At 42.8% G+C, this 72,089-nt stretch overlaps 1 protein-coding gene across 1 annotated transcript; it reads left to right on the plus strand.

The window, feature by feature from the left end:
* Nucleotides 1–1,418: 1,418 nt before the first annotated feature.
* On the plus strand, nucleotides 1,419–37,676 carry LOC126090849 (uncharacterized). The gene is made up of 4 exons (XM_049907016.1): nucleotides 1,419–1,470; nucleotides 18,720–18,825; nucleotides 31,191–31,289; nucleotides 37,142–37,676. Exons 1-4 carry the CDS (start codon nucleotides 1,459–1,461, stop codon nucleotides 37,174–37,176), a joined length of 252 nt encoding a protein of 83 aa, XP_049762973.1. The 5' UTR covers nucleotides 1,419–1,458; the 3' UTR covers nucleotides 37,177–37,676.
* The last annotated feature ends 34,413 nt before the right edge of the window (nucleotides 37,677–72,089 follow it).

Here is a 72,089-nt window from a genome sequence, read left to right on the forward strand (position 1 = left end):
CTGTTACAGATAAATGCAAGTCTAAATCATTTACATACCCACCGAAGGTGTGTGCACGTACAAAGTTTAATTGCCGTTCGTCCATATCTTCCGGTGCTTCACTTTTTTCCTCAGGCAGTGCGTAAATATGCTGGAAACAATGAAGTGTTCAGTGGAAGCTCTGTTTATAGAGAGTTTGCCAGCTGCGGACATACAAATAAAATTCTGCTTCCAAGATGAGGGAAAAATGTGATTACTCACTGAAAAAGGTCGTTTTCATGTGTAGCTTTTTTTCAGTAACAGTTGAATAGAATTGGAAGGAAAATCAGCATTGGCCGTATTTTGTTGTTTTATTGTCAAGAAAATCGATTTTCGGTCACTTAGTGACCATCCTCAGTGCTGTAATATACAATTAAAATTGGTAGGCGCTAGTATCAATCTATAACCACTATAACCACAATCTTAGAGCGATCACATAAATGTGATCGCTCTACGCCTGTGGTTATAGCTTGATACTAGTGCCTATTAATTTTAATTGTATATTATAGCACTGAGGATGGTCAGTAAGTGACAGAAAATCGATTTTCCTGACAATAAAACAACAAAATACGTCCAATGCTGATTTTCCTTCCAATTCTATCGACTATTGGGTCGTGGTGCACGCAACACGCCGTGGAGTCGCCAATCAACAGTTGAATAGTTATTGATGATCTAATTTCGCCCCTTCCAGCGTTATTATGGTATCAGCTGGTAATGACAGTCACAAAAGATGTGGGCAGCTTCAAGTAAAACAAAATAATTTCTCAGTTGGAGTTGTTCCCCAAAAATTCAAGATCTACTCCCTTTCGTTATATCCAAGAGAAGGTAAATAAATGTACTGTCGACGGTGCGTGAAGTACGAAGCGAGTACCAAATATCAAGTGAAGCGTAGCCTTGAGAGTAGATATCACTTACGGGAATCGTGAACGAATCTTCCCTCGACACCGACTTCAGACGCAGGCAGTTTGTACCACAATGCCGTTGGCCTGGAGATATCCTTTACTCTAGACGGAGGTGGCAAAAACCGCCATTTTTGTCTTAAATGGAACAGATCCATCTCGCCGTGTGTCCTTTACAGGAGTAGCGGCTACCGTTGCACCTTCTGCAGGAGGCAACGGCAGCCTTGTACTAAACGATACGCGAATTCCGCCGGGGGCGAACTGACGAGGACAGTGTCTACGGAACAGATACGTCGGAAAATCAACCGGTCACAGGTAATTGCCAAAAAAATGGCGGTTCGTCCTAGACACTGTTTCCTGCCGGCTGTCTGTGTCCCCTGAGGACGGCGCCCGGCGTCTGTCGCGGGCAAGGACGCTCCCTCCCCCCTCTCCCGCTACTTGCTACACGGCGACCACTAGCGGCTATAAAGGAAGGCCGGCGGCCGTTCGCCAGCACATTCTCAGTCCTGCCCGTTGCAGCTGATCCGACGCAGCCCTCAACATGCTCAAGCTGGTGAGTCTCCTCTCATTGTCAGTTATTTGTTTAATCGTTCAATTCAGAGGTTCGCGACATAAACAAAGCACTGAAGCACTCTGCAAACGCCTGTGACCGAACTACGCTAGACAGCATCAGTCATACATCTGGTTCCTCCAACAGGCTCAAGTTTAACCGCAGCACCCTCGACGACCACAGGTCACAGATTTTCACTTTCAGCCATCATTCTTGCAACATTACAAATATTTGTGGTAATTTAAAAATTTTAACAAGAGCTATGGGTCAGTGGATTTTGATTAACAAGTGCCTTCTGATTCCCTCTTCGTTTTATTTATTTATTTATTTTTTGATATCTTAAAATACAACTAGTGAATCCTGCAGTGCCCACACACATGATCATTTTCCTTTTTTCTTTTGTCTACTTGTTGGCTACATTAGCCCATTTCAAAAAGTATTTTTTTGTGTTCTGTTTGTTGAGTGTCCAGTGAACAAGTGATGAATAGTCCCATTACATTAGAGACTAAAATACGCTGTCGACTTTTCTGTGAATAAAAAAAATTGGAAAACCAATTTTCAATATTTCTTTGTGCCAAACTGAAGGAAACCAGTGTAGTCTCATTATGATAATCAAAGCAGAATAATTGTTTACTACTTTTGGATGCCGATGATGGTGGCGGTTGAGGGAGGTAGGCGGCAAGGGATTCAAGAGAGTAACAAGTAATATAAGTCGTCATAATAGTAACTGATTCGAATTTTAATGTCGTGAGCACTTTTTCATTATACCTCTGCTTTTCCATGTCTTCTTAATTCTCCCTATTATCAAAAACAGTTTAAATCAGTAGGAAATTTTAACTGCTGCGTTAAATCAGAGTCTCGGTGCAATAATCTGTAATGTATTTTATAAACTCAAGAAAATTTTTACACTACCATACGAGAATGATGGAGCAGATTCTTTATATGTTTTAGTGAACAGACCATTTCATTATACGTACTTCGAATACATTTCATGATGTTACCAGTACTCACTAAGTACCCTTTTTTCATTTACTAACGTTTCCTTTACCTTAGTTCTCAAACTAACTGAAGTCTACACTGAAAAATAAGATTATCCCTTGCTTAGTGAGTCGAACTAGGTTTCGTGAGCGATCGACGAAACTCATGTAGCAGAACACGTTACAAACAAAAGACTTCAGTAGGAAGACAGCAGAAAATATGTCTTTGCAAGAAACCCGCTTAGAAAGTATAGGTGGTGCTGAATGACACTCGCGTATTTGCGTAAAGGCAGGGGCTGCTTCAGCTTGAGCGCGTTGTCCTTCAGGCGTCCTACATGTTACAGCGAAGTTCATTATGTGCGTATAGTGGTTGTATTGACATTGGGGCAGAAAGGGAAACGTATTTAAAATAAATCAAGCTGTTTAACATTAATGAAACGTGGTTAAGTTTGTTGGCGTTATGTTGTGGTAGTTAGTGTCGTAGAAAGAAAAGTGTTTTTGTACAAGAGTTAGATGATTTCCCCATGCTGATTCGTCAGGTACTGTTTAGTCTCGAATCTGGTCCAGAAAATTTTTTACGTTAAACTGGTCAAAGGTATTATCGAAGTGAGGGAACAGTCCTCGTAGGAGTGCTCACACTAATGGCACAAACACTGAATCATTCGTGTAACACCATACCAACATGGGGTAAACTACAGTGAGCGTTAATGTCATGACAAGATTATATTTTCGGCTCATTATGGAATTCAGAAGGATGTAGGTTGCAGTAGGTACTGGGAGATGAAGAAGCTTGCACAGGATAGAGTAGCATGGAGAGCTGCATCAAACCAGTCTCAGGACTGAAGACAACAACAACAACAATGGAATTTTTAGCTCTGTGCTTGCTTTGCTTGCTCAGCCTTGTGGTGCGACGCAGGAAATTCGCCGACACACTCTTTACCGTTTCTTAACTCACTGTGAGTCGACTCGTTGATTTCCTCTTGCGAAGACAAAATTGGTTCAAATGGCTCTGAGCACTATGGGACTAAACAACTGAGGTCATCAATCCCCCAGAACTTAGAACTACTTAAACTTAACTAACCTAAGAACATCACACACATCCATGCCCGAGGCAGGATTCGAACCTGCGACCGTAGCGGTCGCGCGGTTCCAGACTGAAGCGCCTAGAAGCGCTCGGCCACATCGCTAAGACATTCTGCGCTTCTAACTGTGTGTACTATCGACGATAGAACTTACCCTGGGTTAAATTTTTCTGAAATATGTCTGTTCTGTTATAACGAGCCCATACGAATGAAATCTGAGCACAGTATAAGATTTCATAGTGGAGGAAAGTGTAAACTTGTTTAAAATAAAAATCGGTGTGACTACAAAATTTCGCATTATTCTTTCATTCAGTGGGAACACTACTTCTTTTATTTGCAATGACAGTTTATTCCTACGGCATCAATAGGGCCGTCGAGCTGACGGGTGGACCAACATAAACAGTGTCGGCTGTTCTCACGTCTCGAGAAACAGTGGGAATGTTTAGCTCTGTGAGTGCAAGAAAGACGTATAGAAATGTAATGAACCAGGAACGGTACGTGGGTAGAAAAGGTGAAATAAGTGAGGAAGATGTAACGTCGATTTTCTTATTAATCACCGATTGCACAGTTTGTTCAATATGAGCCCCAGGGACGCCATAAGATGCTGTACAGTGCCACATTTGCATTTGGTGGCCAAAATTGGTACCTTTTTTCAGAGTAAATCGTTTCCGCGTTAACGTATTAGCGTATCTACCTAGTTTCGCAACCGTACTTTAATTACAGGGGACAGTGGACCCCCGAGATCACCATGATTCGACCGTCTACAATGATGTCAAGCGTCACCGCATGAGTACGCTTTGAAGACAGGTGAAACCTTTTTATATCTATCCCTTTTGCAAAGACAGACCACAATCAACGTGTACATTCAGCGAGCAATAAACGGAACCAAAGACAAATTTATAAGGGGAGTTACAGGGCAAGGAATAAATTCTTCCTATTTCTGACGGAGATGGCAAGAACTTGGAAAAGACATGGGTCGGAATGGATAGCATCTCGAAAAGATACTGTGTGTTTTCAAAGTAAAAGATGGGTCATGGACTGCAGTTAAGTCAATAAAACAGGATGGTTCAAATGGCTCTAAGCACTATGGGACTTAACATCTGTGGTCATCAGTCCCCTAGAGTTGTTGTTGTTGTTGAGGTCTTCAGTCCTGAGACTGGTTTGATGCAGCTCTCCATGCTACCCTATCTTGTGCAAGCTTCTTCATGTCCCAGTACTTACTGCAACCTACATCCTTCTGAATCTGCTTAGTGTATTCATCTCTTGGTCTCCCTCTACGATTTTTACCCCCCACGCTGCCCTCCAATGATAAATTTGTGATCCCTTGATGCCTCAGAACATGTCCTACTAACCGGTCCCTTCTTTTTGTCAAGTTGTGCCACATACACCTCTTCTCCCCAATTCCATTCAATACTTCCTCATTAGTTATGTGATCTACCCATCTAATCTTCAGCATTCTTCTGTAGCACCACATTTCGAAAGCTTCTATTCTCTTCTTGTCCAAACTATTTATCGTCCATGTTTCACTTCCATACATGGCTACACTCCATACAAATACTTTCAGAAACGACTTCCTGACACTTAAATATATACTCGATGTTAACAAATTTCTCTTCTTCTGAAACGCTTTCCTTGCCATTGCCAGTCTACATTTTATATCACTCTACTTCGAACATCATCAGTTATTTTGCTCCCCAGATAGCAAAACTCATTTACTACTTTTAGTGTCTCATTTCCTAATCTAATTCCCTCAGCATCACCCGACTTAATTCGATCACATTCCATTATCCTCGTTTTGCTTTTGTTGATGTTCATCTTATATCCTCCTTTCAAGACACTGTCCATTCCGTTCAACTGCTCTTCCAAGTCGTTTGCTGTCTCTGATAGAATTACAATGTCATCGGCGAACCTCAAAGTTTTTATTTCTTCTCCATGGATTTTAATACCTACTCCGAATTTTTCTTTTGTTTCCTTTACTGCTTGCTCAATATACAGATTGAATAACATCGGGGAGAGGCTACAACCCTGTCTCACTCCCTTCCCAACCACTGCTTCCCTTTCATGCCCCTAGAGTTAGAACTACTTGAACCTAACTAAGGACAGCACAGACATCCACGCCCGAAGCAGGATTCGAACCTGCGACCGTAGCAGCAGCGCGGTACCGGACTGAAACGCCTAGAACCGCTCAGGCACAGCGGCCGGCGTCGAATAGGAAATGAGATACTAGAAGTAGTATATTAGTTTTGCTATTTGGGCTGCAAAATAGCTGACGATGTCCGACGTAGAGAGAACGAAAAATGTAGCCTGGCAGTGGCAAGCCTGAAAAGTAGAAATTTGCTAACATCGAATAACGTATAAATTTAAATTTTAGGGAGTATTTTTCTGAGGATGTTGGTATGGATTGTAGCCTTGGTCGGATATCTAATAAAATCAGATTGGGGAGAAAAGTGGTGGTAAGTTCCTGTGGGACCAAACTGCTGAGGTCATCGGTCCCTAGGCTTACACACTACTTCAGCTAACTTGAACTAACTTACGCTAAGGACAACACAAACACCCATGCCCGAGGGAGGACTCGAACCTCCGACGGGAGCAACCGCGCGAACTGCGGCAAGGCGCCTGAGACCGCGCGGCTATCCCACGCGGTGGTGTATGATACAACTTCACCGAAAGAAGGGAGCATCTGATAGAACACATCCTGAGGCATAATGCAGCAACAAATGAGCTGCAGTAGAAATGAAGAGGCATTTAAAGGACACATTAGCGTGGAGAGATGGATGAAACCACTATTCGGACTGAAGACCAGACAGGAATACACCAATCGCGCGTAGTTTGTACCTAGACTAAAGCCTTACATTTTATCTCTCAGTTAAAGATCGGCGGTGTTGACTTTTGGGAAAATCGTGCCTCTTGTGATGATTTGAGATTGGCAGGAGAGTGGAAGATGAAGAGAAGGGCAAATAATGGGCTGAATAAAGAGTGCTGAGAAGAAACTAACAGATATGTGGAGGACTCAGATGAACGTCTGTGGTAATCGTCAGACGGATTTATCCTAGGACCCAAATGTTCCTTACGACACTGAACGCATTTGTCACGTCGGGACTAGAGATGGGGCATCCGCTCTTGAACTAATTCATAGAGTTGAATCTTTCAAAGGAATGAACAATCAATGATTCAGAAAAAAAGAACGGTAGCTCCAAACGTTTCCCACGGCAGAGAGAGAGAGAGAGAGAGAGAGAGAGAGAGAGAGAGAGAGACAGAGAGAGAGAGACGGAGCATATCAGCAGCGCCTCTGCTGGTCAGAGCACAGTGCACGCCACACAACACAGCCAGCGCCGGCCTCTGCCCTGCTTCTACCTTGGCTGCCTGCATTGTGCAGTGCCCCATTGGATTTTGTGTTTCACATATGCCGTGCCGTCTCTGTGCGTCGTCTGCCGCTTGCAGTGTCGCGCAGCTTAACTTCGCATCGCACTCTGTCGGCGATCGTTTCAGTCGCACGTCCTACCCTCTGGGCAGTTGATGGGAGCAACAGGACAGATATCCACCTAGCGGATAACATAGGAACTACTTGCAACAACCTGCTCACAAGGGAACGTACGATTTGTCTCGGAGCGGGTGAGTTCACCGTTCCCCCCACCCTCGGAACTCGCCCACTCCACGCTCACCCCACCGTCTCGACTCTAGCCAGAGCGTTGAGTAAAGCGACTCAGGTGTCACTCTGGTCTCTGCGGTCTCAGCTCACGCAGTAATACAGCTCGCGGCTCGACCTGCTCGACTCAGCGCCTCTGCATCGGAGTTCGTCCCTACTGGATATTGTTCTTCGTAGTAATACCGCTATGTATATTACATTATTATGTTATGTATACATCAATTGTTTTTCTTTTATTTTTATTTGTTTAAACTGATTAGATTAGGTTCCTGATGACTCCTCTTACTATAGGATTTTTATTATGGACACTCGAATTTACGTTTTAATTATGAGCGAACCGATAAACGTATCGCAAAATGTGATACACCAATATTTTCCTTGTTTTATTCTGCGTATGGCTATATGCAGCACTTTCGTCTTACAGTCAAATTTATATTTTTTTTTCTTATTCTGGTACGGATTTTGCGATTTTAGGCGTCTTCAGAAGGAAACTTTCACTTTAAAAATATATGGCTTGCGATGTATTTGTATGAGGTTAATGAAATTTTAATACATTATAGCCAAATATATTGTTAATGTAAATCTCAAGTTACAACGTTTTCCGATCACCCGGAAAACCACGATAGTGCAAAATATATCAATAATCATAAACTTTGTCATATCGTGGAAATTTCAATAAACAATACAAAATTCTTACTCATTATCTGTGTTACTTCAAAATAGGATCAAATAAGATCAAAATACAGGTATAGTACTGGAATAAACCAAGTTTAAAGGGCAATGTGCCTTCCATTTATTTTCTATTGTAAATGAGTGGTGAGTCATGAAAAAGAGCTAATTCATTTCAGGGAGTGAACAGTTCTGATCCAATCTCTGAAAAGAACAGTTTTGCCCATCTCTAGTCGGGACCCGTAGCTGCAAGGCCGTAAGTGTGAATAATCGCGAGCTGTCTGTCGCCCAGACGGGCGTGGGAAAGTGCACGTGCGGTGAGTGGGGAGACCGGCGATTCTGGCGGCGATACGGGAGGGCAAGGTCGCTCGCTGGCTCGCGGGCTGGTAGCAGCAGCTGCCGGCGTGTCCTTCACACCGCCGCGACCGCCCGACACCGCGTGCGGACCGCCACGTGCCGAGCAGCCTGCAGCTAGCACTTCCTGGCAGGTCAGGGCGTCAACCCGCGTCGCGTATGTTTTTCAAAGTTCAGGATTCCACAAAAATTAACAAGAAATGAACATCAAATCAATCAATAATGTGTTATTAGTTGTTATTTATAAATTTTTTCCAACATTCAACAAAGTGTTCAATGTCTCGGCGGTAAAAGTCATCTGCATTCCACTCGAAGACATCGTTCAGTCAAACCCTCAATTGCACGTCATTATTGAGCGAAACGCCACGCTTTCGAGAGGGTTCGCAACAAGGGGAAATCCGAAAGTGCCAAGTCGGGGGAATGCGGAAACGTGGCAGCACTTCTCAGCCAAGCTTTTGGGTGGCTCAAGGCTCTGAGCACTATGGGACTTAACGTCTGAGGCCATCAGTCCCCTACAACTTAGAACTACTTAAACCTAACCAACCGAAGGACATCACACACACATCCATGCACGAGGCAGGATTCGAACTTGCGACCGTAGCGGTCGCGCGGTTCCAGACTGTAGCGCCTAGAACCGCTCGGTCACACCGGCCGGCGCCCCTTTATATGCACGTGGACATGAACAGTGGGTAGCTGAACTGATAAACTTCACCGTCCTGATTAGTAATGTCAACAAGAGACAATTTAGTGCTTCCTGACGTGTGACAATACGTACTGAAGCCGAGAGAGGGCATATCATCACTGTCAAAGCCTTCAACGAAAAATATTTCGGTTGCCTAGGGAACCATGATTGTACTCAGGTGTGCATCTCTTCGAAGCAAATCGATGACGAAAAATGTCTTCCTCCAGGGCTTCAAAATTATAGAAATCGCATGGAGAGAGTCGGGACTGTATGAAGAATGTTTAAGGGCTTCCCGCAAAACTTCTGCAGAGTAGTCGATAAAACCTTGGCAATGTGTGGGCCTTCCATATGGTTCCGAATTCTCCCCATGCGATTTCCATATTTTTGGAGCCCTGAAGAAAGACATTTATGGCTGTCGATTTGCCTCGGATAAAGAAGTGCACACCTGCGTACAGAAGTCCCGAACACAACTGCAAAAAATTTTCCTTGAGAGCACTGACCTTTTTGTCTCAGAGTAAGATAAATTTATTGACGCTTATTGCGATACTTTTGAAATAATTAACAGTTTACTTACTTATTTTCTATCTGCGTCGTTTTCATTTGGCCGCCCTTTATAATTAGTCAAAGAACGAAAAAATCTTCACCCCATATCAAATTACAGGCAGTTTTTTAGGGACTACTATTCAACAAGTATTTGTTGATTCACTGAATTTGTGTTATTTGGTAACAGTGCTTAATTTCTAAAATTTTAGGTGCCAGAACTCGCCTGTTCAACCAGACAAACCCTTCCCACCACCAATCCTACCCCCCAAGACCAGGCATAAAAATCACAAGTTTCGATTTTTGAAAACTTTTGATTACAAACAGAAATTTAGGTTTTTAAAAACATGGTTCTTTAAAATCGATACAATAACACTGCGAGATTTAATATAAACAACAGGTGCTACCATCTGCTCCGTGGCAATTTCACTCTGCTCTCTATTTGTAGTCCACACACATCGGCACCAGTCGGTAGCCTTCGTAACTATGACGTCATGTTTTCAACTGCTGCCAGTTGCAATATTCAAACATTTGCATTGTAGCTGCTCGATGAAGCGGAGGTTCTGGGTGTCCACTTGTATTCCTAGGTTAAAAAATAAAACTATGAAATAATCACTGGGAGGTGCCGGAAAGCAGTTTCGGCCGAAATTAGGCCCTGTTTGCAACTGAATTTGTCAGAATTTTTTATAAACAAAAGGGAGCCGCAAATCAGTGTTAGAGGCAGACCTTTAACGTAGGCTCAGTGTAGTTAAAGAATTTATAAGTTATTCTCGAGAAAAGTAGCTTCCTTTTTCGATAGTATTTTAATTATTTGTTGATACTTTACATGTGGCAAATGATCACATATTTTCAACACGAACGTCATGTTCTCCATACGTTTTATGTCGCTGTATATGAATACGACGTGTTTACTTGTTTTGCACTACAGGGTCTAGAACTACAGTACTTCGGTCCTCGTGTACGTAGATAGTCGTATGCGCACGATTGATCTTCCGCTCCGCGGCTACCGCGGAGATCAGTGGGTGGCCCCAGGGCACGATGTTCCGTAAGCCAACGACGCAGGGGGTGGGCGGGGGGGCTAAACACACGCGCACACACGCATGCACACACTCAGCCGCAAGCCCCGAAACAGAGGCGCGTGCTGCGGGCGGACACGCTGCCACCGCATCCCATCGATTAGAGCCTAATTAATCGCCGGTTAACATTTAAACGGTAATGGCGCGCCGCCTCCGGGGCGTCTCACGGGCCGCTGCCATTAAGAGGCTAACGAGGAATTAATTCCGCCGCGCCGGCAGACAAGGCCCGCGGCCGGCGTGTAGCCGCCTAAGCCCCCAATCGGTTGCCCTGCGAGCACGGGGATTCGAACCGGGGACGGCGACAGCGAGGGCCGTCGCTCGCGGAGCCAGGAGGGCCGGCTTGTCCCGCGGAAGCCCGACCCGACCGAGACCGCCGCACGTGGCACAGCGGACGCCGGCCGGCGCTTCCAGCGGCTCCAGGGCCAAGGTCGGCTGCCTCCTGCATTCCGCACGCGCAGTAAAAACGTCAAGAGGAACGAGTCGTAATTTCACGTTTCAGATGAGACCAGGATTGCTTAACTGCAGGGATTCTCTCCCTCGTAACGTCGAGAGACAAGCATATATTCTACATCTACATCCGTACTCCACAAGCCACCTAACGGTGTGTGGCGGAGGGTACCTTGAGTACCTCTATCGGTTCTCCCTTCTATTCCAGTCTCGTATTGTTCGTGGAAAAAAGGATTGTCGGTATGCTTCTGTGTGGGCTCTAATCTCTCTGATTTTGTCCTCATGGTCTCTTCGCGACATATACGTAGGAGGGAGCAATATACTGCTTGACTCCTCGGTGAAGGTATGTTCTCGAAACTTCAACAAAAGCCCGTACCGAGCTACTGAGCGTCTCTCCTGCAGAGTCTTCCACTGGAGTTTATCTATCATCTCCGTAACGCTTTCGCGATTACTAAATGATCCTGTAACGAAGCGCGCTGCTCTCCGTTGGATCTTCTCTATATGTTCTATCAACCCCATGTGGTACGGATCCCACACTGCTGAGCAGTATTCAAGCACTGGGCGAACAAGCGTACTGTAACCTACTTCCTTTGTTTTCGGATTACATTTCCTTAGGATTCTTCCAATGAATCTCTATCTGGCATCTGCTTTACCGACGATCAACTTTATATGAACATTCCATTTTAAATCACTCCTAATGCGTACTCCCAGATAATTTATGGAATTAACTGCTTCCAGTTGCTGACCTGCCATATTGTAGCTAAATGATAAGGGATCTATCTTTCTATGTATTCGCAGCACATTGCACTTGTCTACATTGAGATTCAATTGCCATTCCCTGCACCATGCGTCAATTCGCTGCAGATCCTCCTGAATTTCAGTACAATTTTCCAACCTCTCGATATACCACAGCATCATCCGCAAAAAGCCTCAGTGAACTTCCGATGTCGTCCACAAGGTCATTTATGTATATTGTGAATAGCAACGGTCCTATGACACTCCCCTGCGGCACACCTGAAATCACTCTTACTTCGGAAGACTGCCGCGCGTGATTAGCCGAGCGGTCTCAGGCGCTGCAGTCATGGACTGTGCGGCTGGTTCCGGCGGAGGTTCGAGTCCTCCCTCGGGCATGGGGGTGTGTGTTTGTCCTTAGGATAATTTAGGTTAATTAGTGTGTAAGCTTAGGGACTGATGCCTTAGCAGTTAAGTCCCATAGGATGTCACACACATTTGACCATTTGACTTCGGAAGACTTCTCTCCATTGAGAATGACAAGCTGCGCTCTGTTATCTAGGAACTCTTCAATCCAATCACACAATTGGTCTGATAGTCCATATGCTCTTACTTTATTCATTAAACGACTGTGGGGAACTGTATCGAACGCCTTGCGGAAGCCAAGAAACACGGCATCTACCTCTGAACCCGTGTCTATGGCCCTCTGAGTCTCGTGGACGAATAGCGCGAGCTGGGTTTCACATGACCGTCTCTTTCGAAATCCATGCTGATTCCTACAGAGTAGATTTCTAGTCTCCAGAAAAGTCATTATACTCGAACATAATACGTGTTCCAAAATTCGACAACTGATAGACGTTAGAGATATAGGTCTATAGTTCTGCACATCTGTTCGATGTCCCTTCTTGAAAACGGGGATGACCTGTGCCCTTTTCCAATCCTTTGGAACGCTACGCTCTTCTAGAAAACTACGGTACACCGCTGCAAGAAGGAGGGCAAGTTCCTTCGCGTACTCTGTGTAAAATCGAACTGGTATCTCATCAGGTCCAGCGGCCTTTCCTCTTTTGAGCGATTTTAATTGTTTCTCTATACCTCTGTCGTCTATTTCGATATCTACCATTTTGTCATCTGTGCGGCAATCTAGAGAAGGAACTACAGTGCAGTCTTCTTCTGTGAAACAGCTTTGGAAAAAGACATTTAGCATTTCGGCCTTTAGTCTGTCATCCTCTGTTTCTGTACCATTTTGGTCACAGAGCGTCTAAAAAGTATTCGTCTGCAGTTCACAGAGCGACACGTGCGGCAGGAATGTTCTCCTCACTGACATAAGACACACATCCGAATGAGATAACACCAGAGTAAAATTGCGAATTGTTAAGTGCTTATGTCTTGGAGCTAAATGTCGAAATAGAATAGTAAGAAATGTACCTTACTGCTCTCCAGTTATGTTGTGATGGAGAAATACGCCCATTGGTACATTTTCTGCGTAGAAAAGACGTCGCTGATTCTATAGCTCTTTGCCATCAACTTCTTGGATAAACGCTTCTCGGGTAAGACACACGTTGCACTTGGGATTAAGATCCAGATGTCAGTAACATATTAGAGAAGATAAATTTCTTTGCCAAGATTGCTATTAACAACCTTTAGGGTCGGTGCGGTGTACGGACGTGAATGTGAGCTCTCGGCTGATAAGAAATACACTACTTGCCATTAAAATTGCTACACCAAGAAGAAATGCAGATGATAAACGGGTACTCATTGGACAAGTGTATTACACTAGAACTGACATGTGCTTACATTTTCACGCAATTTGGGTGCATAGATCCTGAGAAATCAGTACCCATAACAACCACCTCTGGCCGTAATAACGGCCTTGATACGCCTGGGCATTGAGTCAAACAGAGCTTGGATGTCGTGTACAGGTACAGCTGCCCATGCACCTTCAACACGATACCACAGTTCATCAAGAGTAGTGACTGGCGTATTGTGACGAGCCAGTTGCTCGGCCACCACTGACAACATGTTTTCAGTTGGTGAGAGATCTGCAGATTGTGCTGGCCAGGGCAGCAGTAGAACATTTCCAGTATCCAGAAAGCCCCGTACAGGACCTGCAACATGCGGTCGTGCATTATCCTGCTGAAATGTAGGGTTTCGCAGGGATCGAATGAAGGGTAGAGCCACGGGTCGTACCACATCTGAAATGTAACGTCCACTGTTCAAAGTGCCGTCAATACGAACAAGAGGTGACCGAGCCGTGTAACCAATGGCAACCCATACCATCAAACCGGATGATACGCCAGTATGGCGATGACGAATAGACGCTTCCAATGTGTGTTCACCGCGATGTCGCCAAACACGGATGCGACCATCATGATGCTGTAAACAGAACCTGGATTCATCCGAATAATGACGTTTTGCCATTCGTGCACCCAGGTTCGTTGTTGAGTACACCATCGCAGGCGCTCCTGTCTGTTATGCAGAGTCAAGAGTAACCACAGCCATGGTCTCCGAGCTGATAGTCCATGCTGCTGCAGACGTCGTCGAAATGTTGGTGCAGATGTTGTTGTCTTGGAAACGTCCCGTCCTGTTGACTCAGGGATGGAGACGGTGATGCACGATCCGTTACAGCCATGCGGATAAGATGCCTGTCATCTCGACTGCTAGTGATACGAGGCCGTTGGGATCCAGCACGGCGTTCCGTATTACCCTCCTGAACCCACCGATTCCATATTCTGCTAACAGTCATTGGATGTCGACCAACGCGAGCAGCAATGTCGCGATACGATAAAGCGCAATCGCGATAGGCTACAATCCGACCTTTATCAAAGTCGGAAACCTGATGGTACGCATTTCTCCTCCTTACACGAGGCATAACAACAACGTTTCACCAGGCAACGCTGGTCAACTGCTGTTTGTGTATGAGAAATCGGTTGGAAACTTTCCTCGTGTCAGAACGTTGTAGGTGTCGCTACCGGCTCCAACCTTGTGTGAATGCTCTGGAAAGCTAATCATTTGCATATCACAGCATCTTCTTCCTGCCGGCTAAATTTCGCGTCTGTAGCACGTCATCTTCGTAGTGTAGCAATTTTAATGGCCAGTAGTGTATGTTCCTCCTCTAACACGAGTGTAGGCCCTTGACCACCGCGTTACCTCCCTCGGTCTGGGTAAATGACTCCCCGCGTCATAAAGGAACAATTAAAAGCGAAACGTGCAGCAGCGTTTTACTGCAGTCTATTCCGGTTAGCGAACGACCTCTCAGCGGGAATACGAACAATGTGCTGCGGTTCGAATGCTAAGGAACGCGTCCAAGGCTGCCGCTGCCCGCTTTTAATGCCCAGCTGCCAGCCGCCGCCGTCCACTTGGCTTTGGCGAGCGCGACACGGGTTTCCCGGCTGCTCTGTTGTCTCTGCCTATTCCGGAACTGCTCTGAAGGTGAACCGGGGGCTCTCTCCACCCGCTCAGATCCGCAAACCAATTACCACCGGATACACGACCCACCGCGCTTTACTTAATAGCGCACTGCTCCTGTTTTGAATACGGCCGTTATACATGTTCCTAGCAGGCGTTCAGAGTCGTGAAATGTCTATTCCAATATCAGTTAGCTACAAGCGTGACGTTTAGTACACACGGCAATGCAGTTAAAGCGTGCAGACATTTTCTAACAAGGGGTTCTGCCAAGATGCACGAATGCTTTGCTTGCTCATTTTGTTGATACTTATCTTTGCCCTTTTAATTCACGCTCTTTTTGTCAGTAACTTACTAGGATTTAGGTTTCCCAGTGTAAATGCTGCAATGGCTGAGTGCTAAGTTAATTCTTACAACATTCTTCAGTTTCTTGCAGTTTTGCTCAGGCTCTTGTACAAGAACAAAGCGGTATGTAAGACTCCAAAATCACAAGTGTCAGTTCATGGAAATCGAAAATACCTCCCATAAATGCTCACCAGATTAAAATTCCGTACCGTTCACCGGAACGCCGCCCGCGGTGGCCGAGCGGTTCTAGGCGCTTTAGTCCGGAACCGCGCGACTGCTACGTCGCAGGTGGATGGATGTGTGTGATATACTTAGGTTAGTTAGGTTTAAGTAGTTCAAAGTTCTAGGGGACTGATGACCTCAGAAGTTGAGCCCCATAGTGCTCAGAGCCATTTGAACCATTTGCTCAGAGGCGTTCACCGGAACTGGTCCTAACGGATTCCACTCACTGGCTTGTAGTTTTGGTAATAAGGTTCTAATGGTTCTAATGGCTCTGAGCACTATGGGACTTAACATCTATGGTCATCAGTCCCCTAGAACTTAGAACTACTTAGACCTAACTAACCTAAGGACAGCACACAACACCCAGCCATCACGAGGTAGAAAAAATCCCCGACCCCGCCGGGAATCGAACCCGGGAACCCGGGCGCGGGAAGCGAGAACGCTACCGCACGACCACGAGATGCGGGCTTGGTAATAAGCACTTGCAATAAAAAATGAGGCAAGTGCAGGTAAGATCCGCGCTGTGAGGGTTCTGTACAAACTTGACTTATTGTATAGCCAGTTCATTTACTAGCTTTGATGAATGAATTTGAGAGTATCAAAATATGTGGCACTAATGGCCGTATCTTTTGAGGGCATTGACTTAGAAACTTGAATTTTTTACACTGTCACGGGGCCATTGGTCTTAGCATTTGACATAAGTTTCAACTTGATGCCTCTAACCGTTTCTGAGAAAAAGGGGTCTTAACAAACGGCAAACAAACGGACTGCAAAGTGATCGTATAAGTGTTCCGGTTTCATCGACTGAGGACTTGTTAATCGATTGGACTTATTGACAAATGTATTATGTCATCTAGTTTCTTTTAGTTTCAAGTACAGTCACGTAACAGTTGTGTGCAAACAATACATTTTAAAAGACTGTTAGTTAAAGTCAAACTAAATTTGTGTTCTGCCGTTCATGTACTGGGATCTAGTACTTCTCCTACCAGAATATCTGAGCAATGACTCGAAGCACGCTCTGTCGGTTGTGTTTTCAACAAAGTTTCATTGCAAAGTTTTCTGTGTTGCCTGATATGAATAGTGAACGTACGATCATTCTGGTACAATAAGTTTAAGAACAGATTCAGGACATAGTGGGTAAAACAGGTTTAACAATAGTAGTAGGGATGAAGGTGAGAACGTATCATTTTCTCAGTCATGTGAACAACTGAGTCGGCGAAAACCGATTACAATACGTTTTTTTTTAATCCACAACGGTTTCAAAAACAATTGATAATTCTAATTCTTTCCGTACTTACATACACTGAGTTGCGAGTTGTTACAGAAAATGGGTGTAGACTTAAGCAACAAACTATATAAACGATGGCAACGTGAGACAGATTGGTTAGGCGGTTGGTTGATTTTGGGGAGGAGACCAAACAGCAAGGTCATCGGTCCCACTGGATTAGGGAAGGATGGGGAAGGAAGTCCGCCGTGCCCTTTAGAAGGAACCATCCCGGCATTTGCCTGAAGCAATTTAGGGAAATCACGGAAAACCTAAATCAGGATGGCCGGACACGGGTTTGAAATTTTGTCCTCTCGAATGCGAGTCCAGTGTGCTAACCACTGCGCCACCTCGCGTGAGACAGATACACAGCACTTATTTAACAGAATGTTTGAAATTCATATCTTCTCCACATTTTAGTGAATCTCTGTTTTCTGTTACGGTACAAATTTATCGATCGTACTTTGAATAAAATCAACGTGTATGAAGAAAGCATTGTAAATAGCGTACCGGTATTTACGAACGGACGCGACTCAAGCGATATAAGACTGTAATTATAAATAGTCAGTAAACTGACTACTAGAAAATTATTTTTTTCTTTGAAATGCATGTCCCCCTCTTGCAGTCGCAGTCGCAGATATTTCTTTTCCAAATTGCCCTTTTTTTCCAAAGTATTAATCATTTCGTTCATTAACAGAATTCTTAAATTACCTGAATATCGGAATGGTGCGAAAAGTGGCAGTTGACCTTAAATAACGAAAAGTGTAAGGTCATCCACATGAGTGCTAAAAGGAACGCGTTAAACTTTGATTACACGATAAATCAGTCTAATCTAAAAGCCGTAAATTCAAGTAAATACCTGGGTATTACAATTACGAACAATTTAAACTGGAAGGAACATATAGAAAATGTTGTGGGGAAGGCTAACCAAAGACTACTTTTCATTGGCAGGACACTTAGAAAATGTAACAGACCTACTAAGGAGACTGTGTACACTACGCTTCTCCGTCCTCTTTTAGAATATTGTTGCGCGGTGTGGGATCCTTACCAGATAGGACTGACTGAGCACATCGAAAAAGTTCAAAGAAAGGCAGCACGTTTTGTACTATCGCGAAATATGGGACAGTGTCACGGAAATGATGGAGGATTTGGGCCGGAAATCATTAAAAGAAAGGCGTTTTTCGTTGCGACGGAATCTTCTCACGAAATTCCAATCACCAACTTTCTCCTCTCCTCCGAATGCGAAAATATTTTGTTGACACCAACTTACATAGGGAGGAACGATCACAAAGATAAAATAAGGGAAATCAGGGCTCGTACGGAAAGATAAAGGTGTTCATTCTTTACGCGCACTGTACGAGATTGCAATAATAAAGAATTGTGAAGGTGGTTCGATGAACCCTCTGCCAGGTACTTAAATGTGATTTACAGAGTATCCATGTAGATGTAGATGTAGATGTAGATGAATCTGGAGCATCATATCTAACAAAATGTGAAGGTGTGTATTGCCCATGCTCACACACGAGGAGGATGAGAAAAGTAGCGATGTCTTTTGCATTAATGACAGAAAAAATAGCGGTGCTGTGAGAGAAAGGTCTATAACTGATTAAATGGCTATCTTTGGTGCAAAATTAGGCTAACTAAAAGAAACTGTTTACCTACATCAACAGTGGGAGACGGAATGTTCGTACTTGTAGTATGTGGCAGCCTTCTTTGGCAATAGCGTTGGAGGACTGATCGACGTTTTTTGTGTAATCTGTGTGTAGTACGTGAGACGGCTATACTGACGGGTTGCCTCTGTTTGTTGTGTGCAGGTTGCCGTGCTCCTCCTGGTGCTGGTGGCGGTGGTGTCGGCGCAGCAAGGTGCGTACGACCAATTCTTCAACCTGAACACGGCGCGCGACCCTCGTACCAACACCGGTGAGTGCGAACCCGCGGCGGCGGCAGTGCTGCACGGTTGGCCTTCCTCAGCGGCTGTGGTGGCACCCCTGGCATGCTGCACGTTGCATCTCTTCCCTCGCACCAGTGACCCTTGTGCACTCTACACTGTCACTGCAACGGGTGCACGTCCTAGACGCAAGTGCTAGCAGCACTTACGACATTCCTGCCACATTCACACGCAACACTACTTCCGGAAGCCAAAAATCGAATTTAGAAACCGTTATCCATTACCACGTTTACATGATAAGGCCTGAGTCGATTTTTCTACACAGGTCCAACATTGTTTTCCCGATCGTCAGTTGTTTTATATGTATCAGTTCTCCGATTCTCATCTAGTTGGCTAATCACAAAGGCTGTTTTTCTTCCGTTCGCTGTAGGAGATGGATAACATCTTTCTTAGTATAATATTTCTTCCAATGAAATGAATACCCTTAGCTGCATACAGGCGTTGATATAAGTCCACGGGGACTGTTGAAAATGTGTGGCCCAACCGGGACTCGAACCCGGGGTCTCCTGCTTACATGACATACGCTCTATCCATCTGAGCCACCGACGACACAAAGGATAGTGCGACTGCAGGGGCTAATCTCTGGCACTCCCGTGAGGCCCACATTCGCAATTTATTGTCCCGCACTATATTCATAGTGCCCCTGCCCATCATACTCATTACTCGCGGCTTCACTGCCGATTCCCGTAAGATTTCGGGCACTGTTTGTGCATCCGCACAGAAGAAGATGGTCAAATGGCCGGTGAGCCTTAACTATGTATATATGAAGATGGTATCTGTTCTTTCGTACATGTCCGAAAGAACAGATACCATCTTCATATATATAATATTTCTTCACTGTACGAAATGTCACTCAGTACAGAGTAGTCGACGTTTCTAAAAACTGGACAGATCATGACAACCAACATACATTTCAACAATGGGGAGGAGCGTTTGCATGGGAAAGGTAATCGATTATAGAAGAGAAAATCCAATATCTAGAACAGCATTTCCAAACCGGTTTTGGGAGCTCCGTGTAAACACGGTAACTGAGAACTGGTAACTGGTAACTGATAACTGTCTCATACACGAAGCTATAGCCAACAACTGGCCTCCTTGGCGAACACAATAACTGTTTCCTAGATAAAAGGCTGAGCCAGAGTCTGATAGAAGCCGCTTGGTAGAATGTGCTTCCTCTCGAATTTCCCCCAGTTGTGGACTGATATCCAATTTTTCTGCCGCCTATACTTCTAGAAAATATAGAAACGAGGTTCAGATTAATTGTAAATATTCCAGAGTGAAACTCATAGACGAAGAAGTTTGTTTACCAAACATTGATCCTAACTATTCTTTGATATTGAATCGTTTTCTAGGACCTTGAGAAGACTCGACGTGGGACAATTTGTTTCGTCAACAAATTTGTGAAGTCAAAGCTGGAGTGTCTCTACACTCAACTCAATCAACTAAAAAGTTATCACGAAGGCGGTCATTCTTAAGATTCCGCCAGGGGTTACATTACGCTCTCCCATATAATCAGGGCGTAATAACTATCGCAGTAAGTTATTTCGCAATTCGAGCACATATAGACGCGCCCCAGCAGTCACGTGCGCCTGTCCATCTTCAGGAATCAAACAGGACGTTTAGATATTTGTGAATTACCTACTCTCCACCTTGCGTTCCGAGGTGATTTGCAGAACGCAAATGTAGTTATGTACCTACACGTGACCAGACGGCAGGAAGTGGAGGACACGAATTGATTGGCTCATATGCTGCTACACATGTAGTACGATATTGCAGTGCATATGTTGTTCAGAATTACATACATGATTGACGACATATGGAATCTGGGTCTGGCTCAGAGTCGTGCGCCGATAGCCTATTGATAGGCGACCGCTCGCTGTAAGCGGTCAATCCGGGTTCGACTACCGGTCCGGCACAGATTTTCAATGTCGTCATTCCGTTTTACAGCTGACGATTCTCCATATTCGCGAGTACATTTCAAGCACACTTGCGATAGGTGCTCGTGTAGTTAAGATGTAGAAAACAAGGCTTGCAGTATCAGAAAGTAAATTCTGTACCAGTATTTCCACTCAGTGGTGTTTCACATTACGTCTTCACACAATAAGTAACATTCAGTATTTGCATGGTATTACTCTTAACCTTACTAATTACTCAATACTGCACTGTTAAATAATTTCTATACATTTATGGAGCACTACTGGGTGTACATGTACAACTCTACTACGCACTGCACAGCACAATTGGGAAATTGACTTGATGTCAGTCACTGGTGAGTTTGAACAGATCCAGTAAACCGTAAGAGGAAGCTCGGAAAAATACGAAACGGAACAAAAGACTCTTGGTCCCCGAATAACGAGGCAGTAGAGAGGCAAATTTTTCTTTAGTGTTCTACAAGCCAGTGTCCGCCCCCAGTAGCTGAGTGGTCAGCGCGACAGAACGTCAATCCTAATGGCTCGAGTTCGATTCCCGGCTGGGTCAGAGATTTTCTCTGCCCAGGAACGGGGGTGTTGTGTTGTCCTAATCATCATCATTTCATCCCCATCGACGCGCCGAAGTGGCGTCAAATCGAAAGACTTGCACCCGGCGAACGGTCTACCCGACGGGAGGCCCTAGTCACACATTATTATACAAGCCAGTATGTTTTCTGTAAAATATGGTGGTGAAAGAAACTTCCGTGGAGAATCTGGATAGCATCAGGCGCCATACAACTGCTGATGTCACTGTACGCCAATGTCTGAACTGTTTTTCGCCAAGGTTCCTAGATGAGCTGGGTGACCTCCTCGGTTTTCACCATTACATATTTGATCTAAGCCTTCAGTCAACTTTTGTGGGAATAAGGAGGAGCTTACGGAGTGGTGTAAATTCGGTCTGTTTACCATAAAAATATGCAGTATATGTGCACGCAGAGAAGGTGGCCTCGTTCTAAGTTTGCTAACCGTTATTCAAACGTTACGCAAAAGCCATTCGAGTACGGCAAGCTAACACTGCACTTAGGGTTGGCAAGCGTCTTCCGTGACGTAACAGGCGAGAGCTACGGGGAATGCTTGAGACCGTTGGCCAGTTGGTGCTTATGCCAGCGAAAGCGAGTCCGACGAGCGAGTGGGCGCCGCTGACGATTCACCTCAGTGGAAAACCTGCAGTTGGAACTGCGAAGTACCGAACACTTGGAAGTAATGCCAGGAAGTTGCTGCGTCACTAACAGGTCTCTCAAATATCTAAGAATGAGATTCAAGCTACCGCCTCCTGATAAGAAGAGGCGAAAGATATACAGTTTCAATGAAATACGATCTAACGTTTTTATTATTGCTACAGTCTGGGATACACAGGTGTGCTGCTGCTTGATGATGCAAATGACTCGTCAAGTAGGAGAGAATGGATCCGAGTGACAATGGATACAGAGAGAGTCAAGTATTTCCTCAACGCGTAGTGGAATTTGTAGAATAGGTAAATGATCCTTCCATTGGTGTTTGCAGACGAAATGATTGAAAATCGGATTTGCAAAAGGAGGCAGAGTTCACATCGTAAGAGAGGTTTTTGTACTTTGTTATTCTTGATGTTACAAATCCACAAATATATTATTTTTGTGATATTTTCCCTTTTTTACTGATTCAGTACTAGGGGTGTGAAGACAGGGGAAAGGGGAACGAGTTTCTGATTAGTAGCCCGTTGTCTACTCTGACCGGCTCAATCTGTGGAAGAAATGCAAATTAATTAATGATAGATGGTCGCCAGACTGTTAACTGACGATTCCTCTTCGAAATGGTATCCACAGAAATTTTGTCGATCAGAGTACCCGGTTCGATCTTGAGCAGCATTGTTGAGACTGGGGATCGATTCCCATCGCTGCAAGATGGGAGGGGGCAACAACAAAGATTGTTATTTGGCATGGTCGTGCAAAGAAAATTATGGACATAAGAAGCCTTGCAAAAACTGCAATTGTTCTTGATGAATATCAGTCCACAATCTATAGCAAAAATGTGCAGAATTACCTTGAGCCTGAGAAAAATTAGAGAAGCATGTGCTTCAGGGTTTTCCTACGCACTGTGAATTTACTTGCGTAATGCAGCGCAGAAAGTGACCCAAAGGCTCGTATAATCGAGCCTGAGAAGCAGATTACCGTATTTTTCGATGACGGTAATACTATATGTCCGCTCTCTAACACTGAAGATTTTATCTAATTTGCTTACGAAAGCCGTTGGACGATAAGCTTCAGAGAATCATCTCCAACATCTCAACTCACGTTTCGATCCTAGTTGGTGTTGTAGACTCGCACTCTCCACTCAGGGAGACTCGCGCTCTCCGTTAAGGTTCGTTGTAAGATCAATTTCTGCATGGCAGTTGTCTCTATGCTCGAGTTTTGGATTTATTTTTGAATTAGTGTTGTGACTTTCCTACTCAGAGTAACACTTACACGCAGAGTCTATAAATATTTGTCGGATATTTTTCGAATCTCTGTCTTCCTACTCCTCTGCAGCTCCCTGTAGTACGTTCTATAATCCTGTCCGTATTGTTAGTGCTTTCCACGTAGTCCTTTCCTCACCATTCCACAAGGAACCTTCGGATTTCTCATGAGTTCACCATTTTTACTACACCCTTATACAACATCCCATATCAGACGCTTCGATTTTCGCAATGTCAGTGATTCACTCTTATGCAATGATTTGCTCCAAGCCTATATTCTCAAAAATTTATTCCTGAGGTTAAACAATATATTGTATGCTAGTAGATTTGTTTTACCGTGGAACGCCCTGTTAGCTAGTACTAACCTGCTTCTTATATCCTCATCTTCATCCACAAATTTTGATGTTAAGTTCATCGCTAATCCCTTTTCTCCTACTCCTCGTTACTTTCGTCTTTCTTTCGTCTACTGTCAATCGGTATTCTGTTCAAAATGGTTCAAATGGCTCTGAGCACTAAGGGACTTAACTTCTAAGGTCATCAGTACTCCAGAAGTTAGAACTACTTAAACTTAACTAACCTAAGGACATCACAGACATCCATGCCCGAGGCAGGATTCGAACCTGCGACCGTAGCGGTCGCCCGGTTCCAGCCTGTAGCGCCTAGAACCGCTCGGCCACCCGGCCGGCCAGTATTCTGTGTCCAATACGCAAATCAACAGATCGTTTAATTCTTTCTGTCACTGAGAATAGCGGTGTCATCACTGAATTTTATGACTGACGTCTTTTCATCTTGAATTTTAGATCCACTCTTGGACTTTTATTTCCACCATTGCTTCTTCCATGTACGGCTTGCATAGCAGGGGACGAAACTGCATTTACATCTTACAATCTTTTTAATTCGAGCATTCTTTACTTGGACTTCCATTATTATTCTTCCCTCTTAGCTCATGTACATATTATATATATTATACGCGACTCGTGTTCCACTAAACATTACGGCTGTTTTTCTGAAAATTTCGATCCTCTTGCAGCATTCAACTTTGTAGAACGATTTTTCTAGGCCGAAAAAGTGTCTTGGTTTTTCTTGAGTCTTGCCTCTGTTGTCAATATATTGTGCTTTATTTCGGTTTATTTGCAGTGTAAATATGGTAAAAATTGAAAATAAGAAACAAAAGTTTTACGCAGGCTGTCGCTCCTACTACCCCCGGATTTCGCGCTGCGCCAACTGCTGCCTGGAAGCTACGTTAACATAAATGGTTCTGCTGTGTTGGCAGAAGAGCCAACACCGTGTTACTAGTGGAGGCCGAAATGCACGCGTTTTAGCTCACGCAGGCTGGCGAAGAACTATACTGACGTGAGGTCTGGAACATGACAAAGAATTAGAATTCAGAAAGCGGACGTAATTAGTTTGATACTTAACTTTAATCCATTAATGATGAACGTCGCTCTTGATGGTACACGATTGGCAATATTATCTGTTAGTAACTTGCTAGGTCGTAGCAAATGACGTAGCTGAAGGCTATGCTAAACTGTCGTCTCTGCAATGAGAGCGTATGTAGTCAGTGAACCATCGCTAGCAAAGTCGGCTGTACAACTGGGACGAGTGCTAGGGAGTCTCTCTAGACTAGACCTGCCGTGTGACGGAGCTCGGTCTGCAATCACTGATAGTGGCGACACGCGGGTCCGACGTATACTAACGGACCGCGATCGATTTAAAGGCTACCACCTAGTAAGTGTGGTGTCTGGCGGTGACACCACAGGTTCATACCTCGCTCCCACTTCTATGACATTCCTTACTGACCAACCCAACATTTACCACAAATTTGGACACAATCGGTGACGCCAACTAGGTGCGGTCCCCTTGTGAGCCAGTTTCGGCCACTTCCTGCAACGTCAGCAGACAGCGCCGGCTGGGCACTCGAGCAGCTGCGGGCATCCTTGACGTAACAGCGGCCGCCAGGAACCGGACTTGGTCCGCAAGCCGGCCTCTGCGACTGCGCGGCCCTGAAAGCGCCGGTAAGGATCAGATTCCTGCGCGCCGAGGCAGGTGAATGTCGGCCGTGCCCTGCGGCCGGCGCCGCTGGCCGCCCTCAAGGGCGCCGCGCCGGGCCCTGCGGCCACGCCCACCGCCGGCCACCCTCTCATCCCCTGGAAGCTGCTCGACTTGACCGATCCAAACCCCCAAAAACACAATACCGCCTACCGTGTACACAGGCCAATATGCAGCATATCTGTGCATGTGCAAGTGGAATGATCATATAAAATTAATTTTTCGTAAGGCGGGTGCCAGGTTGAGATTCATTGCGAGAGTCCTTAGGAAATGTAGGCCATCAACAAAGGAGATGGCTTACAAAACACTCGTTCGACCTATACTTGAGTATTGCTCATCAGTGTGGGATCCATACCAGGCCGGGTTGACAGAGAAGATCCAAAGAAGAGCGGCGCGTTTCGTCACAGGGTTTTGGTAAGCGTCATAGCGTAACGGAAATGTTTAGGAAACTCAATTGGCAGACTCTGCAAGAGAGGTGCTCTGCATCGCGGTGTAGCTTGCTGTCCAGGTTTCGAGAGGGTGCGTTTCTGGATGATGTATCGAATATATTGCTTCCCCCTACTTATGCCTCCCGAGGAGATCTCGAATGTAAAATTAGAGAGATTCGAGCGCGCACAGAGGCTTTCCGGCAGTCGTTCTTTCCGCGAACCATGCGCGATTGGAACAGGAAAGGTAGGTAATGACAGTGGCACCTAAAGTGCCCTCCGCCTCACACCGTTGGGTGGCTTGCGGAGTATAAATGTAGATGTTATAAGGCTGCGAGTGTTTCTTGACGGTTTACATGCAATATTCTGTCTGATGGACTATTTCCTCGTTCGTTTGTTCGTTTTGCGCGGAAGGTATTATTTTCAACAGAAACTTGGCATAAACCCGTTGCTATACATCCTGGAGGGTCCCTCGTAATTCGTCTAAACAACATTCTGCGAATGCACTGATGTATCCTTCATCAGTCATCAGTTGTGCGAGTGGGTTAGTGATTTCCTGTTTGAAAGGTGACAATTCGTGACAACTGACGGGAAGACGTCAAGTGAAACAAGTGATATTTGGCGTCCGTTAGGCCCTCTGCTGCTCCACATCTATACAGGGTGTTAGCAAATTCCCTTTACAAACTTCTTGGACTTGTAGAGGGGAATGAGTACATAATATTTTGAATAGGAAGCCATGCTCGGAAACGTACCGTTTCCGTTCTACGGCGGTTTCAGTTCAGATGTTTAACTCATCCATTACAGCTCCAAAAACTGAATTAGGCTTAACGCAGTACAATTACTAGGTAACAGGTCGAAAGAAAACATTACGAAACATTTATCACTTAAGCACATTTGTTTGTGTTAACACTTAAACGTTACGTGTTTACATTATTCCAAAACAAAAAAGAACCCAGAGCAGTACTGATGCGTTGCAACAGCTGCTCGATGTGCCGATCACCACCATTGTTACAGATAGTGTACCTATGAATCTTTTTCTGGAAAAAACTCTCCATCCACTTGGTGTCGCTTCAGTTTCGAGTGCAGCGGCCAGAACTCGTGCCAGCAGATCTTCCTCTGTCTCTACAGGAGCAGACGTTAAGTGACATCAGGTATCCGTCTGATGTAGTACACGTCATCCTGTCTACACTATTGCACCCCAGGAGAAGTAAATTTTGTCTTTCCCTCAGCAGACGGGGGCGCATTACACATCTGAACTGAAAATGTCGTAGAAAGAGAACGGCACGTTTTCGGACATGGGTTTGTATTCAAAATATTATGTACTCATTCACCTCTACAAGTGCTAGAAGTTTGTAGGGGGAATTTCCGAACACCCTGATTTGGTAGACATTCGGATCCTGCCTCGGGCAGGGATGTGCGTGATGTCCTTAGGTTAGTCAGGTTTAAGTAGTTCTAAGTTCTAGGGTACTGATGACCTCAGATGTTAAGTCCCATAGTGCTCAGAGACATTTGAACCATTTGAAGACGACCCAAAAACTGCGTTCTATTGGCAGATCACTTAGAAGAAGCAAAAGATCTATTAAAGAGACTGCCTACAGTACACTCGTACTTCCTCCGCTGGAATAGTGGTGCGAATCCTGCCTCGGGCAGGGATGTGCGTGATGTCCTTAGGTTAGTCAGGTTTAAGTAGTTCTAAGTTCTAGGGTACTGATGAGCTCAGATGTTAAGTCCCATAGTGCTCAGAGACATTTGAAGCATTTGAAGACGACCCAAAAACTGCGTTCTATTGGCAGAACACTTAGAAGAAGCAAAAGATCTATTAAAGAGACTGCGTACAGTACACTCGTACTTCCTCTGCTGGAATAGTGGTGCGCGCTATGGCCTTCTTACCAGACAGGATTAACGAAAGACATCTATAAAGTTCAAATAAGGGTAGCTTGTTTTGTACTGTCGTGAAATAGGGGAGAAAATATCACGGATATGATACACAAATTAGAATGATAATCATTAAAACATAGGCGTTTTTCATTGCGGTAGATGAACCCTCTGCTCGACACATAAGCGTGAATTGCAGAGTAGTCAAATAGATGCAGTTATAGAATCTAAATCCTCTCTCAATTGCAGAGCAACAGACATAGTGGTCCGCTTATGAGTATATTAGACATCTAAAGTCAAACCTTTGAAAGAGGACGCTGGTCACTTTTGAGCGCCTAGGGCAGCGTAGAACTGCCACCAGGCATTCATGAGGTCCTCCGCCGATGACGTCAGCCATGCCAGTGATGTGGTGCCTACGTACCAGTCGCTTGTACGAATCAGTGCAGTGAGATAAATCGACGTGAAGAAATGACAGAAAGAACGTATGACCACACCGTGAATGAAGTTGCCCAAATTGCTGATATATCAACACTGACTGTCCAATGTGTGTACAAGGAATGGCGTACCAGCTCTGTACCACGCACTAGGACCATTGGTCCTAAAAGGGTCCTAATCGACAGGGACCGCAGAAGAATGTCATGCCTTGTCAGTAATGGTCGCTCGTAAACTCCGTAGAAATTGCTGCTATCAGTGAATGCAGGTCCATCTCAACCAGTTTCCGACCGAGTTTACGTAGGGAATTGCTTGAAATGGACATTTGGAGGAGGATATGTCGCATAATGCTATTTATCACAGAGGCACATGATGCTGCGCACCTTCAGCGAACCAGACAACACAGAAACGGGACAGCAGCTAATTGTAGTCGTGATGCTTGGTGTCCACTGTTCGCACTGTACAAGGAGGTGTTTAAACAGCAACTTCTGGACAGTGCAGTTCATGACAGAGATGTTTCTGTGGTGACTTGGTGGTGTTATTCATACCACTAACTTGGCCTATTTACTCAGATTACTACCAACATGAAGCAAGATATTTCAACACTGTCGGTGACCAAGTGATGGCCCTTATTCTACATTTCCATTATGAGTATGCTGAAGACACTCCTGTCTCCCAGGCTGACAAATGCCCTATTTACAGTGCTCATGCATAAGTTCCTGATGCGACGAACACTTAGACACCCTATCGTATCTCGACTGACCTGCTAATTCACCCGATCTTAATCCCTCGGAAAATGTGTGGGACTATTTGGAGCAAGTGTTGAAACGAAGCAATCAACACCACCATTTTGGTAACTCTACAGGATTTAATTCACAACGAGTGGCTTCAGATAAAAGCTGCAGATTCTTTTCCTCTGCGAATTGAGGCCATTATCATACCTTGAGGCTGTGTTACGCGGTATTAGCTTGGTGTCTGTTGGAGTAACTTTTTTTTCATTACACTAATCTCTCATAAAAAGACCTGAAAATAATAGTGATGACTTATACCTAGTCAGCCTGGGAGGGTATTCCATGGCAGAGCTCACAAGCAATATAGCTAGTCTTTGGTTGCCAGATGAACTATTCGCTCCAGCATCTGCAGGTGACTCCTTACATAACGAGGAAAAGAAACGGAAGAAACAAGTTTTCACGGTCATCCTTGGTACTACCAGCAATCTTCCTGATGCAGTTGCCGCAACAATTTCTCCCGTTATCCTTGCCCAGAACTGGTTCTTCATCTCTAATACAGCCGGCAACGATGGTTAAGAGCTGACCTTAATATTTATTTACGATGACGAAGTTTTCCCGCACCAGAATTTGCTTTTCTGAATGGTATGCACGAGATAAATTTAGCTATTTCCTTTGGGATTAGGTTTCTTTCCACACATAAAACGATATTCAGCGTCACTGCATTTACAACTAAAAATGCAGTTCGATACGTAAAACACGATGTAATCCACTCGAACGTGATAGCATGAACATACAAAGGATTAGATGGCAGAACACAAGGTTGATTGGTGCAGAACAATATTTTACTGGTGCCTTATTAAAGAGGCAACGGTCTCGCATAGTGGGCGATTAAGAACGAAGTAATATTTACTTTTATTGCTGAGAATCAATCTTCTACGTCATATATGACGACTATTAAATCTTTCCGGTTTCGCAGTTATTTCAGCGAATCATACTGTCATTGAAACAAATGACAACAACTTTGATTTTATCCATAACATTAACGAAAACAATATTGTATCATGATACGATAGAAATTTGCGAAAGTCGTAGCTGAACCTAATCTATTTCATAGTAGGGCCAAGGCGAAATATGTTTTATCTTAGCAAACTAGTCCTATCTTACTGCCGTATATAACGAAGGGGACTGGCATGGGGGCAGCGCGTAGCGGTGTTTATACTGCAATAGCCGATCCCGGCCATCCTACCTTTCAGATTGAGCACATTTTTCACATACTTTTGAGATAAGTTTCATCATTAAACGTTAAATCGTTGTATCCGAATAATTTTTCCTTTCGAACGCCGTTGGAAAGTATACCGTTCCAATTAACGTACTTCAGTATTTCGATTCACATAAGAGTAAGAGGATGAAACAGGCAACAAAATTAGGTGCTCCCTCTCCTCCTATCATTCACTGAGAACCTCGTTTGAATATATTTAACTATTCACGTAAGGAAATGATATTACTCCTCACGTGACTCACTTTGCATAAAGCACAGAAGCAACGACTCTGTTACATTGTTGAGAAAGAATGCAATGGTAATGCTTCTGCTGTAGCATGCGACTGCAACATGAATGACATCAATTCAGATCCTCTGAGTGACGCACAGTAGACAGGTGCTATGAAACAGGCTGATCTGAATGTTACACAGCGGTATCTCATGAGGTTTTCTTATACAAGAAGCGGTATTGTCTACATTATTACTCAAATAAAGACGAGGGCTATGCGAGGGCTGTACGAGGGCTATTGGTTTTTCAAGGTCCGATCTGTTGCAAAATTAAAACAACAGTGAAAAATCCAATGAAGCTTTGAGTAGACGAGTCGTACAGTGCCTTTAGTATGCCCATCGATGGCGTCACGTCGAACGTTTAATTTCTCAGCGCGCAGTGAGCACGTAAAAGTCTCCCGCCAAGTGTGAAGTGCGAGCTTCAGTCGATGTTTTCATGCTAAAGGGTTCCGCCTGATTTCATGCAACCCGCATAACGTAACTGTCATGCATGACTGAAACGTCCGTCGCTAGAATACTCGGTCGCACGAACCAGCTGCAACGAAGATGCTCCTGCAGCTTTATCGCTAGGAAGAAAGCCATACAGCCCAGACTTGGCTCTCCCTGATTTTCATCTCTATGCTCACATGAACCGCTAGCTGTGACGACAGAATTTTTGCACAGACAACGAGCTACAGACCAGCTGCAAGGCATAGCTAAATGCTGCAAATAAACATCTTTGATTTTCACTGTAGTTTTTATTTCGCGACAGAACGGATCTTCAAAAAATAGCATTCGTAATAAAAAACAAAATGTACCTGAGTGATACTGGCAGGTCGCCAGTCGCCCGCAGTCTTCAGTGTGAATGGTTTGTTTACTGACGTGCCTCTGTTTTTCAGGACCCATCCAGTTCCCGCCAGCGCCTCCCAGCCTGGACAGCAGCGGGGTCGTCGTGGGTGCCTCGGGGTACGGCTTTGTACCACCCGGCACGCAAAACCGTAAGTTGTCAAAGTCCTCATGTTTTTCAGCGATAAAACCTGTTCCCACGTTTACATCGTCTCTGGACAGTAAAGCTGTTACCTAACGCGTGTCTCCTCGATCGTCGTTTCAGCAACCACTATTCTGACCAACAGTACATTCCAGATTCCACCTACTGTCATGCCTCCGCCAATTCAGTGCATTATTTAAATTCCTACAACCCCATAATATGTTATATACGCTACCAGAAGAGTTTCTGATTTTTACTGAACTACTTATTTTTGTGATTTCTCTGAGAGATAATTTCGCAAAACTGACGCCTTGTGAAGAATTATGTGGTGTCTGTCCACTTAACTCGAATGGATGTGCCTTTAATGGCCCACTTTTTGTCCCTGCGTTTTCTGCTTCTATTAGGAGGGATTCATTGAACTTGGTCGACAGTATTGTGTCAACGACACTTGAATAAAACGCGGCAGCACTTTGACTATAATTTTTAACTATTAATTTTTCTCAAATAAGACACTACTTTGGTGTCAATGCAACTATTTTCACAGTTTTCGATCTGAAGATGGCACCATAATTTTGCTGATACTAGTTAATCAGTATCAGTACATCTGCGAGATGGCCAATAAAATCTCTATTTTGGAAGCTTTTCTAAATTTTTAATATGGTATTTGTCGTAAGATAAAATGGAAAAGGTCTTTTATTCGTAATTAATAAGTTAAATTCGTAAGATATGGGTTTGAGGCTGGGCATCCATGATGTCCGTGATAGTTATGAGCATCTTATCTTAACATTTTCCACAAATAGTAAGTTTTAGCACAAAGCCGGTAACCAAGGTCAGAAGCCTGTTCCATGTACGATTAGTATGTTTTGAGAGAAAGAAATGTTGATTTGAGAAATAATAGATATGATATAACAATTACAGCGAATTAAAGAAAATATGACGTCAGTTAGGGGTCATGTTCGCTTTAGAGGGGATTTAGGCGGTCAGGATACACGGACTCAAATGCGACAGCTATGTTCGCTGCGGTAATGAATCGCCGCTTACTGAACAAGTGTGCGGCTAAGCTGCCAGATAAGCACGTTATTGGGGACTCCCAGTCTGGACCCACACGAGACTGTGCTTGGCCGCAGCGTAACGTAATTACCGGAACTCACAACAAAACCCGCTGCCGACCTGACGGACGTGAGTAACTTTATCTGATACAGCTTGTGATTTGGGATGGAGTAATTTCAGAGCGGCCGGCGGCCACGTTGTGAGAGGTGCGTGCGGCGGTCAGTGGGGGACCGGCCACAATATAAATGGAAATGTGGCCCGCGACGCATCGATGACTGCCAATTAGCGCCACGGCACAGTGGCGCACAGCCTCGCCTGCTGCCAGCCGCTCACCTGTGCGCACTCTCGCTGCTCGCTTTTGGCGAATTACCAAAGTTAGATTGAATGCCGACCAAGTATCGCGCCCAGCTCACGAGCGGGTCTGTGTGTCTCACTCTGTCGCGAAAGTGATAGCGCCTGGACTACGCATGGCGTCAGCGCAAAGGACACCTGCTTCAACCCCCCCCCCCCCCCCGTATATTCGTGACTCCTCCATTTTCCATTTTCAGTCTTATATGATCTTGTCTTTTACAACTGCTCTTCTCAACCTCTGTCTCTCGTCCTAGTTACCCTCTGAGTCGATGATTTCTTTATGACTAAAGATTTCTACATGGTATTTCGTCCCACCATACCTGTTCAGTTTTCTGTCTAGATCACTTCATGTTTGTGGTATTTGTTAAATTACCTATTCTGATGTTCAAACCATGTGAGCCTCTCTTAAAAATGACTGTGTACATAGTGTTATTTCATGATGGGAAATTTGCAGAAAATTGTAGGAAGTCAGTTTTCCCTGCATCGGGCCGTTTTTTTTTCAAATAAATACTGTTATTACTTGAGAGTACAGTCTTATAGAATATTAGTCATTTCTCCTGCATTATGCTCTTTCTATTCGAAAGAAACAATGACATTGATAATTATGCAACGAAATATAGTACTTGTTTGAGACTGATATTTGACCAGTTCGACAACGGTGCTGTTTCGTAGCAGCATAGATAAAATTTCACCATGTCCTTCGTCTTGTCAATACTATTAATGTAATTTCCCCACCAATTTTAGCTGAAATTTCACAAGCAAACGATAAGAAGTGTTGTATTTATGTGCTCATATTTTCTGGAGCACTCAGATCTCATTAAAAACTTGCTATCGTACCATTAAACAAGGGCCATCAGTAGTTCACTAGATTACGTTGCCATGATGCGTACAGCAAAAACTGACCAATTTACATTAATACACTGGATGTACCACATCGAAAGGGGTACACATTTAACACTGTGGGTAAAATATATGTTTTTAATCATCCGAGATGCTAAAGCAACTATTTGACTGAACGATGTGTTTTTCTTAGCTCATAAAGTGAGGAGTACGGTTTTGCAACGTAGATGGAAGTGCTGGGTACAACAGAGAAACTAAAAAATTCGTCAACGACTTCGTTAAGCAAATCCTAAAGCGTCAATGAGATGCCACAACTGTTCCAGAGTCGTACGCTATAAGAAAGTCGTCAAGCATCACTGAGACATTCACTGTCAAAACTCAGAGAGCATACATTAACGCCAAGTAACATATTACTTCCTTCTACATACATGTAGAAGACGATGGCTGTAGAAAGAGAGAAATTTGAACTCTTACGGAGACTTTTCGACAGCCGTTCTTCCCATCCACCATTCGTGAATGGGACAGGAAAAACATAATGGTGCGCGAAGTGCTCTCTGCCACATATCGTAAGGTGGCTTGGGGCGTAGAAACGTGTTAAACTCGGAACAGACGTTTTCCTCTTGAATATAGCCTGGCAGGACCGAAAGGGCGTTACTTCGCACTTGGCTCTAGTTACACCTATAAGCACATGTAAAAGTTTTCAACATAATTTTCGTGCTCAATGGTTCACCAACTTAGGCGGTCAGTCTCCCAAAACCTTCAGGCTCAGACATTTCAAGGAACAGTCGTTTCTCCTGAGTGGAGAGCAACCACGCCAACTCTGAGACGTGTGAAGTTGCATTCCGTCATAGCGTAAGCGATAACAGGGATAGAGGTGCGTAATAAAACAACGGGAACTAAGCGTGTTTGGCATCAATATTTCTGTGCATCTTTGTGCTCGTCAGTTGCCCTGCCCATATGATCTTCTATTGGACACCAGCTGTTCTATAGATGTTCACCTGCTTCTGACTTACTAATTCTGTAAGGCTCTCATTTCACAGTGCTCCTTCGTTTCTTCTCCGTCTCTGGACATATCATAAGTTCTGTATGAGAAATAGCTAATGCTCAACGATGGGTGGTGATCATTTTTCAACAAAAAGTAATATTATTCTGCTTTCATAAAGCAAGGAAAGTTACTTGCACCGACAATCTATGAAACTTACGCAATGCTGTAACCATTCTCTCATCTGCCACTTACATCCATACTAGAACCCAATGTACGTCTTTTGAAATATACATTTTTCTCCTTCAGGAGCGTGGAAACTGGACTCTTCATACGTCAGACTGTAACTTTTGTACTGAGTAGCTGCATTGTTTCCTATTTTTTAGCATCTTCCTTTGATAAGCAAAACACTTCAATCACAAGTCTTAAACTTTGATCGGGTTACTCCCTTTCACATCATTTCTTCCGTAGCAACAATTACTGCATAGATTTCTGTGTGCCAGCTATGGATTTCGAAAAAAAAGGAAGAACAAGTTAAGGAGTGTAGCTCCAGGTCAAAGAAACAAACTTAGCCATTTAACGTCACCAGAAAATAGCCCTAAGGACACCTGAGGCAACAATCAAGAACTCAAGATCCATAATATTCTAATTTTCTATGGAAGGATTACCACAACTGTTGGCATCGCTTCACTCTTAGTCTTGTTCTCCTAACGAATTAGTTATGTTTGTCAAACTAACGGTACAGTGTGACTCATAAGTACCTCCGAGGTTTCAGAAGACGGCTGAATGAACACTGCAAGATATACAGAAAACAGACACACGTCAGTGGACAGACCATCTTTCCAACTTTCTAACGCTCTTTATAGCTACTCAATGCGGGCGCCGTATGTGACAGACTAAACGTCAATAGGTGCGTGGAATTTATTGAAGTTGCTGCCGTGGGAAGGCGCAATACCTTCAGCTTTCGAAATCTTTTCACTGGGTTGCATTTCTTCAGGCAACACACTAATTCGATGCTACAATACGGAGCGGATGATTTCAGTAAATGTTTAGACACGACTACCCTCTAGTGGTGAACTCTGCCACTAGGACAAGGTACTTATTACGAATCACGATTTGGAGAGCTGCTCTATCCACCAACATGTGTAATATTCCTGTGCAAACGTCTTTTGAAACTGCAGAGGTACTTATGAATAGCCCTTTGTTTTGACTGTAATTATTTTTATTGTCTCTGAAGTTAGTACAGTCAACGCTAATAATGCTATGCAGAGAAAGAAGGTTTAAAATAACTGTTCTGTACCATTACATTCTGCCACAGGGCTATCGTTTAAGCAATCCCATTATGTAAAAAATAATAATCTCTGGCCGGACATGGGGGTTGCACCCATCTACCATCCTTCACACCTACAAATCCTTAATCCGTCCCTTCCTCTGTTATGCCAGTCCCGCCTGGTTATCTGCCCCTCACCCCTCCCCAAAATCTATAACTCCCTCCAGATCCTTGAGCGTCATGCACTCCGCCTAGCCTTCTGTATACGCCTCCCGCCCCCCCACGTGGATCCTCTATGACCTCATTCCTTTCCCCCATCTGCTCCTGTTCCTCGAACATATCCGCATACTCTACACCTCCCGCCGCCTTGATCCCCCTCACCCCCTGGTTGCTTCTCTCCTCTCCCGTGCCCACCCCCAGCCACGTCTTCACTGTTGTGTCCCCCCTAACTCTCCATCTTTACACCCTTCATCTCCTTTCCCAAGGTGGCTTCCATTAACTCCCTCTCCCTCCATTTATCCCTCCTATCAACTCTGATCCCCACTTCCCCTCCTTTCCTCTGTCCTTTTCTTGGGCTCCCTCTCTCCCCCCTTCCATCCTCTATTCCCCACCTAACCTCTCTCTGCCCCCCTTCTCACCCCAAAGCCCTTTTGCGTTTCCCTCCTCTGCCTTTTCCCATTCCATCTCGCATCTGCCCTGCCCCTCCCCTGCCCCCCATTATGGGTCCTCTCCCTCCTTTGGTTCCCCCCCTTTCGTTTTTCCTCTCCTCCCTCCTTGTTTTTCCCCATCTGTCCAGCCCCCCCCCCCCCCCCCCCCGCCCTCCCATCTGCCATTGGCTAGGGTGTGTCATCTTTGTGCCGACATTTTCGTGCAGTGTTTACAGTGAGTGTTCAGTGTTGTGTGTCTTTTCGGAAGTGATGCGAACGGACATCATACTGTCGCTGGGTGTGATTTTTGTATCTCTTGCGAACAGAAACCAGACTGTCGCCATGTTTTTTAATTGTCAGTCTACTATGTTACTTGTCTGATTCCTGTGTATTTTATTAGCATTGCCAACCCTTTGCTTTATGTTTTAGCTTTCCACACTTTTCCGTCGTTTTACAATTTAAGTCACCGTTTTATCGCCTGCTTTATTGTTTCTTCCCTTCTTCTTACGTTTTAAAAAGTCTGTAGGCTGCAGAGCAGCGTACTAAGCTGCTAGCGAAATTCAATAAAGGAAAAAAAAATTTAAAAATGCTCAAAAGTTAACAGATTGTATCAAGTTTGAATGACCGCTACTTCGCTAGCTGTACGTTCGTGTTACACAGTCTGGTGAAGTCATGTTGCACAGGTGATGAATTATCTGTAGACTGCTTTCCCGGTGTTTCAGGTCGCCCTCTGTCCGTCGGCCGCCACTTCTTCTGATCCCTACACCACCGCCTCGCACGGTCACGAGCAGCAATGCGGCGTGACGCGAGCGAGTCTCAGCCATCCAGCACTACACCAGCTCCCAGCACCTCACCCCACCCGCCATCACACTTCCACCGCAGAGCAGAATCTGCCAACAACTCAGCTATACTCCACACACTTGGCCGCACCCAGCGGCACATCGAATGTCGCGAGGCAGAGAGCAACAGCAGGCGAGCGAGCAACGCGCTCCCATCTGTCTGTCTCTCGCGCCTCGACTCCGTCCACTTCTGCACCGTCGAATCACTACACGAGCAGGCGGGCGTCTGACCACGCTGCCGATCTGGTGACGCAGCCGGCTCTGACGTAGATTCCATCGTCACTAACTGCTGTTACCAACGACATCCATGTATTTATTGTCACTATTGTCATTTCATTGTAACTGTTAATGCGTGTGATTCTCTGTGATTGCTGGTTTTATCATGTTGATAATAAATGCAGTTGCGGAGCTATTAAAACACTTTGTACTTATTTACCATACCAAATATACCCACTATTTATTGAACTATTTTTTGTGTTTCTGTGTGTGTGTGTGTGTGTGACAGAGAGAGAAATGTTCAAATGTGTGTGAAATCTTATGGGACTTAACTGCTAAGGTCATCAGTCCCTAAGCTTACAGCCGGCCGCGGTGGTCTAGCGGTTCTGGCGCTGCAGTCCGGAACCGCGGGACTGCTACGGTCGCAGGTTCGAATCCTGCCTCGGGCATGGGTGTGTGTGATGTCCTTAGGTTAGTTAGGTTTAAGTAGTTCTAAGTTCTAGGGGACTTGTGACCTAAGATGTTGAGTCCCATAGTGCTTAGAGCCAGCCCTAAGCATACACACAACTTAACCTAAATTATCCCAAGGACAAACACATACACCCATGCCCGAGGGAGGACTCGAACCTCCGCCGGGACTAGCCGTACAGTACAAAGAGAGAGAATATGCAGGCAGACAATCATCAGTTTCACGTTCTTTCCGTTGAACGGGAGTAAAGCAGAGCCTCAGGAATAATAAGATCGTAAAAGGTTTCTACATTTGAGAAACTGACTCACAAGGAGAGGTCCCCGAGAGTGGGATTCACTTCTTGAAACAATCTATACGGTGATGTAGATTATGGTCTCAGGTATCACACCGTGCAGCCATTCACCCTGGTCGGCTCTAGTTTGCAAATAATCGAAAAAAAAGAAATGTCATAATATCAGTTGATACTTTAGAGCTTTAAAAATAGCACCGTAAGCAGACTTGCGGCGTAGTGCAATAGTTAAGGTGGATACCCCACACGAGGAAGGTTGTGGGTGAGGACCTCATCACTCACGATTTTTGAAATTTTGTTAGTTTTATTCAGTTAATAGGATCAAAAGTAACCTTTTTCTATTTCTAATCTTTGTCACAACATTTTAATCATAATTTTACTTTACGATCTACTTTTTAAATTTTACATTCATTCTTTTTCCTTTTAGAATTGTATGCAAATGAATTTAATTATTTTTATTTATCCATCATAATATTAGAACGTCTGAAAATTTCAGTCTGTCGTTTAAAAAAAGACAAAATATTCTATTTATCTTGACTATATAGTGGTGTCAAAACCGAGTTTTTCGTTATAAGATGCACATTTTTTCGATGGTGATCGTCATAAAAACATTTCAAACTTAAATTCTTGTTTCATTATGGGCAAAATAAGGCAGATGAAGATTTATTGTAAGTAAAGAGAAATCCAAGCAAAGTGGGGAAAAGAAATAATGAATGCAATAACATGGACAAAAATGTGAGATGGTGAAACGAAAGAAATTAAATTGAAGAAAATATACAATAATAATTATAATCACATGAACAAAATTCCAAATGCAACAAGATTCAAAGGAAGAAAACCTGACAGCAAATCAAACAGTCAATACGCTACTTAAAGTGATGTGAATAAGGAATACAAATAAAAAGTTACATTTAAAGCAATTAACTGAATGAAAATGACAATCAAAATAATTTCAAAGCACGTGAGGAGATTCAAACCCACGACCTTCTGCCTGCAGCGAATGGACCTTAACCATTCTGTTACACCGCCACTCTGCTTGCTAGTACTATTTACAAAGCTCTAGTGCAACACGCAGAACTACTAAGTTAGTTTTTCTTTTCGTCGATTACTCAAAAAGGAGGGCCAGCCGGGGTGAATGGTTGCAGGGTGGGATACTTGGGACCCTGACCTACACAACGGTACACATGGTTCAAAAGTCAATCCCACCCCTGGGGACCTCTCCTTGTCAGTTACAACATATAACCAGAGAATATCATAACGGGTATTAATATTCGCGTCTGTTTCTATTGCAATAAAATAACAATAAAATTTACGACAGTAAAACACAACAACAAACAACTCACATGGTATGGAAATACGAAAAGGAAAGTTGACAGTTGATGGTTAAAGTGATGATATCACAGTTACAGTTATTATGCGCAAACCAGTTATGTTGGCCACTGATGTGTCATGTATATGGATGGTATTAACCCCTTCAGCATCAACTAAGGCATGAAGATGGTGCATGGAACCGCCAAAACTGGTAGCCACGCAATAAATGACATCATAAGAACGGCTGTAGGTGTTTCACTTTCTTACAGTAGGAAAAGGATGTCAACAGAAAAATTACCACGATGGATCTTGGAATGAGAACCTCCAGGGAGAAAGAAAGGAGGGAGGCCACCTCCACATGGATACAAGCCGCCTTGCTTGTGGGTCTCAGAGAACCATTAGCGAGGCCGTGCGTTGAGAAAGTCAGGGCAGATAAACGTCCCGCCAATCTGCTGCCCAAAGTTGGCTTCTAAAAACTAAACTCAATGGCAGTTCTCAGTCCCCGCTACAAATGTGAGCGAATAAATGTCAACTTCAACATACGAACATGCTTGCATTTGCAGTTACACCAACACTGACACAAACTGGTAGTCTTCCATGTTTAGGAAAGGTAAGGAAAACATAATAATAATTAATCAGTTCGGTTCCACAGCGTGATTTTCTCTAGTGGCATGATAACAGTATCAGGAAATACAATCAGTAGAACTTGTTGAAGCTACAAAAACACATAAAAAACGGATGGATTGCCGAATGTCAGCATTATGCCCAAAAAGTGGAACATTTGAAGAGAGCCTAGAGACTTGGAATTTGAGAACCTGTTTAATCCTCATGATCCATAGTCGCCAACACCCCCAGTATAACACAGAATACTGACTGGAAACAAGTCCCCAACGTATCGAAGACCGTATAGAGCCCCCAGTCCCTTACAGTCGATTATGGAAGAATTCGTCAGCCAGCAATTGAACGTTGGCTTATAGAGGAATGCGTAAATATAGAGCTTGTTGCGATTATTGCTTATTAAATACTAAAACAGTGATAGACGTACACTGAAATACCGACCTACTATCGACACGAAACTATCCAGACGATAGCAGCGTCACCTGGCGAGGAATGGCTGCTAGTCACACTCACGCACGGTGCATGTAGTATCAGTGAGCGTGCCGGCCGTGTGCAGAATGGGATAGACGCGCGGCCTATCCGGTTGATCGAGTGCAGATTGCGATGGCCTGGAGACTTGGCACGAGCATTTCGGAAACTGCACGAATTTGTCGAGTGTTTGGTGAATGCTGTGGTGAGTGTCTTCAACAAGTGGAGAAACCAAAGTGAAACCACGTCCAGACGTCGTGGGGTTGGGCGGCCACCCCTTATTACATATATCGGACGCTGTAGGCTAGGCAGATTGGTAAAACATCACTGGCGGCGAGCTGTACTGGAACTAATATCAGACTTTAATGCTGGGCACATTACAAGTGTGTCTGAACGCACAGTGCGTCAAACACTCCAAATGACGGGCACCTACAGCCGACGACCCAAGCATGTGCCAATGTTAACACCACGACACCGACAACTACGTTTGAAATGGGCACAGGACCTTGGCGTAGTGGCAGACCGTTGCATGGTCTGATGAATCCCGACACCTTCTTCATCATGCCGATGGGAGAGCGCGAATCTGTCTTCTTCCTGGGGAGCAGCTCCTTGACACTTGTGCTGCAGGACGAACAGAAACTGGAGGCGGCTTCATTATGCTCTGGGAAACATTCATGTAGGTATCCATGGGTCCAGTGCAGATCGTGGAAGGCACTATGACGGCCAAGGAGTATCGTACAGTGTCTGCAGATCACGTATAGCCCTTCATGACGATCATGTTTCCCGACGGCAGTGGCATTTTTCAGCAAGATAACGCGCCATGTCACAAGGCCAGGTGTATGATTCGAGGAACACAGTGGCGAGTTCCAATTGATGTGCTGGACCTCCAACAAGACAGGTCTAAACCCAATCTAACACATCTGGGATGTGATTGAACTTGGCGTCAGAGTTCACCGCCCCTTCCCCGGAATTTACGGGTATTAGGTGACTTTATGGTGGTGAAACGAACCATGAGATAAAAGAAATTACTCAGATAGTTAAGGGAGCCTAAAATTTGATAGTCATGGGGGACTGGAATTCGATAACAGGAAAAGGAAGAGAAGCAAAAGTAGCTGGTTAATATGAACTAGGGATAACGAATGAAAGAGGAAGCCACCTGGTAGAATTTTGCACAGAGCATAATTTAATCATAGCTATTACTTGGTTTAAGGATCATGAGAGGAGGTTGTGTACTTCGAAGAGACCTGGAGGCAATGAAAGGTTTAAGACTGATTATACAATGGTTAGATAGAGATTTAGGATCCAGATTTTAAATTGTAAGACATTTCCGGTGGCATATGTGGAGTCTGACCACAATTAATTGATTATGAACTGCAGATTAAATTTGAAGAAACTGCAAAAAAGGTAGGAATTTAAGGAGATGGGACCTGAATAAACTGAAAGAACCAAAGGCTGTAGAGGGTTTCAGAGGAGCATTAGGGAACGACTGACAAGTACAGGGGAAAGGAATACAGAAGAAGAAGAATGGGTAAATTTGAGAGATGATATAGTGAAGGCAGCAGAGGATCAAATAGTTAAAAAGATAAACGCTAGTAGAAGTCCTTGTGTAACACAAGAAATATTGAATTTAATCGATGGAGGAGAAAATGTAAGAATTCAATAAATGAAGCAGGCGAAACAGAATACAAATGTCCAAAAAATGAGATCGACAGGAAATGTAAAATGGCTAAGCACGAATGGTTAGAGGACAAATGTAAGGATGTAGAAGCATATGTCACTAGGGGTAAGATAGATATTGCCTACGGGAAAATTAAAGAGATCTTTAGAGGAAAGAGAACCACCTGTATGAATATCAAGAGCTCAGATGGAAAATCAGTCCCAAGCAAAGAAGCGGAAGCAGAAACATGGAAGGTGTATATAGAGAGTCTCTACAAGGGAAGTGTCTTGAGGGCAATATCATGGAAATGGAAGAGGACGTAGCGGAAGATGAGAAGGAAGTTTTGATACTACGCGCAGAAATTGACAAAGCACTGAAAGACTTAAATCGAAACTAGGCCCCAGAAGCAGACAACATTCCGTTAAAACTACTGATTGTCTTGAGAGAGCCAGCCATTACAAAACTATTCCATCTGGTGAGCAAGATATTTGAGACAGGTGAAGTACCCTCCGATTTCAAGAAGAATATAACAATCCCCATTCGAAAGAACGCAGGTGTTGATAGATGTGAAAATTACCGAACAATCAGTTTAATAAGTTTCGGCTGCAAAATATTAACACGAATCCTTTATAGAAGAATGGAAAAACTGGTGGAAGCGGACCTCGAGGAAGATCAGTTTGAATTCCCGAGAAATTTAGGAACACGCGAGGCAATACTGATTCTACGACTTCTCATAGAAGATAGATTAAGGAAAGGCAAACCTACGTTTCTAGCATTTGTAGACTTAGAGAAGGCTTTTGACAATGTTGACTGGAATACTCTCTTTCAAATTCTAAAGTGTCAGGTGTAAAATACAGGGAGCGAAAGGCTATATACAATTTTTACATAAACAAAAGGCAGTTATTAGAGTCTAGGGGCACGAAAGGTATGCAGTGGTTGAGAAGGGAGTGATACAGGGCTGTAGGCTATCCCCGATGTTATTCAATCTCTATATTGAGAAAGTAGTAATGGAAACAAAAGAAAATTTTGGAGTAGGAATTAAAGTCCAGATAGAAGAAATAGAAACTTTGAGGTTAGCCGATGACAACGTAATTCTGTCAGATTCAACAAAGGACTTCGAAGATCAGTTGAACGGAATGGACAGTATCTTGACAGGAGGGTATAATATGAACATCAACAAAAGCAAAACGAGGATAATGGAATGCAGTCGAATTAAATCCGATGATGCTGAGGGAATCAGATTAGTAAATGAGACATTTAAGGTTGTAAATGAGTTTTGCTATTTGGGAAGCAAAATAATTGATGATGGTCGAAGTAAGGATATAAAATGTAGACTGGCAATAGTAGGAAAAGTGCTTCTGGAGAACAGGAATTTGTTAACATCGAGTAAAGATTTAAGTGTCAGGAAGTCCTTTCTGGAAGTATTTGTATGGAGTGTAGCCGTGTATGGAAGTGAGACATGGACGATAAACAGTGTAGACCAGGAGAGAATAGAAGATTTTGAGATGTGGTGCTACAGAAGAATGCTGAAGATTAGATGGGTAGATTACATAATTAATGAGGAGGTACCGGATACAACTGGGGAGAAGAGAAATTTTTTGAATGACCTGACTAAAAGAAGGGATTGGTTGGTAGGCCACATTCTGAGGCCTCAAGGGATCACTGATTTAGTATTGGAGGGAAGCGTGGGGGGAGGGGGGGGGGGGGGTAAAAATCGAGGGACACGAGAGGTGAATACAGTAAGCAGATTAGGGGGACGTAAGTTGTATTAGATACTCGGAGATGGAAGAGGTTTGCACAGGACAGAGTAGCTTGGAGAGCTGCATCAAACCAGTCTTTGCACTGAAGATCACAACACAGGTGACTTGTGTGTGCAGATGTGATGACAGCTCCTTCCAGCGACCTACCAAGGCCTCATCCATGTGTTAACTGTGCGAAAGGTGACATACCGGCTGTTAGGTAGGTGGTCATATAGTGCTGGCTGATTAGTATATATCCCATACAGAAACTCGGGCTACTTTAGGGTTAGGGCAGTGTTATCATTTTCTCACTATAGACGTAAAGAGTAGTTACCACCAACAAGAAGTAGTGCCAGAGGACGTAATTGCAGTGTCAGTTTTGTGCTAGTCAAAACCCAGCCTGATACTTTTCATGAGAGGAACTACATGGGCTGCAAGTTTGTGCATGTGCAGTGCTCGTGTGGCTGGATGTGTATGGGACTCTTAACAAAAAACCTATATAGCTGCGATCACTGCGCTAAACTGAAGTGTTGGAACTGCTCTGCAGCTCATGATTAATTACTGGTTTGTTGCTCAATAGTATCTAACATGGTTTGGTGAGAACTGCGCTGTCTTTCTTCCATGGAATCACATTAAAAATCCTATTAAATTATTACAAAATACGTGCAGTTTGCTTGTTGTAATACAATACTGTGATTATAAATATCTAAATCTCTGCTATGGCAGTGTTAGCATTTCTGAACTTAGTTGAGGAAAAGCCTATAGCACCCAGTCAGAGCCTCCTGGCCAAGCCGGCAGTCTGGGAGGCAGTATTGAGCATGAATGAACTTTTATCATATGTAACTGTTCTCTGTAGTCGTTATCATGCAGAAGTCATAAGAAACTACCGATTTCGAAATTGTGGGAGGAGTTTATCACAATAGAAATGACAATGAATGATTGCACTATTGGTTGACTGCCAAACTGAGATGTAACAATTACAGAAACAGAAGTTAAAAAAAAGTACTGTCAACAATAAGCAAATTGTATTTCATTATCAGTTGGGGATGCGTATCTCAGAGGCTATAGCTTTAGTGGAATATTTGTTGATGATTAGAAATGTTAACGAAGCAACCGACTATCGTCCAGTCCAGAATTAAAAAGTAGGAGACTGCAATGGGCTTGGGCATGTGGCTAGACTGGAAACCAACAGAACTCCTAAGAAAGTATTTGAGGGCACTCTCCATGCAACAAGATCTCTGGTCCGACCTAGCACACGGTGGAAAGGTGACATAGAGGTCGTCGCAGCATGAGGAATCCCTGCAGGTTGGAGAAAAAATTCGAGAGTTAGAACAAGATGGAAACAGACCGTTGTATTGTTTGTTCATAGTAAAGACGTAATTGTTCTATTCCCTATCCCAGTGGTCTATAGGGCCTGTGATCGCTGAAAAGAAGAAGAAGAAGAAGAATGTGGGGAAAGCCAACAACGTACAGAAATACCATAAAAGTAGACTAACATGTGTAGTGTATGTAATCTCTTTTGATATAGATTTGCTGCATCTTATAAGTGCATTGTTGTACTGCAGGGGCGGGCAAACGTTGCACGCGGCTCATGAGCGCACAGCGCTGCACGTGTGCTGCTCGCGTGCAATCGTCGACTGGGGCAGTGGCGACAGCCGGCAGGTTTCGGCAGTGCAGTGCCAGGCTAATAAGCCGCGGACGTTGATGCGTAGCGACCACTACGTAGTCAACGTTGTATTTCAAGAACTGGAAAATGCAGAGTGAAACAAGGAAACGGAGAAGTGGAGATTTGCTATCTTTATAAAGTTATGGGAGAATCATTTTTTCTTTGTGCAAAAACGTGAAAATTCAAAATGTTTAATATGTTGCAGTATTCTCGCTTGTCAGCGGAAGTTTAGTATTGAAGGCCATTATATCAAATTTCACAAGGACGAGTACAATTTATTGTCGGATTCTGAGCGGATGGGGAAATTGACTGAGCTTCAGAAGAGCGATCTGACGATACTAGATGAATCTGTCGTAGTTGCTGTGGTCACGAGAGATCTGCGACTTCCTTTCGTCATGTCTCTCATGTAACTGATTTAACATTTTATGGAGCACCGTTTTCAATTTTTCAGGACGACAACAATAATAGCCCAGCGGTACGAGCTTAATATAGCGAGAGCTGGAAAACCATTTGCTGAATTAGTAAGTGTCGGTGAAGAACAAACATCAGTGATGAAAATTTAAGTAACTGCTTGCGTTTGTCTGTATGTAGAAATTTTGTTCCACTCCACCTGTGGTAATTAAATAAAACGTATCGTAGGTAATAGGTACTCTTTCAAAACACGACATCTTTCAAGCACTCGTACTAACCTTATTTTGTTCCACCCCACCTATGAAAATTAAATAAAACGTATCTTAGGTAATAGGTACTCTTTCAAACCACGATATCTTTCAAGCACTACTACTACTAAACTTATTCCTACATTCAATAAAGCAAGCTAGGAAACAAAACGCATTGCAGAGGAAGGAGCGGACAGAAGGTATGGTGGGGAGGGGAGATAAGCGGGTGACCAGCTTGCCCCTGTGTGCACGCAGAACACCTGTTAACTGCACGCGTGCAAGTGCACCGCACACGTGCAGGATTCCTGCCCGCCCCTGTTGTACAGGATGGTCATATCATTTCGTTCCATTTTTCTGTGTATGTACAAATGCTATAATGAAATTCATTAACCTAAGATGAGGGATATTGCACATTAGTATTTTGAGAAAAGATGAATTTTAAGAACGTTAAACACGACATTGATCGAAACCAGAACATCCCTGACTGCATGCTGTACGTTATCGCAATGCTACCAGCAGAGCAATTTTTCTCATTTAATCATGATAATATGCACAGTCCTATCTCAGAAGGCATGGCTGCAGGACTGCTGCGTTAGGGGTAAGAGTAATTTGTTTTCTCAGGTGCAGGAACTACCAACTGCTGTTGACCATCCAAATTGTGACTCTAACAAGAGGCATCATTTGACCACAGTCGCTCTCTCCAACATGACGACGATGAAGTGAGATGCAGCTCGGTCGATGGAGTGGTGGTGACCTTGATCAAGCAGTGGAAGTGTAGCATAGCGATTATGAACTTTGTGATGTGTGGAATAGACCTCCTGCACTTCGTTTGTTTATAATAAAGATGTAATTGTTTTATTCCATATCCCAGTGGTGGACGTAACAGCACAAATGGATTGGTCATTGGGCGCATGAAATCTCTTTAATCATGGTAGCAGGGGATGTTAGTGTAATTTGTTTATGGAACTTCACAGCACAATTCAGTGATGTCTTGTCTGACCTGTAGAGTGTTTTTAAGGTAGACACATATCTGTAATAAATAAACCTTATCAATTTCCTGGCTTTTTACAAGTCTACTATAATGTCATATTGTCAGACTCATATCTTAGTCTGCTTGGTGGTGATATCACAGTGTGTTGGGCGTTTTTGGGTTATATATTATAGCAGTGAAGATAAGGTAACATAAATAGTGTCAGCTATGTTTTGATTGTGGGTGGTAAGTTATAGTGGCTGGGTTATAAATTACAGCAGTTGAAGATAACTGTGCAACCTTGCAGGTTACTCCTCTAAGCTTCAGCCAGTGAGGTAATCTTCCCATTTAATTTCCATGAAATTTATACCTCAGCCAAGTGGCCGTGAAAGCAGGGGGAGGGAAGGATACATGGCACCTAGCACGATACGCTTCAGGCAATAGGATAATACCCACCTCTTATTTTTGAATTTCCGATCATTTACACCTCACCCAACTGGTCTAATACAAATAGTGTAGGTCACCTATTCTTCTTGCTCCGGCAGTGACTTATGCTTTGCGTCACTTCTCATGCCACCTTTCCCCGCAGTTCAGCAAGTTATGTTAATACAAGGATTCTGTATCAAAATTAAGTCACTGTTTCTCTAGGAAAATCAGAAGTTCTGTTATTATTCTCATGCAAAACGTCCACATAGAGAATCTTCAGACTGAAAGATACAGAATATTACAATCGATGTGTTCAGTCAATTATACGATTGCTTATTATAGAAAATAGCATAGCATTTTCTTTCTTTCAGCTTTCTGTAGTGGGTTAAAGTAGACTGCGAGTAAGATTACAGATTGGTGGCAAACTGTCCTCTAATCTCCGACAGTGCTGTTAGGATGTTTCAGATGCGGTTGTCTACGAGCGTAAGTAGCAAGAATCGTTATCCAGTGTTCGCGTTGGTTAAACAAGAGTAAAGTGATGCCTTTGCGAGGCATGGGTATTTTTTGTGCGTCTTTAATGGCCTGTATCGACGAAACTTTTGGTGAATTAAATTATTTTCCGTTGCGCTTAAACATTTGAATCTTAGACAGAGGTAATGTTCATTCTTAGTTCGATGTGACATGAGATTTAGATTTGTCTGAATATTCGAGGTCAGTCGGATGCAGTTTGTTAGTAACTGCGAGAACAAAAGAGATCACTTTCAACTGATGATGTGTTCATTAGAGTCGTAACTACCTGAATCGGTTACTAAAAATCCATCACACAAATGTCGGGGTGTTCTGAAGTTATTTGGACAAACACATCGAGAGCAGAATAGTGATAATCGCTTACCCAAATTGAATAGCGAAATTTAAGACGCTAAAAAAGTAGGGACGATGAACAGGCAATCATTAGTGTAAATTAGTTTTGGCGAATACACTTATTATCAAATACTCTGTCAAAATCTGTTAATTTCGTTTCACTCTCGAGTTTATACAATGCCCCAGTTCATTACACTCATGACAAGTTCAGACTAAGAGGAACATAAATGAAAAGTAGGATGCTAAATTATTTTATGTTCTTTGCTACTAAATATGTTAAGAAGTAACTTAAAAGAATACTTGTGTAGCACATAAAAATCGATGTTATAACTATCACATGTGCAACACATAGCAATGAGTGATAGGCTGGGACTATAGTCATTCGAGAGTTAGTCAGTTAGTTAATTAGTTGGTTGCATGTTCCATTGATCACTCACACGGTATGGTAGCCATTATGATGTGGAACATGTCAAGTGCACAAGAAATGCACATATGAAAGAAGATTTTTTATATACAATACAGAGTTAAAGATTAATATTTATATTATTTACCCCATTCCCTTAAATGGCACAAAATGCATATACTGTATTTATAGATTTATTTATTCCTAATCAAGAATTCATCTATGGTATAGAAGGAGTTGTCAAGGAGATATGATTTCAATTTATTTTTGAAGTTATTATTTCTGTCTGTCAGTTTCATGTGGTAATTTGTCGAAAATTTTTGTAGCAGCATATTTTACCCATTTCTGTGCCAAAGATAGGTTGAGTAAGGGATAGTTAAAGTCTTTCTTTTGTCTGGTATTATAATCATGAATGCCGCTGTTGTTTTTAAACTAGTCCATGTTGTTGAGAACAAATTTCATTAGTGAGTAAATGTACTGTGAGGCTGTTGTAAGAATTTTCAATCTTTTAAAAAGATGTGTATAAGATGTGCGACTATGAACCACACATATTGCTCTAACCACTTTCTTTTGAGCAGTGAATACTTTTTGTCTAAATGTTGAGTTACCCCAAAATATTATGCCTTATGACATCAGAGAGTGAAAGTATGCAAATTATGTTAGCTTACTAATTTCTATAGCCTCAAAATTGCCGTTTATTCTGATTGCAAAAGTTGCTGAACCTAGTCGCTTCAGAAGGTCAAAAATGAATTTTCCAATTAAGATTCTCATCTATATGCACACTCAAAAACTTAGTATACTCTACCCTGTCTACTGACTTCTGTTGATGTGCTGTATTTATTGAAGGTACTGTAGTTTTTGCAGCAGAAAATTGGATGTACTATGTTTTCTCAAAGTTTAGAGCAAGCCCATTTTCAGAAAAACAGTTAATGACTTTTCCAAAGATCTTATTTGTATCATTTTCAATTGGAGTTTCTTTTTCTGGATTAATAATGATGCTTGTATCATCAGCAAACAGTGTCAGTTCAGCTTCCTGTTTCAGATAGGAATAGAGGTCGTTCCCATATATCAAGAACAGAAGGGGTCCCATGATTGAACCCTGTGGAACACCTAATGTAATTTCATCCCAGTTAGATGAAATGGCAAACTTATTTAAATCACTTGATCCATACTCTTCCATGTACTGCCTGGCTTTTTCTTTTGAACTTTTCTCAACAATTTTTTCTCCTACACTTACATTAGGTACTTATGTGCTGTTGGTTAGGATGCTCTCATTCTCTTTAATAGTAATACTACCTATCCCAATGGTTACTTTTCCTGTCTCCCTTCAAACAACATTCCATATTGATTTTATTTCATTGCCAGAGTTGTTAATTTCTTCTCTAACATACATATTTCTTGATTTCCTTATAACTTTCCTCAGTATGTTAAAACAATTTTTATAGTGTAAAACTACTTCTGCATATTACTAGTTCTTGCTGTCTCATACAGTTTCCTTTTTCTTTCTGAAGACACTTTAATATCTGTAGTAATCCAAGGTTTCTTTGAAAAGTGTGTGGTGTCACATTTAGTAATTTTCTTTGGGAAACAATGTTCAACATGGGATATAAATTTATCAAGAAATTTGTTGCATTTATCATTAGCATTTGGCTCATTATATACATCTCCCCAATTAAAATTTCTTAATTTTTCTCTGAAGTGCTCTATAGATACCGGATTGAGCGACCTCACACATTTACTTAATGTTTTCCGATCTGTAAACCCTGTTAGGTTTTGTAAGTTAATCAGTTGTGCATCATGGTCTGACAATCCATTTACCACAGGGAAAGCATGTGTTTGTTTTACATCCTCTTTCTGTACAAATGCATTATCTATTAGTGTGCTACTGTCTTGAGCTATATGCGTAGGGAAATTGAACACTGATTCTAAGTTACATGTTCTTAATAACACTTCTATTTCACTTTTCCTATCAGAATTACTTAGAAAGTTTACATTGAAATCAGCACAGATTAATAACTACTTCTTTTTGTCTGACAGACAGCATAATAGGGAGTCAAACTTTTTTATGAACAGCTCTCAGTCTGCTAATGGGAACCTGTACACTGTTGCTAATATCAGTATTACATTATCTAGCTAAAATTAACAAGCACAAATCTCAAAGTGCTGATCAACACAAAATTTGCTTGCTTCTGCAGTTTTGCACTTATACCCTTGTTCTATGAAAATGGCAACTCCTTTATCCATCCAGGAGCAGCAATATGTTACAAGGAGCTTACTGAATTTGATCGTTCATGAATTGCCTATCATATAAAGCTTTCACTGCGCACTGCATTAGGAGGAATACATACGTGAAACTGCTCACACGTGGATACCATTTCGGAATGTTTAGGAAAATAGGAACATCATCAATTTAGTGTTGTAAAGAAGTATGTTACGGAATATACGGCTTCATTATTTACCTGGAGTTATCTAACTCCCTTTGCCAGAGAAACCTAAGTGTAGCTGAAGTACCTACGAAGACCTGACAGGGGTAACTTTCAATATAGTGGCTGCACCATCCCACCATGAGTGACGGTTAATATCTCATTGTGCAAAAAGTCGTTTTCGTACAGCAAGAAATGAAGACATGTGAACAAAGCTCACTGAACCGAAAATCGCACTACATTTTAAGGTACTTAACTTTGAAGGGGAATTCGGGACAACTCTAACAACATTAACGTTTTTAGCACATTTCTCTTGGAGTACAGCGGTTTTTTTTACCGAAACCGGTAATCTCACAAAAAAAGTTCCCTGCGGTTGTGACTGTTCATATTCATTTTATGTAGCAACACTGATCAGTTAAACTATACTATTTTGAAGCACTTCTCTTGCTATGGACCAAGCATGGACTGGTGACAGTTAAGTGCACAAAACTGAAGCTTAGCTGCTACCTATTAAACCTAATCTTCCTTCCCACCTTAAATTGAAAAGTGGAAGTGAAGGTATACTCTTCTAGGTTACCAGGCTGCGTAGTGTGTGTTTAAATTTCTTCTTCACAGTAAACGACTGGACGCATGCGCTGAGATATTTACGATCTTCCGGCGTTCGCGGTTAGGTGGATACTGTGTTTAACATCGATTGTAATGAGTTAATTTGCAGACGAGCGGGACGCGACCTGACAGTGACTACGGCAACGAAATTTCGCAAACTGTGGAATTTTCGTGATTTTTTAAAAATAAACATTATTTGCATCTTTTAAAGCCCAAAAGAAAAATAGAATGGTTTCAGTGTGTCGAATGAAGCATTATATATTATATATATATAATGCTGTGTGATATCGGACATCGAATCCTCACACAGTAAATTTTTGTCAATAACGTATAACTGTCGCTTAAACATCCTTGTGTAGCTTAACTATTGGAAATGTACTACAACGGAGTTTTAACTCTTAACACTGGCTTTGAAGGGATTTAGTATTATTCGTTCAAACCAAGTTCTTGTAATGAAACTTTTCTGTTTAGGTATATGCTGTTGTCAGTGCAGTATTTCGCTTTTTATTTTCCCAACTTCTTCCAGTGCTTACGATTATCAACGTCCAATTTATTTTTATTACATTGAAAATGAAAACATCGTGTTGCGAGGATTGTTTTCTCACGACTGTAAAATGTTATCATGGTAGGTTGATCGCTGGTGAGTGATTTATATTTGTCCTGTGGCTGGGCTCAAATAATTTCGCCCCTAGCGAGACTTAACTAAGTGACAAGTTCAATACGACTGAAAGAATGATAAAACTGACTAACTGGATGGGAATGGAACATCATTTACTATATCAATTTTACTTGCATTTGTTTCCTGATCAATGAAAATCGATCTATAGAATTATAAAATTTTTAGAGCATCTTCTAATATCCGTTGTGATTCCAGCGAGAGACACTGCGATCCATTTGGAAACGTATTCGGAAGATCCCCCCTCCCCCATACCCCACCGGCCATTCACATAAAAATCTTCTGTGAGTTCTTCATTTACTCCAGTCAAACATCCCGATCGTTCCTTTGAAACTGATGCGACTGGCTTCGTTGCCCAACCTTGGCTAACCCTAACTTGAGCTCTGTCTCTAGTGAACTCACTGTCACCAGGAAGTTAAACTCTACTCTTCTTTTTCTTCTTTCGGTAATGCTGTACAGGTGTGTGAATTACTTTGCAACATGCTGTTTACATCACGCTGACCCATACAATTCGGACAAGTCATTGGATTCCTCCATTCACAGCCACATTCAGAAGTACAAATATTTTATTAATATGTTGGCCGTTTGGCTCTATTGCTCCCGTATATCATGCAAAAATTTACCGGAAGTAATTTTTGAGAAATTTAGTGATTTAGGACTGAATAGTTGTGAATTGTTTGTGCTCCTGTAGAATACTGTCAAATAATTAACAATATCGTTTATCTATTTAAACTAGCAAGATTAGGGTATTCAAACCTCACTTACACCCAAATAGGCGTTTTACATATTTTACAATACATTCAGTATAACAGACATAAGTTATTTCTGACCCTTTGAGTCCCAAAAATATGAAATCATATATAATCTTAAACTTTTTCACAAAAGTAACTTTTATTATCATAGTAAGCATGGAATAAAGAAAAAAAATTGGCAAAAAGTAAACCCTCAGTTGTTCTAAGGAATATAATTGTTTAAATGTTTCACAAAATTAACTTGTATTACCATACGAAGCGATGCACACTTGAAAAAATTGGAAAAAAGTAAACAGTCTATCGATTCCAGCAAGTGGTTTCACTTTGGAACCACTCGGACTCACAGTTTTCAAGTACCGATCGTTTCGTGTCACCTGTATGAAAGCAAATTCGCATGTTTGATAAACAAAATACTACATCCAGAATCGTCCATAAACTCATAATGCTTGAAACAAGTTATATTCCGAAATAAGAAGCAAAAATCGGTCTAAAATTTTCTAAATTTTGTATCAAAACTACACATTGCCCCAGTGGTTTCATTTCGAAACCACTCGTAGAATCAGTAATACAAACTCAAATTTACGCTACAATCGCTTTATATATCTTCACGTACACTGTCAATGATCTTCTCAATATGACCAATATAAAAAAAACCGTATGTCAGAAACTCCTACAATCACGTAGTGCATTCTCTGCGCCGACTGTTGCTTCGATCTATATTAAACGACTGCTACAATGCACTACATTCGTAGAAGTACCTCGGCGTACCTCTTTGTCGTACAACAGCTTCTCTGGTTTCATACTAGAGGCACTGGTACCTGAAAATAATGATAAAATGGCGGTTTCAGTCAGAAGCCACTGCTACTCAAAGGGTTAATATGCAACATTACAAAACTTTACGTTATTACTACAGTATAAAAAAAGAAAAACAAACAGTTCATGAGTACAACAATAAATTTACAGGTAATTAGATTTAAACAGTGAGGGCTAGCAGCAATGATCACGAGGGAGCGAGTGGAAAAGAGGAAGAGGTTTGTGATGAAACATAGTTAACGAAGAGTGGGGAAAAGAAGCTGACGTGACTGATGCAGAAATGAAGAGAATGGAAGAACAGGGGACCATACGCTTTACTCTTTGATGCACAGAAAAATTTTCATCATTCTTTGGGGAACCGGTATGAGAGGGACAAAGAAATGTTTCAGTTTCTTAAAACTAACGGAGTGCAGGGTAGTATGTTCCAGAAGGAGGACAGCAGGAGTTTGCGAATGTTTTTGTTTTATGGATGAGCACAGATAGGGTACTATATAAATGAGATATTGTTTCGATTATGCTGATATGACAGATACTTAATCTCCGAAGGAGGGTACTGTGGTGCATGCGGTAGTAACGTAACTTCGGCCTCAAGCAACATAACTGGGCATTTAAAGCAGTGACATAATCAAACAGACGGATGTTGCTTATGTAATGCACACATGCATACATGGTTAATTCTAACGGTATTGTGTTATCGCTGCTCTGCCGTCTTGGGTTACATCGCAATAGTGGAGGTTGGGTAAAATGAGTGATTGCTCAAGTTTTCTTTCCACATCCTGCAAAAATAAGTTCCTGAACTTTGTGAGAGCATACATTTCTTTCCACATGTGGCGACCCGAATTTTCTGCCCAGTTGAGATGATCATCCAGTGTTACGCCCATGTTCTCCACTGTCCTCCGGTATGTTATTAGCAAACAGAATAGGAAACAGTTATTCGCGCGATTCTGAACTTATTAATTTCTGAGGTGATATTAAAATTACTTAGTACTTTTTCGCATAGTGTTTAACTCTCAGTTTTGTGTTAATATTTCCAGTGAAGAGCGATCTGGATGATCACAATATTGTAAAGCTGGAGATCGTCAGCAAGGTGTTTGCAGGAGGACAGAACCGACGAGGCACCATTGACAAAAAAAATGAAAAGGGGGATCTATTACTGGCCATAGTTCTGACTAGGGTCGTAATGTGAAAGGTATGGCCTGTATTCTGATATTCTGGTTATTAATAATAAACTCATTTGAATCAGGCCGGGTATTAAACAAAGGAACTTGTTTCAATGTAAATCCAGATAAATGCATATGTCTCCAGTTACGTCACTTTGACTACATAGCATGCTTATATCACTGGTTGGTTGATTGATTTTTTCTAAAGAAATTTCCGCCGTTTGACTCTTAATTGTTCATTTATTTTACGCAGTCATGATTTCGGCTCTGTAGCCTTTCTCAAGTGCATGTTGAAATGTTAAAATTTGTCTGACCTATCTGTGGCATGTCACCATCGAAAATACATTAAGACCAGAAATATATATTTCAGCGTTTACATGTCACAGACAGGTCAGACATACACTCCTGGAAATGGAAAAAAGAACACATTGACACCGGTGTGTCAGACCCACCATACTTGCTCCGGACACTGCGAGAGGGCTGTACAAGCAATGATCACACGCACGGCACAGCGGACACACCAGGAACCGCGGTGTTGGCCGTCGAATGGCGCTAGCTGCGCAGCATTTGTGCACCGCCGCCGTCGGTGTCAGCCAGTTTGCCGTGGCATACGGAGCTCCATCGCAGTCTTTAACACTGGTAGCATGCCGTGACAGCGTGGACGTGAACCGTATGTGCAGTTGACGGACTTTGAGCGAGGGCGTATAGTGGGCATGCGGGAGGCCGGGTGGACGTACCGCCGAATTACTCAACACGTGGGGCGTGAGGTCTCCACAGTACATCAATGTTGTCGCCAGTGGTCGGCGGAAGGTGCACGTGCCCGTCGACCTGGGACCGGACCGCAGCGACGCACGGATGCACGCCAAGACCGTAGGATCCTACGCAGTGCCGTAGGGGACCGCACCGCCACTTCCCAGCAAATTAGGGACACTGTTGCTCCTGGGGTATCGGCGACGACCATTCGCAACCGTCTCCATGAAGCTGGGCTACGGTCCCGCACACCGTTAGGCCGTCTTCCGCTCACGCCCCAACATCGTGCAGCCCGCCTCCAGTGGTGTCGCGACAGGCGTGAATGGAGGGACGAATGGAGATGTGTCGTTTTCAGCGATGAGAGTCGCTTCTGCCTTGGTGCCAATGATGGTCGTATGCGTGTTTGGCGCCGTGCAGGTGAGCGCCACAATCAGGACTGCATACGACCGAGGCACACAGGGCCAACACCCGGCATCATGGTGTGGTGATCGTCGAGGGGACACTGAATAGTGCACGGTACATCCAAATCGTCATCGAACCCATCGTTCTACCATTCCTAGACCGGCAAGGGAACTTGCTGTTCCAACAGAACAATGCACGTCCGCATGTATCCCGTGCTACCCAACGTGGTCTAGAAGGTGTAAGTCAACTACCCTGGCCAGCAAGATCTCCGGATCTGTCCCCCATTGAGCATGTTTGGGACTGGATGAAGCGTCGTCTCACGCGGTCTGCACGTCCAGCACGAACGCTGGTCCAACTGAGGCGCCAGGTGGAAATGGCATGGCAAGCCGTTCCACAGGACTACATCCAGCATCTCTACGATCGTCTCCATGGGAGAATAGCAGCCTGCATTGCTGCGAAAGGTGGATATACACTGTACTAGTGCCGACATTGTGCATGCTCTGTTGCCTGTGTCTATGTGCCTGTGGTTCTGTCAGTGTGATCATGTGATGTATCTGACCCCAGGAATGTGTCAATAAAGTTTCCCCTTCCTGGGACAATGAATTCACGGTGTTCTTATTTCAATTTCCAGGAGTGCATTTTAACATTTCAACATGCACTTGAGAATGGTCACAGAGCTGAAATCATGACTGTGTACAATAAATGAACGATTAACAGTAAAATGGCGGAAATTTCTTTCAAAAATTGTATATCACTGTGGTCTCTCAGGAAGGGAAGTTCATTGACTGATTGATTAACGCAACGACCATGGCCAACCACAAAAGATAACTTACTATTTAGCACAACGAATAACGCAAAACTAAGCAAGCATGCCAGGCAATACAACGGAAATTATACTGAGCTATGTTACGTTCCTCATTTCTCACTCTGGTCATTTCTTTCCTTAGATCAAGTATTATATTGCTTAGATATATATTATTCGAAAGTAAGAGCATTTAAGGATGGAAAGTGGAATAGGGGGTGGCAAATTATTTACGGAATCATTGATATTCTTTGATCACGACCAGTGACGGTTTATTTAGGTAACCAAATGTGATCGTAACCACCGACGACCTGAAGTGCATTTATCAGACAAAATTCAAAGTGGAGGTGAAAGCATATGATCATCAATGATTATTATGTAGAATTACTTAATGTAATATTACAATGGGGCTGTAAGGAAGCAAGTATCATTAAGGTTTGATTCAGACTCGCGTCCAATAAAGTTCCAAAGTGGGTATGCAAAAGGAATCGCGTAATTCATGTGCATTCGTACAATGGAAAAAGCGAGCAATGATTTATTCCACCCCCCCTCCCCCCCGTGTACTAATAAAGCAAGAAGAGCGTGAATGGAGAGATCAGCACCCGGCGTTGTCGGAAGTATACGCCGCCTGCAGCGTTTTGTTAACTCGGAAAAACGGTTAACGGTCAATAACTTCTCCGTGGCGATAGTAGTACATTCGGCACAAAATCGTTGCAGAGTTATACAGAGCCTGCGAGACTACAGACACATGGAGCTGTGCTGAACAAAGATCGCGATGTTTAACAAAAACAAAGATATGTTGAAATGGTTTTAACTCCACACAAAATTCTATACACGATACATGGATTACTGGGCAGAAAGATTTAATAAAAAATTGAGCTCACAGTGATAAAGGCACTGGACTCTGGGCCACGTATGATGATCGTCCAACCCGAACGAAAGAGGGACAATTTACTCTTGACGCACAAAATGAAGTGAAAGGTTCACAAAAAGAGATACCTAAATGTTTCACTAAAATAAATCACTCTGACACATAACAGATTTAACAACTCTGCAAGTTAAATTAGTACATTCTAATAACTGTATCTACACCTGAACGAGCCGGCTCAGAAGAGCGTGACCTTTCACTTACCCGGGCGCAGTCAGAGTGACGAGGAAAACAGGACTGCTCAGGAACCTTGTGGAGGGAAGAGTTGTGTCTAACAACCATGCGACAAAGTTTGAACCTAACGATTATCTTTAGGTCTGCTCTCAACTTTCGTTCTGTGCTAAACTGTTCCAACAGGTTAGTTTGGCAATGACTCCATATCATGCATCTTAACTGTTGATGCCCATGCGAACATCTGAATTCCAGACACACATATTCATTCATTCACGAACCATACGTAGGGTGATTCACAAAGATATGCAAATATTTTAATATGCTATTCTACAAGTAAAACTAAATAAAAAAGTTCATATAAACATAGATCCGTAAATGTTTAGTTACGGAGATACGGCTAATAAAAGATTTTTCCTGAAATTTAGCAACTCCGCTAATATGAAGCCATCGCAAAACTGTACGAGGTTAAAGTGAAGCACAATTTCCATTTATTTTGTTGTTACTAATCTGGTGAATCTAATAAAACATGTCCCAGAAGTGTATCTACAGTAATTTTCCAGAACATCTACAGAGGGATAGAAGTAATTTCGTAAAATTTTTAATTTATAAACTACTTGGCGCAATTAGTTTTTTAAATCCCAGGCAACTGCACAAAGTTTTCAACAGAAGTTGTAGAGAATTTGATTTTGGAATATTGATGGTAATAACGATAACTAAAACTGTATGAATGTGCCAGATAACCTGCTTTTATTAATGTCATAGCGCACGTGAACTCATGTTCAACCGGAAAAAAACAAAGTCCACTGTTAAGGAAGTTGTAAAGTGTACATACACTTTCACAATGCATTCACATCCAATGTTCCAAAATGTCTCCATCGAGTTTAATGCATTTAGCAGTACGTGTATGAGCAGATTTTGTTGCTCGTTTCAGTTTCACACTGTTATTCTTCATTTCGTCTGTTGTTGTGGTCTTCAGTCCAGAGACTGGATTGATGCAGCTCTCCATGCTACTCAATCCTGTGCAAGCTGCTTCATCTCCCAGTATCTACTGCAACCTGCATCCATCTAAATCTGTTTAGTGTAGTCATTTCTTGGTCTCTCTCTACGATTTTTACCCTCCGACCTGCTCTCCAATACTAAACTGGTGATCCCTTGATGCCTCAGAATATGCCCTACCAACAGATCCCTTCTTCTAATCAAGTTGTGCCACAAACTTCTCTTCTCTCCAGTTCTATTCAATACCTCCTCATTAGTTATGTGATCTACCCATCTAATCTTCAGCATTCTTCTGTAGCACCACATCTCGAAAGCTTCTATTCTCATCTTGTCCAAACTATTTATCGCCCATGTTTCACTTCCATACATGGCTACACTCCATACAAATACTTTCAGAACCGACTTCCTGATACTTAAATCTATACTCGATGTTAACAAATTTCTCTTCTTCAGAAACGCTTTCCTTGCCATTACCAGTCTACATTTTATTTCTTCTCTACTTCGACCTTCATCAGTTATTTTGCTCCCCAAATAGCAAAACTCATTTACTACTTTAAGCGTCTCATTTCCTAATCTAATTCCCGCAGCATCACCCGATTTAATTCGACTACATCCCATTATCCTCGTTTTGCTTCTGTTGATGTTCAGGTTATATCCTCCTTTCAAGACACTGTCCATTCCGTTCAGCTGCTTTTCCACGTCCTTTGCTGTCTCTGACAGAATTACAATGTCATCGGCGAACGTCAGTTTTTATTTCTTCTCCATGGATTTTAATTCCTACTCCGAATTTTTCTTTTGTTTCCTTTACTGCTTGCTCAATATACAGACTGAATAACATCGGGGATAGGCTGTCTCACTCCCTTCCCAGTCACTGCTTCCCTTTCATGCCCCTCCACTCTCACAACTGCCATCTGGTATCTGTACAAGTTGTAAATAGCCTTTCGCTCCCGGTATTTTACCCCTGCCACCTTTAGAATTTGAAAGAGAGTATTCCAGTCAACGTTGTCGAAAGCTTTCCCTCAGTCTACAAATGCTAGAAAAGTAGGTTTGCGTTTCCTTAACCTATTTTCTAAGATAAGTCGTAGGGACAGTATTGCCTCACGTATTGCAACGTTTCTACGGAATCCAAACTGATCTTCCCCGAGGTCGGCTTCTACCAGTTTTTGGCCAGCCGCAGTGGCAGAGTGGTTATATGCGCCACAGTCTGGAACCGCGCGACCGCTACGGTCGCAGGTTCGAATCCTGCCTCGGGCATGGATGTGTGTGATGTCCTTAGGTTAGGTTTAAGTAGTTCAAAGTTCTAGGGTCTGATGACCTCAGAAGTTAAGTCCCATAGTGCTCAGAGCCATTTGAACCATATTACGAGTTTTTCCATTCGTCTGTAAGGAATTTGTGTTAGTATTTTGCAGCTGTGGCTTATTAAACTGATAGTTCGGTAATTTTCACATCTGTCAACACCTGCTTTCTTTGGGATTGGAATTACAATATTCTTCTTGAAGTCTAAGGGTATTTCGCCTGTCTCATACATCTTGCTCACTAGATGCTAGAGTTTTGTTAGGTTTTTTCTCCCAAGGTTGTCATTAGTTATAATGGGATGTTGTCTACTCCTGGGGCCTTGTTTCGACTTAGGTCTTTCAGTGCTCTGTCAAACTCTTCACGCAGTATCATATCTCCTACTTCATCTTCATCTACATTCTCTTCCATTTCTATAGTATTGCCCTCAAGAACATCGCCCTTGTATAGACCCTCTGTATACTCCTTCCACCTTTCTGCTTTCCCTTCTTTGCTTGTTACTGGATTTCCATCTGAGCTTTTGATTTTCATGCAAGTCGTTCTCTTTTCTCCAAAGATCTCTTTAATTTTCCTGTAGGCAGTATCTATCTTACCCCTAGTGCTTTGCGCCTCTACATCCTTAGATTTGTCCTCTAGCCATTCCTGCTTAGCCATTTTGCACTTCCTGTCGATCTCATTTTTGAGACGTTTGTATTCTTTTCTGCCTGCTTCATTTACTGCATTTTTGTATCTTCTCCTTTCATCAATTAAATTCAATATCTCTTCTGTTACCCAAGGATTTCTATTAGCCCTAGTCTTTTTACCTGCTTGACCCTCTGCTACCTTCACAATTTCGTCTCTCAAAGCCACCCATTCTTCTTCTACTGTGTTTCTTTCCCCCATTCTTGTCAATTGTTCCCTAATTCTCTCCCTGAAGCTCTACAACCTCTGGTTCTTTCAGTTTATCGAGGTCCCATCTCCTCAAATTCCCACCTTTATCAGTTTCTTCGGTTTTAGTCTACGGTTCATAACCAATAGATTGTTGTCAGAGTCCACATCTGCCCCTGGGAATGTCTTACAATTTAAAACCTGGTTCCTGAATCTCTGTCTTACCATTATATAATCTATCTGATACCTTCCAGCATCTCCAGGATTCTTCCACGTATATAACCATCTTTTATGATTCTTGAACCAAGTGTTAGCTATGATTAAGTTATGCTCTGTGCAAAATTCTACCAGACGGCTTCCTCTTTCATTCATTACTCCCGTTCCATATTCACCTACTACGCTTCTTTCTCTTCCTTTTCAGCTGTCGAGTTGCAGTCACCCATGACTATCAGATTTTCGTCTCCCTTCACTATCTCATCATACATTTCATCAATCTCTTCGTTATCTGCGGAGTTAGTTGGCATATAAACTTGTACTACTGTGGTAGGCGTAGACTTTGTATCTATCTCGTCCAAATAATGCTTTCACTATGCTGTTTGTAGTAGCTTACCCGCATTCCTATTTTTTATTCATTATTAAACCTACTCCTGCATTACCCCTATTTGATTTTGTATTCATAACCTGGTATTCACCTGACCAAAAGTCTTGTTACTCCTGTCACCGAACTTCACTAATTCCCACTATATCTAACTTTAACCTGTCCATTTCCCTTTTTAAATTTTCGAACCTACCTGACCGATTAAGGGATCTGACATTCCACGCTCCGATCGTAGAACGCCAGTTTTCTTTCCCCTGATAACAACGTTCTCCTGGGTAGTCCCCGCCCTGAGATCCCAATTGGGGACTGTTTTACCTCCGGAATATTTTACCCAAGAGGATGCCATCATCATTTATGCATACAGTGAAGCTGCATGCCCTCGGGAAAAATTACGGCATTAGTTTCCCCTTGCTTTCAGCCATTCGCAGTACCAGCACAGCAAGCCGTTTAGGTTAGTGTTACAAGGACAGATCAATCATCCAGACTGTTGCCCCTGCAACTACTGAAAAGGCTGCTGCCCCTCTTCCGGAACCACACGTTTGTCTGGCCTCTCAACAGATACCCCTCCGTTGTGGTTGCAGCAACGGTCGCAGGTTCGAATCCTGCCTCGGGCATGGATGTGTGTGATGTCCTTAGGTTAGTTAGGTTTAAGTAGTTCTAAGTTCTAGGGGACTGATGACCTCAGAAGTTAAGTCCCATAGTGCTCAGAGCCATGTGAACCATTTTTTTTTTTTTTTTTGTGGTTGCACCTACGGTACTGCTATCTGTGTCGCTGAGGCACGCTAGCCTCCCCACCAACGGCAAGGTCCATGGTTCTATTGCATTCATAATGCGAACAAGTAATGCCTCACGTGTACTAACTTTGTCCTCGTAAACTATGTCTTTCATCGAGCACCATACACAAAAACCCATTGGTGTTAAATCGGGCGATCTGAGTGGCCACAGACGTGTAGAACCCACGACCAATCCATCTCTGGCAAATATGTTTATTTAAATGTGTAGTAACGGCGTTGGTGAAATGTGGAGACGAGCCGTCATGTTGAAAATGCATTTGCAATCGCGTAGAAAGTGGAACATCTTAGAGCAAGCGTAGCACTTCTTCTTGAAGGAAGTGTACGTCTCGTCAGTTAGACGTCCAGGGAAAATGAATGGTCCAATAAAGTGTGTGTTGATTATACCACACCACACATTTATGCTAAATCGTTGCTAGAAACTGCGTTGCACTGTTGAATGTGGGTTTGCTTGAGACCATACGTGCTCGTTATGTAAATAGTTTATACCATCTCGAGTAAACTGTGCTGCATCAGTAAATCAAATGTATTTGTGGAGCTTCCGATTAGCATGTAACCAGTTGCACAACTCCAAGAAAGGGCAGGCTCTCCCGGATGTAAATGATGCACTTTTTGTTTATGGTAAGGATACAGGTTATTGTAGTTCAGTGTACTCCATACCTTAGATTGTGAAACGCCTAATCTTTGAGAGATACGTCATGTACTGGTAGCCGGGATACGTTGAACAGCATCCATAATAGCCTCATTATCGTTTTCACGTATCGAGCGCTCGTACTGATTATGAACGCCAGGTAGAAAGCCTATCTCCCGTAACATTCCAAATACTCCACTAATGGTTCGTGCATTCGGAATCTTCCGAGTTGTATAACGTACACGATATTCGTTAACTGCAACCGTAGCATTACCATCTCATTTGCCATAAAAAAACACCATATCGGCGTATTCCTCTGTCGTAAATTTGTAAGGCATCCCTATTTCATGAATAATCTATAAACTACAACATTTACTATGTGGTTTTACTTAAATCGTTGTTGTTATTATTTTGTTTCACTGAAACTAACTCGTTTCAAGGTTAGGAAACGATTGAAACAACTCACTAACCGTTGCCGACAAAGTCGTAAACGTTTCTAAGTTTTTAGTCGAAAGTAAATAAATTTACTTGTATAATAATCTTTGCTTCTCTGGATGTCCTGGAAAACTACTGAAGATACACGTGTGGAACATATTTTATTAGAGTCACCAGAAAATTAACAACAAAATAAATGGAAATCGTGCTTTACCTTAACCTCGTACAATTTTGCAATGGCTTCATGTTGGCGAAGTTGCTAAATTCAGACAAAATCTTTTATTAGCCGAAACTCCGTAACTAAACATTTTCGGACCTATGTTTATATGACGGCGGGTCAAATGAAAACCTTAAATATTTTGTTTTAATATTATTTATTGTTCAGAGGTGGTACAAAGCTGTATCACTTTTCAACATAATCTCCCCCACGCTCAATGCAAGTCCTCCAGCGCTTACAAAGTGCATAAATTCCTTTAGAAAAAAATTCTTTTGATAGTCCACGCAACCACTCATGCACCGCGTGGCGTACCTCTTCATCAGAACGGAACTTCTTTCCTCCCATTGCGTCTTTGTGTGATCCAAACACAAGGAAATCACTTGGGGCAAGGTCTGGTGAGTATGGTGGATGAGGAAGACACTCAAATGCAGGTCTCTGATTGTTGCAACTGTTGTACGGGCAGTGTGGGGCCTTGCATTGTCATATTGCAAAAGGACACCTGCTGAGAGCAATCCACGTCGCTTTGATTTGATTGCAGGTCGCAGATGATTTTTTAGGAGATCTGTGTATGATGCACTGGTGACAGTGGTCCCTGTAGGCATGTAATGCTCCAAAATGATTCCTTTTTCGTCCCAAAAGAGAGTCAGCATAACCTTCCCTGCTGATGGTTCTGTTCGAAACTTCTTTGGTTTTGGTGATGAGGAATGGCGCCATTTCTTGCTCGCTCTCTTCGTTTCCGGTTGGTGGAAGTGAACCCAGGTTTCGTTCCCAGTAACGATTCTTGTAAGGAAGCCATCACCTTCTCGTCCAAAGCGCCGAACAAGTTCTTCACAAGCATCAACACGTCGTTCTCTCATTTCAGGAGTCAGCTGCCGTGGCACTCATCTTGCAGACACTTTGTGAAACTGGAGCACATCATGCACAATGTGGTGCGCTGACCCATGACTAATCTGTAAACATACTGCAATGTCATTCAGTGTCACTCGGCGTCTTTCCTCCACTATGTCTTCACTGCTGCAATGATCTGTGAAGTCACAACTCGTTGGGCCTGACCTGGACGAGGAGCATCTTCCACTGAAGTCACACCATTTGCGAAATTCCTACTCCATTCGTAGACTTGCTGCTGTTACAAACATCCATCACCTTACTGAACCTTCATTCGTCGATGAATTTCAATAGGTTTCACACCTTCACTACGCAACAACCGAATAACAGAACGCTGATATTCCCTGGTGCAAGTCGCAAGTTGGGCGACCATCTTTATGCTGATACTGCGACGGTATGTGTGCATCTGCACTACACTGCCACCTACAGGCCATTCTACACTCTGTTTGTAGCACGCTTACCGACTTACAGGATAACGGCGCGAAATTTTGATTTGTTATTGCAAATTTAAGGTTTTCATTTGACTCACCCTCGTATGAACTTTTTTATTTAGTTTCACTTGTAGAATAACATATTAAACTATTTGCATATCTTCGTGAATCACCCTATATTTTAGGATGCGTATTGACAGGGAAGGATTATTACAAGTAAAATAAAAGAATATTTTGATCCGTCCCTTCTCCAGAGGCTGCCGGTGAACAGAATAAAGTAAGGCGAATAGTGAAAACCGACACAGAAAGTGCGCGAGATGTGTCAGCAAATTCGAGATTTATGAAACTATTCTCACTGAAAAGTCTAACCACAACGATCCCAAAGACAACAAGTTGCTTTCTGCTTTTCAAGTAGTGTACTATCCGGAAATTTTAGACTCGTGTTTTTCTAAGCTGTAAGTATAGTAAACATTGGCTCCCAATGCATGCCTTACGAACTATGACAACTACTTCATTGTCGATACTGTAAGACAAACCCCTTTCCTGCTAGTTTTTTACTTTACGATAAAGGCTTGGCCGAAACTGATAGAGAAGCACAACTTTCATTTCACTGCAAGCTGAATACGTCGGCAGACCGTTGCTGATCTAACGACCTCCTCAGAACAGTAGTGCACGCAGTAATCTTAAGACTGTGCCTTATAGCAATGAGAATATGATATTTGGTCGATTGCATCGCGTTTCTCATCCATCAGGATATATCGTACTCCAGAAAAGGTACCAGTCGCCCGATACATGCAGTCAGCAATATTACGTTACAGGAGGCAATCATTTGCATATGCATAATCTTTGTAGATTTTCTACGTATACATTTCCATATATACTACGAAAATGAGTACTATCTGTACCAGCATTAGCCACTCCCTGATGTGTTGCGTATGAAAAGTGACGGAGGGAAAAGTCTTTATGCCTCCAAAATCTCCTTATTGTATTCCCATGTTACCTATCCAAGGTGTACGTCAGAGACGAACAGAATGTCGCACTGTTCATCTCGAATACATGTCCTCTAAATCTATGCAACGCGTTTTCTCGAGAACAAACTCGCCCTTCTTTCAGAGACGGCCGTTTATGTTCCCTGAGAATCTGTCACATTTTAGTATACATACTCCATTCGTAGACTTGCTGCTGTTACAAACATCCATCACCTTACTGAACCTTCATTCGTCGATGAATTTCAATAGGTTTCACACCTTCACTACGCAACAACCGAATAACAGAACGCTGATATTCCCTGGTGCAAGTCGCAAGTTGGGCGACCATCTTTATGCTGATACTGCGACGGTATGTGTGCATCTGCACTACACTGCCACCTACAGGCCATTCTACACTCTGTTTGTAGCACGCTTACCGACTTACAGGATAACGGCGCGAAATTTTGATTTGTTATTGCAAATTTAAGGTTTTCATTTGACTCACCCTCGTATGAACTTTTTTATTTAGTTTCACTTGTAGAATAACATATTAAACTATTTGCATATCTTCGTGAATCACCCTATATTTTAGGATGCGTATTGACAGGGAAGGATTATTACAAGTAAAATAAAAGAATATTTTGATCCGTCCCTTCTCCAGAGGCTGCCGGTGAACAGAATAAAGTAAGGCGAATAGTGAAAACCGACACAGAAAGTGCGCGAGATGTGTCAGCAAATTCGAGATTTATGAAACTATTCTCACTGAAAAGTCTAACCACAACGATCCCAAAGACAACAAGTTGCTTTCTGCTTTTCAAGTAGTGTACTATCCGGAAATTTTAGACTCGTGTTTTTCTAAGCTGTAAGTATAGTAAACATTGGCTCCCAATGCATGCCTTACGAACTATGACAACTACTTCATTGTCGATACTGTAAGACAAACCCCTTTCCTGCTAGTTTTTTACTTTACGATAAAGGCTTGGCCGAAACTGATAGAGAAGCACAACTTTCATTTCACTGCAAGCTGAATACGTCGGCAGACCGTTGCTGATCTAACGACCTCCTCAGAACAGTAGTGCACGCAGTAATCTTAAGACTGTGCCTTATAGCAATGAGAATATGATATTTGGTCGATTGCATCGCGTTTCTCATCCATCAGGATATATCGTACTCCAGAAAAGGTACCAGTCGCCCGATACATGCAGTCAGCAATATTACGTTACAGGAGGCAATCATTTGCATATGCATAATCTTTGTAGATTTTCTACGTATACATTTCCATATATACTACGAAAATGAGTACTATCTGTACCAGCATTAGCCACTCCCTGATGTGTTGCGTATGAAAAGTGACGGAGGGAAAAGTCTTTATGCCTCCAAAATCTCCTTATTGTATTCCCATGTTACCTATCCAAGGTGTACGTCAGAGACGAACAGAATGTCGCACTGTTCATCTCGAATACATGTCCTCTAAATCTATGCAACGCGTTTTCTCGAGAACAAACTCGCCCTTCTTTCAGAGACGGCCGTTTATGTTCCCTGAGAATCTGTCACATTTTAGTATACATACAGCTACCTGATGCAGTTCTATCAGTGCATCGTAATGCAAGTCAAGAAGTCATTATAGCGATCGGGGACAATAATAAAGCACTTACGCTGAACCTACTGCCTGGATCGCACTTTCTTTATCCACAGAGGTTACGCTTTTCGGCAGACTGCCGTCATGGTTTCAAAACACCAAAGGGAAAACCAACACGTAAAAAATAGTAAGACGTACGATGTGTAAATGTATACTATGCACTTCTCACGATAAGTTTAAATACTATTTTTGATGTGACACATTGCACTGATTTTTTTCCTAGTGTTTTGATCGGATGACGGCAGTCTACCACTAAGCGTAATACTTGCAAAGAAATAAAGTGCGGTCCAGGCAGTTAATTTTAAATAACTGAATTCCTTTGACGTTTGCAATTAAGGCTACTTGATAAAAATACCAAATCAAGAATTGGTGGCACTGGCTACAGTATGCAGTTGCCTTAACATATACATTGAATTTTCTCTCAATCCTCTCAACAAATCCTTCTATTCACATGCACTGCAAGTGATTACGCAGTAACGTACTGGAATTACTTTTAGGAAGAGTGGAGTTCGAATGCCTTTCCACCTGTTCACAGTTTCGTTTCTCGTGATTTCACTGCATCCACTTATGCGAATGCTGGGATGGTTCCGTTCAGAAAGGCCATGTTTAACTTACTATATCATCCGACCATGCATTCCCTCTCAAGTTGGCTCTTCGTAGACGGGACGTGAAACAGTTATCCCCTTGTGTTGGACTGTCGTCATTTCTGGAGACTGTTACGTCCACTGTCGCTCTTCGTTGGAAATCGATACGAAATGCGTGTAACTGCTACATTACTATACAATGGAAGCGTCTGACAACTTATGTCAGACTGATCTTACCTCATCAATGTGCCCTGGAAGAATATCAGAAACCTCTGTTAGGCTGTCTGTTATGAGAGGTGAACTCGCGAAAACATCCAGCGATATGGTAATCATCGAAGAAAGACTGAAAATTCTGTAATCGCAGCATAGTCAAACGCAGCTATTAATATACGGGTTACTTGCTACGACACCAGAAACAACTTGAAAATCAGAAAAATAACTGTTCATTACGATTAATTTTAATGACAAAACTGAAAATTACGGTAGGGTAGCTAATCCTGAACAAAAGTATCTTGCCTGTAGCATATCCAGAGGTTTATCCTAAAACTACTAACATATTAAAAACGTAAACAATACATTTGCGAGGCATTGCAACATAAAAGATGGACATTTGGTCATAACGTACATATGCGGGCTCAGTAAGATTACTTTGGCATAGCTTGGTTTGTGGGGGTTGAAGGAACCAGACTACAAAGGCTATCGGTCACACTTTGGCATAAAAACCCGTTAGGCGTAAATAATTCATACAAGTAAAATTAACTATTAATTGAGAGAAGGCTGATATACGTCACGGCGAACGTGCGACAGAAAACCTTATTGTACAAACAACACTAATCCAGCTACAGCTGCAAGTAACGCATTTAATGGTATCAAAAAAATAAAGGTAAAACAAGCTACGTAGAAAGGCAATAAATGGATTTTTACGACTAACATAGTTTGTGAAATAAAATGCGGAGACACGAAATTTAAAAAAGTCTCAGCTCGGAATACGAAGTTCAGTAGTGTAGGATTTATTTCAACTGTGACAATGTGAATGTACTGCTGTGACCGGGGCTTGTTGTTTCCGAACGATTCTCAGATATGCTTCAGAATGAGTCGTATAAATTTCTTTCTTTATTTTTACCTGCCTTCGTAGATCAGCAGTCAGCGTGTCTGGCTGCTATACGCAGGATGCTGGTTCAATTTCGATTCTGCCTTAGACTTTTCCTTGGTGAGAGGATTAGAACAGGGTATACTCCGCCTCGTGATGGCAATGGTGCCGGGAGAGCTGTCTGCTGATCCATGCCCATACACATCCCATCCGAATGACTCCATTGGTAGAGGATGACATGGCGGTCGGTTGGTATCGATTGAGCCGTCTCGAGCAGACCGCGGAGCTATTGACTTTTCATGATCACTGCGCAGGTCAATATTGCTTTGCAGAGCTACATTCTTTTGTCCTCGCAGCAAAAACTACAAACAACCAGATCTTTAATTTAATCACTGGCTAACCTTTTGCAACGTACAAGCGCTGCTGGTCACATAAAATTGTCAAGGCCAAATACCACTGCTATGCCCTTCAGAAGGTTCGCGCAGGATTAGTCGAGCGGTCTCAGGCGCTGCAGTCGTGGACTGTGCGGCTGATCCCGGCGGAGGTTCGAGTCCTCCCTCGAGCATGGGTGTGTGTGTTTGTCCTTAGGATAATTTATGTTAAGTAGTGTGTAAGCTTATGGATTGATGACCTTAGCAGTTAAGTCCCATAAGATTTCACACACATTTGAACATTTTTTCAGAAGGTTCGGCACACAGTCTTACGTAAAAGAGCGAAGGGAAGTCTAGTACTCAGGCGCAACTGTGCTAGGGCCAGCCTCCAGAGAGGGTGGCGCTCGACAAGGCCTATTTTATGCTTCTGCTTTACATCACACAAATTGTCACCATACTGACATGTATCTGCCAAATGCGGACATAAGCAGTCACATACCTCTACTCAATATCAAGTCAGTATAAGTCCATCCCAATCGTAGATATCCTAAAAATCCAAAGAATGGAAAATAAATACGAGGGCTATTCGGAAAGTAAGTTCCGTTCGATCGCGAAAAGGAGACCACTGTGAAAATCAAAAATGTTTTGTTTGCAATAATTAGCTACACCTTACAGCTACTTCTCTACGTAGTCGCAATTCCGGCTTAGACATTTGTCACAGCGTTGCACCAATTTTCCAGTACTCTCGGTATAGAAGGCAGCCACCTGTGCATTACGGCATTTCTCTACGCTAATCTACAGCTCATTGTCTATGTCTTCCAATTACAGGCTGTGTTGTGGGCGATCAAACTCTTCCCATCGAAAACACAGAGGGAGCATCTTCATTGCCCCTGCAGAATGTGGTCAGAATTGTCATGAAGAACGTAACGCATGACTTATGTTACGTGGGCTGCATGGAATCAGGCGGAAATCTCTCACCAGGCTATCATAGTTGACGGAAGACACTATTTTCTAGGCATCTGTACGTGCTCACTATGCGCTCAGAATAGAAAACAGCGACATATCCCTCGTCGGGGAGCCGGGCGGAGTGGCCGAGCGGTTCTAGGCGTTACAGTCTGGAACCGTGGGACCGCTACGGTCGCAGGTTCGAATCCTAGCTCGGGCATGGATGTCCTTAGGTTAGTTAGGTTTAAGTAGTTCTAAGTTCTAGGGGACTGTTGACCTCAGAAGTTAAGTCCCATAGTGCTCAGAGCCATTTGATTTGAACCTCGTCGGGCATTCTAGAGACACTGCCCAACACATCTTTGCAAAACTTCATCGGTTGATCACAGTAATTTCTATTCGGCGACCGATTGGAACTTGCTTTGCGAATAGCACTCGTATAAACACCCCTTCGCTAATACGCCAAATACGAATAAATATCAGTAAATGTAACTTATCATTGTAACCATGACTGAACAGCTCTTCCTCCTCCCTACCGGGAGGAAAGGAAAAGTGCAAGAGAAAAAAGGTCAGTATTCGCACATTATCAACTGTACCTCAAGAAAGCGTCAGCCCTGTGTACAGTTGCCTCCAAGAGCAGCCAAACTGTACATGCCACCTGTGATCGTGCTTAACGTTCACATTCGGGACTAGATCAGATTTAAAGACACATGAACGCATAAGTGAACACTAACTTGCTACATACTACAGTTAAGAGTTATTAAGTTTCTATTAATAAATAGAACAATAAGCAATAGCCCAGTAGGCAGTACAGTTGAAAAGGAATGGACATCTCTAAAGAGGGCCATTACAGAA

This window comes from Schistocerca cancellata, chromosome 1, assembly GCF_023864275.1.
Source record: "Schistocerca cancellata isolate TAMUIC-IGC-003103 chromosome 1, iqSchCanc2.1, whole genome shotgun sequence".
Lineage (NCBI taxonomy): Eukaryota > Metazoa > Arthropoda > Insecta > Orthoptera > Acrididae > Schistocerca > Schistocerca cancellata.

Excerpts from the sequence above, each read along its gene's own strand:
- LOC126090849 (XM_049907016.1), top strand. Across the intron at positions 18,826-31,190 it reads CGACCCTCGTACCAACACCG|GACCCATCCAGTTCCCGCCA; the intron begins GTGAGTGCGAAC and ends TCTGTTTTTCAG. Across the intron at positions 31,290-37,141 it reads ACCACCCGGCACGCAAAACC|GTCGCCCTCTGTCCGTCGGC; the intron begins GTAAGTTGTCAA and ends CCGGTGTTTCAG.